We start from the raw sequence: 72,089 nt of genomic DNA, 5'->3' as shown, positions 1-72,089 counted from the left end.
GACACAAACAACTGTACGCAAACAACCCCCCTCCCCAACTCCGTGGCATGATCACGCGAGGCGTGCGAGTGATCCGTTGCACATGTTTATCGAGGATCAATCAGCGCGTCCTGTCGTCCGCCCACGAAACAGGTCGTATATCTGCAGGCAACAACGCGGTATTCGCAGAGTGCTCTTCAGAGCTATGAAGGGATCCAGAGTGCTGGTTTCACGCCGTTTCCACGTACATGCCATTTGACAAGCAGGTAAAATTATTTTGGAATGCTTTACAGTGGAGAAAATCTCAGAAATAGATTGAATTTGACCAACAGTACCTCGGGTGGATCCTCGTGGCTTACGTCGGGCCTACAGTGCATCGCAAGTCACGGCTACGGCTCATTCACTGTGAGAATGCACTCGAGCACATGTGTCTCTCCGTCCCACACATGCTGCATGGACCACATGTGAGTATCCCATTGCAGATATACCCATGTTATTTTACCCCTTTGCCATTTTCCCACCCCGGGCCAAATGCAACACAGTTTGGAAACTCAACATGGATCGGTTCCCATCATTGCCATAGTTGCCATTTTCATAGCGTTAGATTTTTCCAGAGTGGAGAACTTCTGTTTGTTTTTACTGCTACTGTCAAACATTAAGCTTCTCTGCAACCTGATTCATAAGGCCGACCCTGACAGAGCTCCTTTGTATCATAAAACTGGCGCACATACTGCGCGCGGTGTACACACACACACACACACACACACACACACACACACACACACACACACACACACACACACACACACACACACACACACAGGCCCATGGACACACACCTTCACCTGAACTAATGGAAACGTACACACTCGTGCATTAATGACAGCTAATAACGACAAATCTTCAAACACACACACACACACTCTTCCAAGTAAGAAGCTATGTTGGTTTTATTTACATCACAGTTTCCTCCAGTCCGCCTCATTGGGAAATAATAAGATGCATTTAACAAAATGAAAGAGGCACCATGTTCACTCGCACAAAGAGTGCGTTTGAGCACCCGTGTGTTGTAGACGGAGCAAGTGAGTGTGCAATAACAACGACGATGACCGATACTCCTATAACACTGGAGCCTATTCCTCCGCATGGAAAAGAGGAGAAGAGAGGGGGGGGGGGGGGGCGAGGCGCTGTATTCACCTGATGCCAGAGCATAACATTATGACCCAATCCATGCTACGTTTACTAGTGGGGAACACTCAGCGGTGCAGGAAGCAGCTTATAACATTGTTTTTCCCTCCTCTTAAAAAAAGCCTGTGTTCTAGTAAAACTTTGGGGGGGCTCGAACCCACACCTCCCCTCGATCCGCTTCCAGAGGGGAAAGCTGAGTCACCTGAGCCAGCCTCTGCCCTCCGGCTCCATCCATCTTTCTTTTGGTCTTGTTTCTTTCTCTCCATCTCTTCTCTTTGCCTTTGGAGGTAACCGCAGAATACACAAAAGCTGAATGTACAAACGATCCATAATGTGACCCACGTACTGTGCCAGCTTTAAATACATATATATACACATTGAAATACAACCAGGATCGTTTGTAATTTTGCCAAAGTGTGCTGTTATTTGTTGTGTAGTTTAAAAAAAAAACGTGGAGATTGACAGGGAAAGGGGTAAGAAATCCAAATGAGCCGTCCTTTGTGAGTCACTTAGTGGGCCGTGGGCAGCCTCCTCGAGATGTCATCAACACAGCAGACAGATTTTTCACACACACACAAACAGATATTATGTTACAGGAACAACAACCCAAGAACAGAAGGGGAAAAAAAGCCGGGCCACCATCATAACAAGGCAAAGATGGATTTGCCGTTGTCTGGCTGAGCAAACTTTTTAATTACAATGAGATTAGACCAATCTGATGTTGTTTGAGCGGCCTCCCTCAATATTTTTTTTTTGAAACTTGTGTGGATTCCTTCCCGTTTGTTTTTCTTGAGGAGACCCAAGAAAAGTCTCTCCGTGGAGAGCGCCAGCTCCACCGGGGGGGAGGGGGGGGGGAAGGGGAATCAGTGCGTGGGCCTCACGGCACATGTTTTTATTTATCCTTTCGTTAAACAAAAAAAAGCCACAATATCCCTTCTGCCAGAAAGCCCCGGTCAATATGGGCAGCAGGTAAAATGATTAATGGACAAACGCAGACGGATAAACACTCACCAAGAAAACACGAGTACTACCGGGAACAGATAATATCGACCCCCCCCCCCAAAAAAATAGGAAAGGGAAAGGCAGAGTTCCTCATGGCTGTGAGGCCATTCACTTACGCGCCGTGCAAGGCGTCGACACGAGAGTCACTTCCGAACCACAGATGAAGTGTCGGACTGGAACCGTGGCGCACACCACCCCCCCCAACACCACCTCTGACTTTCTCTGACTCGGGTCCAGCTCCCATAGCTGTGGGCTGATGTTGTTATTGTTGTTTTTCGTGCAGAGAACAGGAGTCCCGGGCCAAAACGGTCTCCTGTTGCAATAACAAGACCTGGAGGGCCCCTCGCTGCTTGCTTGCTCGCTCGCTGGGAGCCAGTCCGCTGACGGGAGGTCGGCCAGCGTCGGTCTTTTTTTTTTTTTCTCTCGGTCCGTCGCCCGAGTGCCGAGTCTCCGTCACTTGGGAGCCGTCCGTCCAACCGCTCGCTGCCTCCTGTGTGTCCCCTGGCAAAACCACAATACGCAACACAAGGAGATGTCACACGAACGCAGGAACAGCGTTGGACAGCCGCTGTTTCCTGTGGGATCAGAGTTCATGCTCCCCCAAAAGCCTGTTCGTGCAGCAGCTAAAACTAGAAGTACTATGATGAGAAAAAAGTTTTTTCACAGTGGAAGGAGAAGGTCAATGCTATTTAAATTGCCCAAAATTGACCCTCAAAGGGTTTTAGAATATGTACACCATAGAGCGCACGTTGCTTTGGCTGATGAAAAGGTTTAACATAGAAAAATAAATGAAATGTAAATATTACTCTATAAAGAAGGTGGATGAAAAACCTCTGGGGGACTGTGCTCCTGAGTTTATATTTATGCATGTATAAATATGTACATATACATGTCTCCACAGTTACACATGCTGATCATCATGGATTCTTGTTTCCGTTCGCGGTGCCTGAAGCTCAGTGAGTCGAGCCGGCTGTCCTTAAGCCACGAGGCTGGCGCTTTGATAACTGACAGCTGTCCACATGTCAATGTGTCCCTGAGCAAGTCAAGTTTCTCCCCGGGCCCTTCACTGCGGCCTCGGGCTCCCAAGTGATTAGCATGAAGGTAATGTAGAGCAGATGAACTGCATGCACATCATGGGAGTGTTTGAGTGCACTCGAACGCGTGCGCAAGATCTTTGTTGTACATCACACCGGCACTGACACATTTTAACTGTTCAAGAACAGCGTGTTCCCCGGGCCCGGGACATGATACTTTTACTACTTCTTCCAGCGTATAGCACATCTGGCATCAATTCACGTACGAAGTATTTCCTATATTTCACCAAAAAAAAAAAGGTCCCGTTGTATCTTAGTCCCGATGAAGAGGGGCTGCTGGTAAAATATTTTTATATGTACATGTTGTTTGGCCTAAATGTATAAATAGAACAAATAAAAATACACAGTACCTCACGCAGCTGGTGTGTGTTGAACAGTGAATGTCTGACTAGGCGGTACTTGTTGGTTTCATTAGACATAACTTAAGGTTATGGGAGACACACATGCAGCTGAACCTCCAACAGAAGCACAGGTATCAAAAGGCTCTTTTGTAGATATGTAACTGTCTGGGATTACTACAATTCTTTGCTACCACCGTTGACAAAGGGCTCACTGATGTCGAGGACGGGGATGGAGACGGAAGTGGAAGCCCTCAGACCCGCCCACACGTCCCCACATACTGGGGAAACCCCGCTCATTCCATCAAAACTATTTACATAACTCCGTGGAGAAAATTAGCCCACAGCAGTCAGCTTTTCCACGTGCGCCATACAGTGGAGGCGCTGTTACGATAATTGTCCTCTTGCACGCGCCGAGGGCATTCACAGTACAGTATATACAGCGAAAAAAAGGAAGGTAGGAGGGATGGTGAGAGGGAGAGAGGAAAAAGGGAGAGAGAGAGAAATAGAAAAGTGCTGATCAGGGAAAGAGAGTGGGGTTCCACAGATATCTTCCCCCCCCCCAACAAAAACACATCCAGTGTTGATTTTTGCCATTTTCTTGGCTGTGTGAAGTTCAGTAGTTGGCAGAACAGTAAGCCCACTGATGATTTGTATGACTGGCTGTCACGGTCTCAGAGGTGGCTTCCCGCCGCCTCAGCCTGTGCCCTTTTACTCCCCCCGGGGGAGACCCCTAACCTCCATTCTACCCGACTCTCTCTTCCGCACTGTTCCTCATTAACAAGTCGACCAAGTTCTTCTCTTCTTCCTCTCTCTTACACACCTTGAACACAGTTGAAAATAGAATCCACCCGGGCCCGGTTGTGTCGCTTGCCACACCTACTGCCCAGCTGGCATCCATTGTTTACAATTAGCATCCAGGGCATGTGTTTGACAGCATGGCTGTTTTAGTTGAGTACGAACGCGCTTGTAGACTTTTGTTTGCATGCACGTCTTGTGTCAAGAATGCAAATGTGTGCACATACATCAGCACAAAACCTTTATTTTCCATTTTACAATCAGCAGAATACAAGGTAGATTTGGAGTAGGTCCAATCATTAAGAACGATCCATCAATATGCAGTGCAAGTCCTGGAGCAGGCTCAGCATAAAAAACATGGCAAAAAAAAAAAAGTGGTTCTTTCAAGAAGGGAGAGAAAAATCTGTCTTTACAATCCCCCTGTTTCGCCCTGCCAACTTTCTGCTGGCTGTTGGTAGTGCGGAAATGAGAGCGTGCTAGATTCTCCCCTCCCGAGAATAACACAAACCCCTCAAAGCTCAAATCAAACACACAATCCACGTCACAGGAAACCATTTTGAAGCGTAAAACCTCCCAATGGGAGCTCCATTTGAATGCTGCGGGTATGCGCTGCCTTGCTCGCCCCCCCTGCGCCTCCCACTTTCTCCCTTCCCATCTCTCTCTCTCTCAAGGCTTCAACCACAGCCTTACCCGAAGCACACTACCTCTCAGACGACAAGACTCCCTTTCTCTCGCTGCCTGTCTGTTTCCCCCCTTTGTTCCCCCCTTTATTCCTTTGCCTCTTTTTCCCCCCTATCTGTGTCGGAGCCTGCTATCAACAATTATCATTTCAACATGCTGATAATAACATAATAAATTATTTTAGGAAGGCATAGATAGATAGATTTTATTATGTGTTTACCACGCAAATGGACCTGCAGACAAACGAGTCCCCCCCTCCCCCCCCCATCTAGAAATCTCAACCATTTCCTACATTTTGCCAGGCAATTGAAACGCAGAGGTCAGGAGGGCATAATTATGGAAGGCAATCACAGCAGTTTGTTTTGGATCTCTCACCCCCCCCCCACCACACACCAAATCCTTGGCCGTGCAGGAGCAATGCCACCACCTTGCCTGCTCGCTGCCTGGGAAACAAACACATCCTTAATCACTAAGGGCCTGTATCCGCCAAGGCCACACTAGTTGAGCCCCATCTGACAAGCTCGGGCCAGCACAGTTGGACTCAATCTGATGAACTCAGGCCATACAAGTCAAGCTCTGTCTGCTGAACCCAGGCCACATTAGTGGCAGCCAGACAGTCAAATTCAGGTCGCACTAGTTGAGTACCCTTTGTTGAAACGGAGCCAATGAGAACATACTCGTCAAGCTCAGTGTCTACTGAACCCAGACCACTCTAATCAAACCCCGATGGACAGGCCTAGGCCCGGGAAAATCTAGCCCCATCTAGTGAACCCAGGGCCACGTGAGACCGGCAGTGCTGAAGTGGAGCCAGAAGCAGGCTGATCCGTCCTTGGCTGGGGAGGAGCCGTTTGGTTCGTTGCGTCGGCTAAGTGTTGCCTAACAGCGTGATTCTCTGACGTAAACACTGCGCCGCTGACGGATGGCAGTCAAACAAGATGGAAGACAGAAGAGAACGCACTTGAGGAGCCACCTAGCGGCCAACAGCAATTTAGAACCATAGACGGGTTGGGCCAGTTGCATTACGTCATCGTCTCCTCCTGATCCCTAAAGCCAAACATATAGCCTTTAATTCTCCCTCTACCCCTCCCTCACACCTCTCTTGGACACCAGCCACTAAAGTGTTGGATGTGAGCGACCAGCTTCAACATCTGAGAATGTCTTTGTGTGTCTGTGTTTGTGTTTAAACAATAAGGGGTACTAAAACCTCGGGCAGCGTTTTTCCAGATGCTCCACCGGTATCTTTCTACACAAGGAGAACTAAGGCAGAGATGTCCAGAAAGAATCTCCCTTGTTGTAGATATCTTATTAGCATGCAGCGGGTGAGCTCTTTACATTCCCATACACACGCCATCGCTGCCACACCCGCCATGTTGCACTCTTTCTCCATCAGGATGTCAGACGATTAACCTCGAGTTTCTGCTCCCTGGGTGATACTAAGAGATTAGTGACCCCTTGTGCGTGATGAGAGGAGACTTAAAGTACACAAGATCTCCTCGCTAGGAGGAAATGAATTCCCCCCAATCTCCAAGGCCCGTTGTTCTCATGGTCTCTCCTTTCCTCTGAAGCGCTCGTCCAGGCGCAGTGACCCCCCGCGGGGCAGACGTAGAGCGGTGATAGACCCACGGATCCCCATCCAGCCCACCGTGCTGCGGCGCAAAGCAGGTTCATGAAGCACCCGAGACCATCCCGGGACTTCCAGGAAGCTGAGCGTCGGGGATCAGTGTGTGTTATTGACTTGGCAGAGCTTCCAGCCAGTACGATTCCACCAGCGTTGTGTATGTGTGGAGACCGGGGCTCGGTGCTGTGTAGTCCAGATGGGTGGCCAAGCCCCAGTTGATTTCTCTCCCTCTGTTATGACAATTGAACTCACATGAACCATATAAATTTCTTTCTCCGGATCGTAACCCTAAGAGCACCCAAACCAACGCCCCTGTCCTCCTTTGCACTTCTTACTTATGTCTCGGTGTTACTGCCGGGTTTTTTTTCAAATGCTTTTGTATGTGTTGCTGAACAGCTGCCACTGACAGGGGCCGCCCCAACCAGCAGAGGAGCATTGTGTTGATAGCAGATAAGCTGGAATGGAGTGTCAGGAGAAATTATTCCCCTCCTTCAGACAGACGTCCATGCATAAGCCTCACAAAACACTGTCACAAAAGAAGTGGCCCAATGGCTCCTCCCCCTCTCGGTCGCCACAAACACATCTTTTAAGCGCAATCGCAGATCAAAGACGCTGCCGCATCCTGTTTACTGCTGAAAGGTTTGCCATGTCGCCATCTTCTATTGTCAGTGGTTCTAATTGATCCTATTTGATTGGAAAGGAGGGTTAGGGTCACTGGACGAGCGCATAGTTGTTAAACAGCCTTCAGCTTTCATTAAGCACGAGCGCCGCTGAAGCAGCCAGAGTGAGACGAGGCAGGCTTCGCTAGTTGATCCTTTGTGTCGAAGCGCATGGAAGCAACAAGATGTCTTCCTCCACACCAAACCAACACGAGAAAAGTCCCACAAACAGTGGATGGAGAACCATTCAGATCTTTAACTCAACTAGAACGTATTTCTGCATGGCAACAAGTAGCTGTGGAGTAAATGTAAAGGCGTAAAATGTACTGATTACCTCTTAAAACTGGTGGAGTAATTCATGAAATCAGGCAATACTTGGCGAAATGGCGAAAAGTTTTTTATGTATTTTTAATTGAACCAAAATACATTGGCACATATTTAACCGTTTAATCAAAAAATATATAAAGTACACAAAATTCTAAATGTAAACTATAACATACATTTATTTCTGAGTACTATACTCAAGTACAAGTATTTCCAGAATGCAATAAGCACTGTTCCTAAGTCGTAAATGAGATAAAACAAAAGTTTCTGAAGACCTTGAAATTTAACTTCAACTCTATTGCTTTCAACACTGTTGATTACTACAGTTCATTGACAGTCAGCATGTGTCATTGCTGTGTAGAAACACCCTTTTCTTTTGTTTTTCTCAAAAAAAAGCACAGAAATCCTTGTGTCCTGAACAAATAATTGAAGATCATCCGTTATTCCTTCTTAAAATTGGAAGAGCCTTGTTTGATAGTGAACCGTTCGGACTCTCTGTTAAGTTAAGCAACAACACAGTCGGCCCACATGTTTTCTACAACGTCCTCCTTCAGTTGTTGCTGCTGGCTCCGAGCCAACGGGCCTATAGATGTAAGTACAGTATGATGGATATACACACACACACACCGAGGGGCCTCATCAGGGTACACTCAACGTGTGTGTGTGTGCGTTCACAACGAATCACAACCACCACATGTGTGTGTCTCCGTGTCTGTAGTAAATTCTTGGAAAATCAGATGATGCTCATGTAAAAGGTGCACGCGGCACATGGACTCGCGCACACACACACACACACACACACACACACACAGGGTGACAGAGTGCACTGGCTGAGCTCAGATGAACCAATGGCAACCCGGCGATGGAGGAATGTGCATGGCGCTGATCCAAGAGAGGCCGTCAGAATCCTCAGCAGGCAACCACGGTTGTCTTAGTGAACACAAGTGGGAGTGTGGGACTCCGCAGGGTTTAGGGAGGGGTGGTAGCGGATAAACTGCAACCAGAGTGTGTCTGTGTGTGATTTTACAGTCACCGATGAGTCGCGTGAATCAGTGTCAGAAAGCCTTTCATTTAATCCTTTTGAAGTTGAAGCAGAGCGCAAATCTATCTGAGCTTCAACTTTAGTTCAAGCACAACAGTCAACGACCCCGGATCAGCAGCGTTACTGTAAGATGCTCGGATTTAAGGTGTTCGCTGCCTCGGGATGCAGCGAAGCATCTGTAGGTGAAGAGCTGCCTTGCAATTGGGAAGTTACTACAGGCAGTAAATAGGACTTCTGCCCCCTAAGGAGGCAATGGAGAGGGAGGATGGACGTTCACTGTAGCCTCAGCCCCGGAAGGACGAGATATCAAATCCAATTATTAGAATAGATGGTGACGAATAAGATGAAAAAAGTTGCCAATTCCAAAGTAAAACACTGTGTTTTTTTTATATCAACGGCTTTTATTTAGAATCTAAACCGCTAAAATTACTGCAATTAAGTTGTAAAAGTCCAATGGAAGCAAGAAACCGCTAAAAGAACGTTAGATGTCCAGCTAGAAAGGAATCTAAAAGTAAAAGAAAGTTCAACACCGAGCAGAAAGCCAGCCACCAGCAGGGTAGTCAGCATCCCGCAGGTGATTCTGCAGAGTTAAAAGGATATAAAGAGGATAAAGAGGATATAAAAACGTGCAACTAAAACGCCACAATGCAAATACAAGAAACCATGCAAAAAATCAATATAAAAGCAACAATGATTCACAGCAAACCAAACGATCGACATGGCAAATATGGCTTTCTCTCCTCCCGATGACAATAGCGCCCCCCCCATCCCACTCGTCCCAAAAATACAGCATGATGTCATGCAGACTCCAAGTGTGGACTGCAGTAGCAGAAACAGGGTCATGTGAGCACTTGACTAATGCACAACTGAAAAAATGCAAAGGCAAGAAGAGAGGAGCACAGAGGGAAAAGGAAGGAGAGTGAAGGGCTGTCTAAAATATTCAACCTCCCTTCCATTAACTAGCCGCGATGGGATGGGGAACACGGCCTGCACTGTACATCTCATCAGAGTGAAAGAGTAAAAGAGAGAGAGATGGTGCACTATAGGAGTAGACCTCTTTCATCCTGCAGCCCCTAAATCCAGCTCAGCATTTTCTCAGTGATGTCATCTTTTTTTTTTCACTCTCACTTCACCCTCTTCACTTTTTTCCTCACCTCCATCTGCTCTCCCTCTCCATCCTCCCTGGGCTTTCTTCCTCTCGCACGCACATATTCAACCCCCCCCCCCCCCCCCCACCCCACCCTTCCACCTTCTCTGCACTTCTTCGTGTGCTGCATTGCAATGTTCAGAACCCCTGGATTCCTGTAAATCCGGAGCTACCTACATCATCCTAAATTCAGCTGGAATATTATGTGTGGTCCTTTTACTCTCCAACACGCAGCATGACCTGACAGGACAGGAAGGTTACAGGCAAACGCTAGCTGCATAGACCAGGTGGGTGGGGGTGTTCTGACATGTTGGGCCTGCAAGGGGTATTTGAAAAACATTGAGACAAGGAGTGTATGGCTCAGGCGATATAATTTCCTTTGAAGTGCTTATTCATTTGGTGTAAAATATTAGGATAATAATAGGATGGCCTGTGCTTACTTTCTGTTTAAGCCTCTGCAAGGAGACACCGGTGACTGGTCTCTGCCAGAGAGGACCAGGGACACATTGGGTCACTGACAGTATTCATCCACTTCTTCTTAGTTTGACATGGTTAGTGGCACTTTTCTATAACATGTTTTGGAAAACTGCTTATTTGATGAAAATTGTACTTTCTTGTTACTTGTTCTTCTGAGTTTGTATCTCTATGTGGAAATGCACTTATTCTAAGTCGCCTTGGATAAAATGTAATGGTTATGCATCCTGAAAATCACATTGCTGCACATTTAGTTTGTAAAATCACCACTCAACTCTCCAGTCAAAAAAAAAAAAAAAAATACATAAATTGAATTCTCTTCTAGAATAGAAGAATAGTTACAATGCCTCTCATCTCATCCATGTGATCTTCAAAAAAGCAATGACTTCCGTCTGGTTTGGCTTTTTTTTAGATTTCATTTTTGAAAGTCAAGTGCATTCTGTAAAGCAAATCAATCCAAATGTGGTTGAATAACTGTTTAAGTATCTTTTTCAGAGTCGGCCCAACAGTTCCCGCACACTTTTTGTAACAGATCTCAAAAGTTCTACGAGACAACCGACGGTCCTCGACTGCATTCAACCAAGGCCGATCCATGACCTCTCTCCAAAGTGACCTTTTCCCTCCAGAGCTCCTTCAAGGGGGAGATACCTATCGCATCGGACTACCTCCTCCTGCTGATGCATGCAGTGAGATGGGGGTCATTCGGCTCTCCCTTGAAGCACAGTTATGCCGTCTTCTGGATTTTCTTTAAGAACAACTTGAAACTACACACTTTGGATGATACTTCCTGCGACTTCCTCCTCGAGCCGGTTTGCCTCCCTTTCTGACCGGTACTGTACATTTTGAACATATAAACTGCATGCTTGCAAATATTAAGCACTGTGAATTGGCGTTAATTCCGCCTCAGAAGTTTGTAATGTAAATGTTGCGTTTTAAAGTAAAGCCATGTACTTTTCTAGAAATAAATCATCCGTTTTATTCAGGTCCAAACACAATTTTGGCCGGTCCTCCACAGATGTTACCACAAAAAGGACAAGTCTATCCCAATGCTATGTTGGTAATGATTAAAACAATCTGCTTGATTATCTTGTCAGGAAAATAATGATTGAGTAAAATTCAAATCCTTTATTTTATGTAGGATATAAATCATTTTGAGAAACACATCATTTCCACAAAAAACTTAACTTACCCAAGAGAACATCATGTCACATGGGAGTACAACATCTTACGTTGTTTTACTCTTACCGTCTTTACTCTTAATGAAATGACTAAGATACATTTATCTGCATGAGCAACAGATGACCTCATTATTGACAGTGTGTCTCTGTCCCAGCAGAATCAAAAACGTCCAAAACATTAAACTAGGTAGGTTTGCACACAAGTGTGCATCCAACTTTAGAAGACAGAGTGTTCCTGTGACCAGGAGCAGCAGAACAGGGACAAATTATTGCTTCGCACACAACAGAACTTGATTTCTCAACTTTAATGTGAGGCCTGTTCAGGCCGGGGGAGAGCGAGAGCAGGAATTTGGTCTCTGTTGGTTAAGCAGCTGTTTCTCTAGAGGTCCGAAGTGAGCAACAAAGAGTAAGAGAGAGAGAGCGAGCGAGAGAAGTAGAATGAGGGCGAGAAAGTGAGTGAAGCAGACAGGAACGAAATGGGGAACGAAATGGGGTGGCGGTGTAGCAGGAGGCTTGTTCAGCTCTCAATCAGATTGCTTTGGAGCGACACAGCGGGTGAGTTTTTCCAGGCAGAAGACAATGGGCCAACAGGATCAATATTGACATTCTCCTTAGCGATAGCGGAGTTGGCCGGGTGAGGTCAGGGACTGGACCTTCATATTAGCCAAGCAGCATTAGTGGTCACGGCTGGGGGACATTTACTGTAACCTTGGCCTTTCAGCATAATGGAGGGTCCAAGAGCGGTCCCTCCCCCTTATGGGCCTGATTACCGTAAGAGAGCTCCGTCCTCCAGTGGCCCTGATTCAAACACAGATCATTACTTTGTCAAAACAGCTACCAGCCCCCCCCCCCCCCCCCCCCCCCCCGCCCAGGCAAGCTTGTGTGTCAGACGACGTCTCAAAGTGCCAGTTGTCGAGCGCAGCGGTCATTGGAGATGAGGCGAGGCTAGCACAAAAAGTAAGGCCCAGCACTTTTGGACAAGTGACCATTTATTGGTTCTTATTCTAACAGCACTCACAAACAGACAGATTGGGGGGCAGGTCCCACGTGCTAGGCAAACACAAGATTTATGGCCAGTGCTGCCACCACGAAATGATAAAAACACTCCGGCGAATTCCATGTCAACTCAATTGTTGTTTACATAAATTGGTCAATGAGGCAAACTCATAAAAAGAGGAAAGGATGTGGGTTGCTCAGGTAGTCCCATCCAACTGGCTGAGAGTCAGCGTTACCTGGGATGCCACAACTTGGAGGGACGAGGAGAAGAAGCAGGGACGGCACAGGAGACAGACGGGAAGGGAAAAAAAATGTAATAAAGGAAAGAAGAGGTATGAGTAGAGCTTTACTGTTGTCAGGGGAAGAGGGGTAGAAGGAGAAGGAGGTGGAACAGGAAAGGTGGGAGGAGAGACGAGGTCGTCTGAGGTGATGGTGATCCTGTGCAGTGGGCTGGTTTAATGAAAGATGGAGCCGGGCCACTCTCCTCCTCCTGCGTTTCTCTTTTGGCACGCGTTACTGGACCAAAGCCTCACAAACGCACACACACACACACACACACACACACACACACACACACACACACACACACGTCTCACCAACACGCACATTCTTCTTTACTGCACTTCAGTTGTGAACGGTTTTTTTTTTGCACAAATAGAAGGGGAATCACAGCAGTGGCCTAAATACACTTTGCTCCCAATCAGACGCCACCAGTGTTCACGGCCAGGGGCCCATCTCACAGTCCGAACCACTCAGTGACCCCTCCCCTCCTGGGGTCGAGCTTCTGCCTCTGCTTCTCGTCCTCCGTGAACTTCTCCTGCATCTCCTCCATAGAACCCTCCTCGTGGGTCCGCTCCTTTTCTGGGAAGATGTCTGGGAAGGTGAACGTCTGGCCCTGAGCCTGGGACAAGAGGAGGCAACAAAAGAGCGCAAGATGAGCAAAGGAACCTACATTTCCCTTCCTAATAATACAATGTTTACCTTCATTCGTCCTTTGGCAAAGCATTTTTTGTGCAACAAATGAAAAATGTCAAAAAAGCATTTTTGACATTGCCTCCTTGTCGTTGGAGAAGATGGAGAATTCTCTTCCTAGTTACACAAACGCTCAATTTCTCCAACTCTCCCCCACATTTATTCTCTCACCTCTCTCCACTTTTCTGGTCTTGATTTATTCAGGGGGGGGAAGGATAGTATCCATTATTTATTCCATACCAACCCATCTGTGGCCATGGCTAATGCATCGCTAGCCCCCCCCCCCCCCGTATTCTGCGTCCAGACGCCGTAGAGTACAGTACCGCACACACACACACACACACACACATGCGTGGCTGCACGCCCACGCACAAAACACAAACAGGTCACTGGGTGCAGGCATGCACACATACCCAAAGCCCATCCCTCTCAGCCTCTCCCATGGACACCTGGCAGCAAGAATTCACTGTTATCAGTCTCAACTGGAGACAAAGCATCGCTGTCCTTAAATGACTCAACTTTCAACTGCACTTACGAGTGTCATTTTTAAATCAGTCTGTGATTGGCTTTTGAACTTTTACCCCTCACTAAAAAAGGTTCCCAAAGTTAACGATTACAAAACATTACGTTAACAAAACAGCTTCAACTTCATAATGTCAAGCGGTCAGATGTAATTTTCCAAAGGCCCTACCCCCCCCCCGTGAAATCGATCGCTTCCATGAGCACAATAGGCAAAATATTTTGTTCAGGATCATTGTGTCCTATTTTCAGTTTTCATCATCAATAGTTTATAACGTGCTTATGAGAACAAGACAAACTGACTGTTCTTTGTATGAAAGGCTGATGTTCACCATCCATCACATTTCTTGGGTACTCACTAATCCTAATAACAATGCATCCTAAAACATTATGTGTGCGAACTACAATCCGTCCCGACATGGCATGGCCCAGCATGGAACTACACACCCAACCATCCTCAGCACAGCTGTTATGAGAAAGTAGTATTTTGGTATGAAACTTTACACAAACTTGAATCGAACCGTTTGAATCCGACACCGGCTTTGAGGAGCAGCCGAAGCTCCTGTCTCACACAGTGCAGGAGGCCCGGTTGCGGACCCAGTGAGGAGGACGCCGGCAGAGAAGCACCTGAATGCCAAGGCCCCGTGAGTCTCTGAGAAGGAGGGGGGGGGGAGAAGGAGGGGTAGACGATGCAACCACGGCGCTGAGAAAGACGAGAGAAGGGATCTACCACAGCCGGCTTGGCAACGGGTGGAGGGGGGGATTGGAACAATGAACCAGTGAGCCAAAAAGGGTTCACCCAATTTGAACCAAACGTTGTTGCATGACAGTTCGCAGTTACACGGCGTTGCGCTGGACACCTCGTGTATACACATGGCGAAGATTAATATCGGCCTCTGTGAACAAAGACAAAAGAGCCCGGAGGTTGAAGTCAACAAAGCACCGAGACTCGTTAAACAAGTCTTATTATTGGCAGCGGGCCGCACCCTCTGTGTGTGTCTGTGTGTCAAGCGTCTGCTGGACACATTTCCGCAGCGAGAGAAGGTGCTGACGGAGGGCGTTCTTATTTTGGTTTGAAACATATACAATCGCACCAAAGCAGAGGCAAAGCCGATGTCCCCTCGCTCTCTGTGGGCTCCGAGCCAAAACGCTGTTTCCCGTGTGTCTGTCTGCCTCTCTCTACTCGAGTATTTACGTGTACGTGTGTGTGTGTGTGTGTGTGTGTCCGAGAGAGGAGAGAGTGCGTGTTTGTGTACGAGTGCATATTGAGTGATTTATGGAGAATACCGAGGGCCCGGCCAAAAACGACAAATGTGTAGAAAAACAGTAAGGCCATCATCTTCACCAATGCTCCCAATTGAATCAAGCTGCCATCCAGGAACATTGAGACGAGGCCCCACACTGCTAGTGATGTAAACATACTTCTCTTACGCACATGAACAACCCATTACACCCACAGTTTCCCTCTCAATGGGAAAATGAGGAGAAACACTGGGGGGGTTAAGAGGGGAAGGCAAATGTTGTCATTGACTCTCGACCAACCCGTCTCACTTTCCCCATCTGTGTGCATGTGTACGTTTCCTTATTAAGGTTTAATTTAATATCTTGCTCTGTTCCAGGAAGTGTGTATTTAGGGTGTCGGTCTGGGCTATGTCATTAGGGACCACCGTTGGACTTTTAACCAGTTGATTGGGGACATCTGTGAGACCAGAGGCAACAGTCCTTGTCCAGGTGTTGTTTTCACAGCAGCTACAGTCACAGAACCGCTGGGGTCTTAATTGGTGTGTACTGCTCGCTTGTGGAGAGCTCGGAACAAAATCCATGATCAGACCGGCTTTTGTGTATGCGTGTGTTCATGTGGATGCAACAAGAGTCATACACCAGCACTAAGTAATCCTGTTTGCAGCCCCAGAGGGACAGGGGGGGGGGGGGGTGGAGAGGAGAGTGAAAAGAGGAGAAGCGGGGCAGGAGGTGGAAAGAAACTCACAAAAGGATAACTGTATTGGATCCGATTGACCTTTGCATCTGATCTGTAACAAACGAAGCATACAGTTGCATGTCAGAAACAGCTTTGGGGAGCTTTTTCTCTTTAAAGTAGAAGAAACGGAAACCGTTGAAAGAATGGACAAATGTGTCGAGTACCCTTGGAATGCATGGGAAATCAGTACAGGGAGTGAAGGAGGTGACTCTTTTGTTATTCATAAGCTTAGATTTAAGTAAGAAATATGAAAGTTGCTCTGCCTTGATGTGTTGAAATGTCTTTGATAAAAGCAGGGACCTGGAGCTCAATAGGTCTGCATTCGGCAGCAGAAGACACAAACGTCTGATTCAACCCGATGCTCCGTGAGTTAAAATGTAATGTGACGTGACTGGACGGGACTGGACCAGGACCAGTCATCGCCAGGTGACTAATGAGATACACATTAGCATTTAAATGCCTCTGAATGGGCCGCACAGAAAGCACAGAGTAGGAACTATGCAACAAATCCGAACAATAAAAATAAAACAAAACAAAAGGAAGCTTTCAAAGATAATTTCTCGACCTCATTGTAGTAGATTCACACTGAATATTCCAATTTGCTCAATGTACAAGTCAGACACATCAGATTTTATTCCTTTGGAATGGAAAAATTATGAAGCAACATTTTATTACTTAAGAGCCATAAACATACTCTGGGTGAAAATGGTGAATTCAGTGATGTGAATTCAGATGATCAATTCAACCCAAAAATTGAATTCCAAACCACCCTTTCCTTCGTGCTCTTTGGAACTTGAGCACCTACAGTTATTGTGGAGCGTAATAAGATGGGACTTGAGGGCCAAGGACTCCATGATGACCATCCATGACCTTCAAGTGGTCCAAATCAATGTAACAGAGACATTTGCACAGGCCTTAGAGGTGCATATTGAACAACAAAGAGGTGAGAAATCTCATGAGGCTGGGGCTCATGCAGCTGGGGAACCTGAGTGACGTTATGAGTGTGTGTGTGTGTGTGTGTGTGTGTGTGTGTGTGTGTGGCGGTGGTGGTAAAAGAGAGGCCGAGAGGTGTACACATTGTGGTAGAATCTATTAAGACCGCAACACGGTAGGCAAACCTTGCGGGATACAGAGGGACAGACCCCACGATGAGGCTGCCAGGATTAGAGGTGAGGGCGACCCCCTGCTGAGTGTGTGTGTGTGTGTGTGTGTGTGTGTGTGTGTGTGTGTGTGAGTGTCTGTGTGTAAACCCTATTTAACTAGGGAAATGTTGAGTGCAGCATGCATCATGCTCTTTTTCAGCAACTCACGCAACTGTAAACACCGACACCAAAACCTCAAGTTGCTCATTAAAAGGGCCACCACTTTCCTACTGGTGGCCAGTGACCAGCTCCACTTGACCAGTCTGACGCCTTTGCTCGATCTTGATTCAGCCAGAGGGTGGAGCATTTTTTACACTCTTTAAAAAGTGTACTCACACCTTTGCAAGTCCATCTTCTTTGGTCTTAGACCATAGATGAGAATGTTGTGCATTTTTCTTTTTGGTTCATTTAAGTTCACACTGCCCAATTACAAGTGAACCGGGGCTTGTAAAACAAAAGTCAGATGGACTCACAAGTAGCTTGTTTATTGTAAAGAGCTTTGGCAACTTGTCATGTCTTGATTACAGTTCCTTTAGGTTTAACAAGGCATTCAGGAACTTCTCTGTGTCTTCTGACATAAATCAGCGTCGCTGGTGTTCATAACAAGTAAATAGCTGACTACGGTGATCAGTGCAGGCTGTAGTTTGCCCTTGGTCCACTTTGTTATGCCACCTTCTCCGAGCACAATCAACTGCTGGCTAACCAACGTCAGTCTCCTTGCACCCATAAAATCATACGAAAAAATGCCCAAACAATGGACACCAGGTTCATGAGAAGTTTTTTTTTTTGGGCTGTTTGTTAGTTAGTTAATTCACAATAAATTGCCTAATCCAACAAACTGCAACTCAGTTCAATTGGAAGGTTTGCTTTGAGTTATACTGACAACATAGATATACAGCTCAAACTCAAGGCAGTCCTATAAAGTGACCCTGCGTCACGTACACTAACAAACAGAGTAAGAACCACCTGTCTGAAAGGCTGGAAGAATTCAGGTCAGACCAAAAAAAAAGACAAAACATATCCGTTAACTCCAACAAAAATTATTGATCTCAGTTTTGATACCCGCACCTTTAGACAATCCTGTGCTCATATTGTTGATCTCTACCTCTACGGTTTCTACGCCTAATATTGCATAATCTCTGGTTGCTTTTCCATCTGCAATCACAGAGAGTAAATAGTCCAAGCAAACTGGGAGAGGCAGGAAAAAACAATGGAAGAGGGCAGAGGAGAAGAGATGATGACTCGTTTGATGACTGTAAACAGCTCCCTCTGCCAGGCCTCTGGGTGGGCCACATATCTACTCTCACTTTATCTCATTTACACACACACACACACACACACACACACACACACACACACACACACACACACACACACACACACACACACACACACACACACACACACACACACACACACACACACACACACACAAAACTGCTCTGCCCTTTTGTGCCCTCCCAACCTCCCGGCACAAATCATTTCAGTAAAAGAGAAGTAAGAGACAAAGATGGAGACAGAGTTAGTGGAAGAGAGGGTGAAGGGTTGATGTCAATATCAAAAAAGATTTTTTTTTTTTTTAAACTGGCTGACACAAGACAAAGATGTCTGATGAAAAAGTCAAATTGTTGAGATCAGTTGAGAGCTAGAAGGGCATTTGGCAAAATAACAGCTGAGAGAAGAGAACATTATCTCTCTGTAAAATCAGATAAGTAGCAGAGAGAGTGGACCACTAACCAACAGCATCCTGCTGTGGGTTTGTTCGGGGTCATGACCCCGGTCCTCCCTACAATTACGATGACATCTCCCCCACAGCGCTGCAACAGCCAAATGACTTGGTCAGCTTTTGGCTTACATGGTTTATGTTTGTTTCATCAAGTTTCCATATCTTTCACATTAGTGGCCTTTGGTCCACATGAGGCAGATAATATTTTGGGCAACGTTGTTTGTGTGCACGTATGTGCACACGGGGATATAAATTACAACCTAAAATAGTCTGAGCTGAAAGCATTCTTTAGAAATGTTGGCCCATATTGATGGGACAGCATCTTGCAGTTAATGGAGATTTGTGGGATGCACATCCAGGGCACGAAGCTCCCCTTCCACCACATCCCAAATCAGAGGATGGGTACATGGTGGCCATAAAGGGATGGACATGGTCAGAAACAATGCTCAGGTAGGCCGTGGCATTTAAACGATGCCTAATTGGCACCAAGGGGCCTAAAGTCTGCCAAGAAAACATCCCCCACACCATTACACCACCACAGCAGCCTGCACAGTGGTAACAAGGCACGATGGATCCATGTTCTCATTCTGTTTACTACACCATCTGAACGTCTCAACAGAAATAGAGACTCATCAGACCAGGCATTTTTCCAGTTTTCAACTGTCCAATTTTGGTGAGCTCTTGCAAATTGTAGCCTCTTTTTCCTATTTGTAGTGGAGATGAGTGGTACCCAGCGGGGTCTTCTGCTGTTGTAGCCCATCCGCCTCAAGGTTTTGGGTGTTGTGGCTTCACAAAATGCTTTGCTGCTTAACTCGGTTGTAACGAGTGGTCATTTCAGTCAAAGTTGCTCTTCTATCAGCTTGAATCAGTCGGCCCATTCTCCTCTGACCTCTAGCATCAACAAGGCATTTTCGCATACTGGATGTTTTTCCCTTTTCACACCATTCTTTGTAAACCTTAGAAATGGTTGTGCGTGAAAATCCCAATAACTGAGCACATTGTGAAATACTCAGACCGGCCAGTTTGGAGTTCAGGAGATTGTCTTGACCAGGACCACACCCCTAAATGCATTGAAGCAACTGCCATGTGATTGGTTGATTAGATAATTGCATTAATGAGAAATTGAACAGGTGTTCCTAATAATCCAATGAACAGGTTTGAGCCTTCAATGATTATAAAAACCTTAAAAAAAAGAAGAAATAATAAAACCATCATTGGAATTCCAAGTAACTAATCCTGACTAAAATGTAACATGTAGAAGGAGGTATACATTTGTTAGATATTAGGTTTCCATGTTTAAAGCCTACATTTACAGAGTATGTTAACACTTATTAACTATCACTTCTTTGCTACGCTAGCTATGTACTGGAGGTATACATAGGATTATCATATCAAAATCAAAGAATACGACCGGTTTAATGGGACCAATGTTGTCTTCTGCCTCGATCTTCAGCTTAAGTGGCGGTTTCACTCTGACACGGTGATCTTTATCTTTATAACCTGTTTTTAATGCTGATTCAACCAATGCATATAGTAGACTTTCCAGTGTGCCTCTTCTATCCTTTTCTCGTGTGTCCGACAGCGAGTGCATTTAGTAACTGTGTGTGCTTCGTGGTAGCTCTTACGCCTGATGGAGCAGCGACAGGGGGGCGGGGCTTAGCGAAGGGTCAATTACGCAGGATAACATGAGTGCATTATTTTCCAGCGATTCCCTTGTGCTTTTGGTTGTGGACTGCCACTATCAATAATTATTGAGAAAGTTATTTACTAAATGGAAATGGATAGTATGAGAACAGCAGTTTTATTTAATTAGTTTGAGGATTACAATTTCAAATCCTGTTTTTCAGTCTTTGTTCAAAAAACGCACCAGTGTACATTTGTAAACCGTACAATATAATTACAATAAACTGCAGTGTGTGTGTGTGCTTTGTAAATAAAGGATGTGTAGTTACAGTCAAACACATATAAGCAGTTCCATGCAGATACGAATTAATACAATTAGCTTGAAAAAAAAAAAAATGAAACACCACGTGGGATTGGCATCAAGTATTATCCAATACCTTATCTGAGTAGCAGATACTTTTATATCAGGTTTTAATTATATTTGATGAAAGATATGAACAATTGTGCTTTTGGTAATGTGGTCACAGAATGAGATAAAATATCTACTTTAGATGCATCGAGGAGCACAGATACTCATAACTACTTGTGTGGTACCTCACCAGCTCTAGATTGTGCATACTACTAAAAGCCAGAGCAGGAGTCAAGCTACTGGAAATAGTTTTGCATATTTTACAGGGACCCTCTGACATATTAGCAGGTCATGAAGCAATACATACATACATGCATACATACATACATACGTACGTACGTACTTACTTACTTCTTCCCAGATACAATGTCTGTGTGTGTGTGTGTGTGTGTGTGTGTGTGTGTGTCTGTGTCTGTGTGTGTGTGTGTGTGTCTGTGTGTGTGTGTGTGTGTGTGAAGTGGTTTTCATGTCTGGGCATGTCGGCTCCCAGTCTGTTAATGGAGACGCTGGACCTTTGCAACAGAGCTCTCAGCAAAAGATCATCAGCATCTAAATACACACCCAACCACCCACAAAGAACGTTTGCATCCATCTGGTCTTGAACTGGACAATGAGGATAACAACAACAACAACAAAAAAAAGATAATAGCAAAAGCCAAGAATAATACCACCTAATCTGTCCACACAACACAACAATAGCAAGCAGAGAATCATAACACCTTCTGTCTTTGATGCCTACACAACCTCCTTACCTTAAATCACACCTAAATCTTGCCTGTCTCAACCACCCACCCCCATTTCACACACATAAACAGCTGTTCACTACCATTATCCCCTCCATCTATGTCAACCCCCCCCCATGCACCCCATTTCTCACAAACGCATGTAAACAACCCTCACATACCACCACCACCACCCCCCCCCCCCCCCCCAATTTAAAGCATCTCCTCCACCTACCCCGCCCCCCTCTCGTCCCCCAGACCCAACTATTTAGGCTACCCCACACACAGACACACACAGACAATTAGACCCATGCACAAAAACACATACGTGCATCATGAACATTCACGCATGCACTGCCCCCCTTCCCGACTGAGGAAGGCTGGGACCGGCTGGTGGAGAAAATAAAAAAAATGAAGAAGCATACCAAAACAGGAAATGCATCAGCGGGGGGGGGGGGGCTATCAGAAGGCTTTATCAGGCCAGTGGCAGCTCCACTCAGAAGAACTTGGGTGGCGCCGCATGGTGATTGGCTGATCAAAGTGGCAGCTGTGTCAGTAAGGAGGTCAGGGGTAATCAACAAAGGTTACGAGCATGCACTCGTGCATGTTGGAATGCGTCTGTGTTGTCATGGCTATCCAAATGCAGGGGTGGGGGGGGGGTGGGGGAGCTAAAAGAAATGCGGGAGGAGACGAGGTTGATGAGAAACGATGCTGCAGAGCGATGAAGGAAGGATCGATAGAAACCAAAAGAAGGAAAAGACGGTGAGAGAGTCGTCCAGACAGGCACCGTTGTCCGGCTAGTCGCGAGTCTCCGATCAATCCCTCGGCAGCACCGTCAAAGCCACGGAGGCTCGTTTCATCTGAACCGAATGAGGCGTAAAGAGTCAAACGTGTGAAAAAAGAACCAACGGAGAGCTTTTGAAAGGCTGTGCGTGTGATATTCCAAACCGGATGGTTAAGACCCTGCTTTGCGCTCTATAATTCATGTTCTCTCTCCACTGAGCTCTTATGAAACGTGCACATACTCCCTCACACAGCCACACACGGGATTCTCCTCGGGAGTGAGTTTTCCAAATCAGGAGACACATAAGGAAATAAGCAAAGCTTGATTAACAGGAAAAGCTTCCCCTTTTATTAGGCTCACCACCAGCGTACGTGTGCGCACACACACACACACACACTAATTAGTGTGTGTGTGTGTGTGTGTATCTGCTCATTTCTTCCTTCCCAAGATTTATACGCCTAGAATGCTGACAGACACACTTAGGTGAATGTAGGGAAGCACGAGGATCAGGATTTTCTCACTTAGACCTCACGCTACAATTTTCTCTCCCAAATTCTACATGGAATAAAAATGCAACTGTGACTTTGTTGAACAAGCTCACTGGACCAAGAGGCTCTAGTCAGTGCAGTCAGAGAGGGGAGATTTTACAGCTTCCTCCCATTGTGTTCTGTGATGATGTTTCAGGTGATTGTATAAATATGTGGGGATTTACTGATGAGCAGAACATTGCGTTCCGCGTGCAGTATATGTGCCTTTGACTCATCATTCTATTTTATCAATGAAAGTCAGAAAAAACATGACCTCTCGAATACCTCTCGTTAGGTGGATTTTCAATTCCATGTTTGTTTGACACAATATTGTTATGCTTTTTGTTTCTGCACCCCGCTGTATGAGCATCACATGTCCCTCCACCCGCAGCGGCTTATACTTTGTTAAAAATAACAGGGCACAAGTTTTTTGAAAATGATAACTCGGGGTTATCCAAAGTTATATTATTATTATTATTATGTTGTTGGAGTTTCCAATTTACTACTGAAATTCAGTCCTCACAAGCAGCCCAGCACACAGAGAGAGAAACATTGTCATGTTAGAATGACTAGGGGTCAGAAATGAAATAGCCAATTGCACATGATTAACTGCCGAGCTCTATGTACAAGAGAGACAGACACAGTGGAGAACAAAAAGCACTGGGGGAATTGTGGCAGAAGTTAAAAATGTTAATTGGCGTGATAAGCAAGGGTGAGGCAGCAGAGGGAAGGAAGCAGAGCGGCAGACCAGATAGACAATGCTGTGAGGAAAGCCTGTGCAAAGGAGGAAGAACACCAATACAAGCTCCACACGGTGCAGAACATGAACGGGAGGATGAAGGGGATCCTGAGGGTTTTCACCCCTATCCCAGACCCTGTCTCCACCCTCCACCACCAACCCTCAACTGGCCAGATAGACAGTCACACACACACACAAAACCCCAGAGGGTCTATTGTTAAGCAACAAGAAGTCAATAACAGATAGAAGATGAGGGGAGGCCAGCGAGAGAAGCTGTACAGCCAAACGTTGCCATCTAGTGTCAGTCAAACAGAGGGGAGAGCCGGTCGAGCCCACAGGTTCCCTCTCGTAATCACCCTCAATTCATCGCTTTCTCCTTTCAGTCACAAATCCTCCATGTTTGCCACTCTCAGACTCTTCCTTTCCTGTGTGTGTTTGTTTGCTCTCTCTCTCTCTCTCTCCACTCTCCCGTCACTCTCTTTTTTGGCACAGAGTGATGCTTTGCCCGTGGATCCAGCGGGGGTTGAAAGAGGAACAGAAAGAAACACCGGAAATTAGCAATTTGTATGAAGCTACCACTTATTGTCCAACTGGTCCAACCCCGTTTCTTGTTTTGTTCTGCGGTCGTCAGGTCGGGAAGACGTTTTTGGGGCAAAGGGGGAATCTCACTAGAACTGGATTGTGATCATTGGTTTAAGTGTGAACAAAATGAGCTGCTCACTTCACGATGACCAAACGTCGTCTTCATGACAGAAGTAAAATCCGTGGAATGGAGCTCGAGCGGGATTTGTACAACCGCACCCCAAAGGAGGCGGACTTTCGTCGATGCTTACACACTCCCAGCGAGCTGTATACAAACTGTCAAACAGCAGTTGACTGCCGTGAATATTTGTGCTAAATGGTCGCGAGCATTCCACAGGTACCTGGACGTGCAGTGCAGTGCTCAGCGCACAAAGAACACAAACGGCCACTCCTCCCCTCTGACCTCTTCAGAAAACAACTCGGGGAAGATGTCTGAGAATCCTTCTGCCCGGCGGCACCTTCGCAGTCTTTCAGGAAAAGCTTCACCTACCGTCTAACTAACCTATGTTCGAAGTCGCTCCGTGTAAAGCGAGGGGCGGTCCTACCACAGAAAATTCAATTGAAAAAAATTAAATCCACAGGATTGGACCAAATCGGTGAGATTTAACCAGCCGTTTGGATAATGTTTGCTTTTCCAGCATCAACTTGACATTTACAGCACAGTGGCACTAATCTGGATCATTCAGAAGAGACTGGTAGGCATCCCATTCATACATTCACAGCCTCACCCTCTGGGAGCTTTCAACATGCACTCCGAGCACTCAGGGCACTGAAGCTCTGCAGCTGCCACCGGAGAAACAAGCTCGCTTGCAAACGAGCTGGCACCACAAAGACACAAAACCACCTCGCTGGCCAAAACTCACCGCAGCCTTTTCAGTTGCGTGCCAGGCAGAGATTACTCCATCATAAATTGTTGATTGATGATGACGTTGCGGAGAAATGAATGAAAAAAATGACTATCATTTCAGAATGGAAGCTTAACTGCATGGAAGTCGACATTCAAATGACAATTTGATAAGGGCTTTTCTGGAAATTAAAACGTCATGTGACTGCCTCTGTATATACTTTAAGCGTGAGGGAAAAAATGTACAAAAAAGGCAACAGTGAACCAGATGAGAAACTTAACTCCACCTACTGTACACAAATGTCTACAAAAGAGGTCGAAAAGTGCAATGAGGATTTGGGCGTTCCAGCATAAAAAAAAAATGGAACAGTATTAGTTGACTGTGAAAGTCGGGAACCAGTGTTACCCTGAGCGTAGCGGTTGGAGCTATCCCCTTTTAGACGGAGCTTGTCCGAGCGGGACATGAAAGCAGTCTGACTCTTTGCACACCAGCCCCATTGATGCAGCCAGACCTGGAAGCGGTCTGATACTTTCATTTTGTGCTGCTGTTTCTGTCACCCCCCGCTACCTGCACCTGCACCACCACCACCACCACCCCCACCACCCTTTTTGCCACACTCGCAGCCACACTAACACACACACAGAAACACAAACACCCCCCTTCTCTTACCCTTCCCCACTGATGGCTTTGTCCCTTCTCTGGACCTCCCTGTTCTGGCAAGACTCCATCATACCCTTAGTCAACCCCCCCCAACTCCTCCCGTGTGATCCTTCTCTCTCTCTCTCACACACACACACACACACACACGTACATTTCACACCAGCAGACGCTATCTCTCCCCCCGTTACCGGGGTCCCCCGTAAGCCGCAGGAAAGTGGCTGTCACGGAACCCCTCTAACGGGAGGCCTCCCTTCAACCACAAACAAAGAGCTAGGAATGAGAGAGGGAGAGTAATACTGCTGCAATATTAGCCGATGGAGGGAGCAGGGGAGAGAGGGTAGAACGGGGGGGGGGACCCCGGTGTGAGCATAGACCCACAGAACACTCCCACATGTGGAGTCAATTAGGAACAATCTTGTTTTCTACCCACCGCTGCAAAAGAAAGGAGGGTTTTTCTGGGGCTGTGTGTGTGTGAGAGAGAGAGTTTGTGTGAGTGCGTACACAAGCGAGAGAGTGAGGTAGGAAAGAGTTGAGCGAGATAAAGTTTTTTTCTAATAACCTGCGGGAGAAAAAGACCCGGGTATTGGGCATCTTATCGAGCCATTTTTTAAGCACAAAGAGATTATTTCTACCCAGCGTCCTCCTTCAAACGAGTGTGACCTCAGAAAACCGCACCGCTCGGAAAACCGCGACATGATTGCGACTACGGAGCGAATGACACTTTAGGAAAAACAGAAGTCCTCTGGTGCATGAATGATGCATACATTTCACAGAAGTGTGTGTGTGTGTGTGTGTGTGTGTGTGTATGCGGTTCTGCATCCTCACACCTATCATCGTGGTGTGCGTCTGGTGAGACCCAAGCGTCACTACCGACTCCATTAGGAATGCCAGCCGCACACAAAATAACAAGTCTCCACGTTCAAAGATTCATGGCCGCTTCAATTATGTATCCTCTTTCAAATGTTGTGTTTAGACAATTTTCATTATTCATCAGTTTCAAGATTGACGGCTGGGTGAGCGGCGCGACGTAAACCAGCGTCTGCACCGCTGTGGATTTGTCTGGGTAAGATCAAAACGGCACAAAACAAAGGTCCCTTTGCTATTTGCTCTTCACTCCCCATTAAAGGCACAATAAAACAGTGCCTTTTGGGGGGCTTTCTTCGTTTGATTTCAAACACCAACTGACTTCAAACGTTGGCAAGCCGAGCGGGGAATGGGCCATTCGTGACCCAACGCTCACCTTAAACACAGGTGTGAAGGCAGCACCTGTGATGCCATGTGGGAGTCCGGGCTGACACGCCACCAACACACACACACACACACACACACAAACGAAGCGCACATGATTGCTCACATTCCTTCTATGGCACACAAGCACAGAAAGGAGAGCTACACCAGATGATAAGCATATATCAATATTTCCTGTAATAAGTCTGGCATGTAACCAAAGACGACCTTTCACCCTCAGGCCCTGCACGAACCCAGACTGATGCTTTCTCAGGGGGCAGCCAGTGTGTGAACCACGCAGGAGAGAGATAGGAGGTAGGGGGCTGTGTGATTTGTGTGCATCTACTTGTGTTAGTGCATGAGAGGATTCCCATAAGAGCAGGACGGAGGGACAGATGAAAGGTGGAGGAACAGTATCTGTAAAAACATAAAAATGAGTTGAAAGTATGTGCGCTCACTGTTAGTCCGTCCATACCCGCTTTTGTCTGTGAGAAGGTTTGAGAGCACCTCCCCAAAAGGTTGCCGACCCCTCACAGCTCCGTGCGAGGGGGGGGCCGCACTTTCTGCCGTTTATGGAACGGGAGTTACTGAGATGATGCGACTCGAACACTACACCAAACAGAAAAGCCTAGAAGTAGGAGGATGTGCGAGTGTGTGTGTTTGTGCATGAGGGTGTGTTTGTATCTTCTCACCAGCTGAACGTAGGCTACTTTAAAGTCGGGCTGCTTAACCTTCTGGTGGAGATGATTCCTCTTCTTGTTGGAGCCTGAGAAGCACAGAACAGAAGGCATCACACTTGTTGGTAAACAGAAATGACTAAACATGAGCAAATTGTGGTTGTGAGAAAGCAGAGAGTGGGACAAAGTGATGATGGTGACATTTATGAATATGGTGAGAACATGACAATGCACTGTGAAAACAATGGAGCTTTCTAAACTGCAGCGTTACTGCTGTACTGCTTCCATTACTGATGTAGCTTTTCCATATATGGAAATTGGCATCAAGTCGCTTTTACCTGATGTGTTCTGTGGCGAACGCTGATTCGAAAGGTTCATTCATTCATATTTTTTGCACCTATGAACTGTTGTCATTTTTATCACTATCAGAGCAGCAATCAGTTGATTAGATGCTAAAATGGCAATTACTTTAAAATAATAAATAAAGTAAAATGCATCCATGGTTGTTCAGCCTTTGGAGTGTGAACATGTGGTTTTTCTTGTCTTATCATTGTGGTCTTCAAATATACTTTGGGTTATAGAGTTGGTTGAATGAAAACAAGACATTTGATGATGTCATCTAGGTCTCCAGGTAGTAGGGATTTGTCATTTTACAGCCCAATAATAACGAATTAAGGCTTGGCAAAACGACTAAAGCACTATACTGACATCTATTTATCTGCGCAATTATCGCATCATGTTTAATTTGAGTAGGAAAAACAGACACTTTACGATACACTTGTGTGGGTTTCCCTGTAGAACAGAGAATGTTTTGCGTGTACGTGCGTGCGTGAGATTAAGCAGAGCTTGATCTTGTGGAGTACAGGTTAACCTCTTCTCCAGCTGGAGATGATGATGACATCATCTTCTCTCCTGTCAGACCTCTCTAAGTCTGGATGACAGGGGACTCTAGGAGGTGCTGTGTGTGTGTGTGTAGGCGGGCTAGGAGTCAGTCTTTAAATAAATACTTCTACAGGCACCTCAATCTTTATGTTACAGCGATGGTCACTGACCACAGCATCAAACGTACCATCTCTGCGTTTGAGACCCTGGTGTTTAAGTCAACAGGCCCAATGTGTAACTGCCATTGCCATAGGAACAGTTTATGATATGAAAAACAAGGGAAACATACCTCTGTAATGAGTCATTTGTGTGTGTTGTGTGTCTGTGTGTTGTATATGCAGCTAGTAATCACTAGCCAGGCAGCCCAATGCTTAGGGAAAGCCCTGAGCAGGGTTGCAAAACAGCCCCCCTTGCTAACAGGAGGCCCATGAGTGGGTGGGAGACAATAATGTGTGTGTGTTCCCGATTTCTGAGGAAATCCACAGGCATCTGTTACAACCTTTGAAAAAGCAAGGTAAGACCCTGAACTGCCTCTACATACACACACAAGACAGTCACACACACACACACTTAGAAGTCTTCTCTAAACTCGCATGATGGGCCGTTCCTAACACAGACACACAGACAGAGCTTTCATGCTACACTTGCAAACGCAAGCACAATTTCTCCCACTTTGAGATTGCGGTTTGGCAGCTGGCTATCACATTACAAATCCCAGGCCGAAGGGGTAACCATGGAAACTCCTTCCAAAATACCCCTGCCGCCCATGGAGAGAAGAAAGGGTCGTTTGCGCCCTTTGCCCGCTGCCGTTTTTTTATGCTGCCAATGGAGTGGAACTCCTGACGCAGACAGGGATACCTTCTCTGACGCACCTCTGGAACAGCGGGGGCCCCCGTGCCTTTCCTCTCGGTCCCCCCACAGTTCACTGATTTCCTTCCACACAGCCACTGGTGGGGCTTTCCATTTTCCCTGGCTTTTAATGATACAACCGTAATAAACACCCTCTATGGGTCCTCCAAACTGTGCGCTAGGCTAAGCTAGCTGCCTCCCTCCCGCCCTTTCCTACCCCCTCTCTCCTCCAGAGGTAGAGGGGCCTCTCCAACCTTATTTCACCTATATGTCCCCTACTTCTGTTCTTCAACTCGCGAAATTTTGAACTAGGAAGGACCTCAAAATCAGTCATTGGTAACTCAAGAGGCATAGTAAGTCAATGGTAGCACACTGTTGGCTCTATGATCATCCTTGACAAGGGGCCATGGGTCTTTGGGGTGGGCGTGGAGGGGATGGGGCACATGGAGTGAATAATTTGTGTTTGTGTGGAGCGAGCTGTAGTGTCCTGGGACAGCTGGAGGCTGGAATGCTATTGATCACATTGTCAGATAAGCAGCAGTGTGCGTTAGGGGGTAAAGGAGAGCCAGGCATGCTAACAACTACCGCGACTAGCCCCTGGAAAACCCTCTCGCTGCTGCACGTCAATGGGAAGAGCGAGGCGACGACAATTGTATCCAGCAATGCTTTTGTGAGACAGTAAGTGTCACTTAGCATGTGGATGGACAGTGATCGAGGGATTATGCTGCTGGATTAGTTTCAGATATTTCAATTGATGCTTTTGTTTTCTAATGTGAAAAGTTTTCATTGTTGGCTACCCACCAAAATGAAGCAACGTTGACCATAGTATTTGAGACTTCAACATATATGACGACAACTTCACTTCACTGATTTTTTTATCACTGCCTTAACACCCCGTTTCTCCAGGGTTGACAGGTGTCTACATAGATGTTTTGTCATAATGTGGGATTTTCTTCAACCCCTAGCTTTCCTATTAACACAATCAGTGACTCACAATATTGCGAGCATTTTAATTTATTTTTGCCTGTATGAAATTGTTCAGTAGTACAGCGAGCCTATGAGGAATACGGTTATGAGGTAGTGCCAACCCCTCTACGGTCTGCAAACGTAATAGCGCTCTGTATGTGCAAAGCAGAGAACATACTCACCAAACTGGATCCTGGTGCGGATCGCTCCAACAGGGACGTTATAAATCTTCTCCAGGTAGTTCTTTACGTCATACTTGGTCATTCTGTCCAAGGAGGGAGACAGAGAAAGCGGTTGAACAAGGCACCCAGCACCGGTGTTTGATCCGGGGGGTGGTTTGAGTGCGAGTAAGGTTACACGCTGGATCATCAATGTCCATCAATTAACACCACATTCACTTAATTGACACCTACATAAGATTGATATTCTATTTCCACACTGCATTCCCATAAGCTTGGCTGTTATCTTACGTACTGTAACGGACAGGACACTCCCTTACTGTACAAACCTACATTCAGCTTTTATTCTCCGGACCATTACACGGAGAGGAGAGAAATGTGAGTGTCCGTGTTCATCCAATTAGCTGTCTGCATGTATTGATTGCGCCCGGATGAAACCCTACACAGGAAGTGGACTTGGCACCAACTGATCCAGTGGGCCAGCCCAGCTAAAGTTCGCCCACTGGGCGGCATTTGGAATGGATGCTTCGAACAGAGGAAGAAAGGCTTTTAACTGTGAATCAATCCAACCAATTGGGTTAGCCTGGTAGAGAGCACTTCCCAAATGCGTCCGATAAAGTGCTTAATAGGGACGCCGTGGTCTGACAGGAGTGCCTGGGATATGGCGTCTTCTATCACCTCATTTGTTTCTTGAGAACAAGATAATGTAATATTTTCTATTTTGGCTCAGAGGAAATGGCACAATACCGAGAGCTGCTGTAATAATATTAACTGAAGCAAACATTTGCATGAGTAAATCTGTGAACACAAAACCTCTTTGTACGGATGATGTAATATATGTTTCTATGCAGTACAAACAATTTTCCTCTATAATACGCCAAATGTTGGCAAGGTCAGACACAGTGCTGTTCCAGGGTTGCAGGGGGTTTATGGGGAGGGGGTTGCATGATTATATGGATGAAAGCAGTACACAAACGGTGCAGTTTAAGAGAAGAAAAAAAACTCTCCCCCTACCCCGTCGAGAACAGAGAAATGGGTTTAGTATGTTGCATTGCAGATGCGCCTTTCTGCTCCATTTGCACCCTTCTCACCCCATAGCACCACCCCCCCCCATCCCACGGTGTGTGTGCGCTGGAGGGCAGTGAAGCAGAGCAGCCTGACGGGGGCCACTTGAGAGATGAGAGATGAAAGAAAGAGAGAGAGAGAGAGAGAGAGAGAGAGAGTGATAGCGCTGTGGACAAGTTTTCCTAGAAAACACAGGCGGGTAACTGGAGGAAAGGGATGTGGTCGGGGGACGGCAAAGTCTCGTCTGGATCATTAGCAGAGTGAACACCGATCCTGATTAATGGAGAGAATCTAAATCCTAGGGCTTTCAACGCTGAAATTATTCAGTCACCGCAACCACAGCGACATATGAAATATGCACAAGCATGGTCATGTTACTCTGCACAAGACGCCTATGCACGCACGCTTAATGGGCTCGTGTCCAAGCAAATACACAACACAATTACACAGTACAAATACAGGGGGGGGGAGGGGGGGGGGGGGGGGGGGGGGCGGCGCGCAACTTCATCACCAACTCACACACACACTGATATAAAATTATAACAAATACAATTGCAAAAAGACAGGGCACTATACCATTTGGTTGCTGATAAGTAGTAAAAAAAGTAAAAGACAAATGGAGTCCGAGTCAGAGAATATATATTCTCTCTCTCTGACGCCATTTGTCTATATAAATATACACTCACCGGCCACTTTATTAGGTACACCTGTCCAACTGCTCGTTAACACTTAATTTCTAAGCAGCCAATCACATGGCGGCAACTCAGTGCATTTAGGCATGTAGACATTGTCAAGACAATCTCCTGCAGTTCAAACCGAGCATCAGTATGGGGAAGAAAGGTGATTTGAGTGACTTTGAACGTGGCATGATTGTTGGTGCCAGAAGGGCTGGTCTGAGTATTTCAGAAACTGCTAATCTACTGGGATTTTCACGCACAACCATCTCTAGGGTTTACAGAGAATGGTCCGAAAAAGAAAAAACATCCAGTGAGCGGCAGTTCTGTGGGCGGAAATGCCTTGTTGATGCCAGAGGTCAGAGGAGAATGGCCAGACTGGTTCGAGCTGATAGAAGGGCAACAGTGACTCAAATAACCACCCGTTACAACCAAGGTGGGCATAAGAGCATCTCTGAACGCACAGTACGTCGAACTTTGAGGCAGATGGGCTACAGCAGCAGAAGACCACACCGGGTGCCACTCCTTTCAGCTAAGAACAGGAAACTGAGGCTACAATTTGCACAAGCTCATCGAAATTGGACAATAGAAGATTGGAAAAACGTTGCCTGGTCTGATGAGTCTCGATTTCTGCTGCGACATTCGGATGGTAGGGTCAGAATTTGGCGTCTACAACATGAAAGCATGGATCCATCCTGCCTTGTGTCAACGGTTCAGGCTGGTGGTGGTGGTGTCATGGTGTGGGGAATATTTTCTTGGCACTCTTTGGGCCCCTTGGTACCAATTGAGCATCGTTGCAACGCCACAGCCTACCTGAGTATTGTTGCTGACCATGTCCATCCCTTTATGACCACAATGTACCCAACTTCTGATGGCTACTTTCAGCAGGATAATGCGCCATGTCATAAAGCTGGAATCATCTCAGACTGGTTTCTTGAACATGACAATGAGTTCGCTGTACTCAAATGGCCTCCACAATCACCAGATCTCAATCCAATAGAGCATCTTTGGGATGTGGTGGAACGGGAGATTCGCATCATGGATGTGCAGCCGACAAATCTGCGGCAACTGTGTGATGCCATCATGTCAATATGGACCAAACTCCCTGAGGAATGCTTCCAGCACCTTGTTGAATCTATGCCACGAAGAATTGAGGCAGTTCTGAAGGCAAAAGGGGGTCCAACCCGTTACTAGCATGGGGTACCTAATAAAGTGGCCGGTGAGTGTATATATATATATATATAAAGTATGGTTGCAATGTGCAAAGATGGACAGACGTGTGACTGATGTAAAGCCTAAATCAGATGTATTTGACAACAACGGCACAAAAACATTTGGAAAATAGAACGAGCATATCCGTCCCTGGAATCTACAAGCAGTGTGGTCGGCTATAAAGAGAGACCCAGTGTGTTGAGTTAGTGCTGGACGGTATACCGAATCAACCTGTATCAAGTTTCCTCACAATATTGAGTTTTCCACATATGACCATACCGATGTGGAGCCGTAACAGCTAAAGTTTCTCCTCAGCAGGCAGCAGAATTTATTTTTACACACCCGGTGGCAGCCGTCTTTTTCGGCATCAATGAATAAATGTTTACCCGAAAAAACAATATTGTGATACCGTCAGAATCTTACAAAATACTGTGAGATCATATTTTAGACCATACTGCTGGGCACTATGTTGAGTGTCTTGAAATACTGGCGGCAGAGAGTATGATGCCCACTCCGCACCACTGATGCCGAAAGAACATATCAACTTCGTTGTCAGCGAATTTTTGTTTTTGCCGTCTTGACTTGGCTGATCCATGACCGAAAGAGAGAAGGAGGTCCATTCGAGTGCATGTTTTTAAATGCTCGCAATGTGTGTTATAGGGGGCGGAGAAAAGGCGCCGATTCCCTGATGAGCTGCAGGTTTTTGTAAATACAACGTAAACTGAAGTACCACAGCGAGCGCCATCTGAACTTTGGCCGTGGCGCTGATAACGTTTGCAAATGTAGCCACAGGAGGTACTGCCATCTCCCAATATAGCCGCTTGAGTCAATACACAACTCCCAGTTCGGCTCAAACCAGAATATAGTGAGATAAAAGCATGGGGCGAAAGTTGAGGAGAAAATGTCATGTTAATTGGATACATAAACAGGGCTAAACTTAGACAAAAGGGCGTGGTGCGTCTGATGGTGATTCAGGCAGCATCTGATCGTCATCCCCCCTGTATAAACATCCATCTTTCTTCACAAGCTAACCTTTCACACCTCTGCCTCACGGGAGAAATGAAACCTGCCTCTAGCAACTGCCAGGGCTAAAAAGGCATCGTTCCTCAGCAACTGGTATATATTTATACGCAAACACACACGCTACAAAGATTCCTTGGCCAAGATGATGAAAGAGCTCCAAAAGCAAAACCTAGAAGGGCTTCTGATGACGCAGGCGGGGAATTAGGTTCCATTATGGTACGTGGTTGCTGAGCCAGTACGAAACAGGAACACTGGCATCATTGTTAAAAAAAACGACTCAAAAAGTGATATTTCGCTGCATTGTTCAGGGAAAGGTGTCAAGGAGTTATGTAAGACCTAAATCTGATATCCAGTATTCTCATGGAAGAAGGTCTTTGGAGGGATGCCGGCACAACGGGAAACATGATTCCTTCGTTTGGCCCCACTGCTGCATTGCCGTTTGTAGGTGACAATATGGCAGATTTGCCAATCTGCAGATTAACCTGCACACCTCCGCTGCTCTCAAAGGAAATCCTTCCTCTCCATGCCCCTGGATATTCCCCGTTCTCAATGTCATACTGAGGGGAATTTGGAGTATCAGTTCCAGCAGTTTCAAAGTACATTTACACCTGTGCATATCAGAGAAGTAGGTTAAAGAGCACGGTGGACAAAGTGCAAGACAGGACAGAGGCAGCTTTCACAGAGTTTGACAATAAGGTGAGTGAATCCCGTCCTCTTAGTGACTACAGCCTGCCACTTGTCTTTTAATGCGCTGGTGCTAAAAGAACATGTGCCAAGTGAATGGATGGCGTCTTTCTTGTGCATAATGGACGCCCGATGCAGCCCCCCCCCCCCCCCCACTCACATACAATACACAATATGGACTGAAACACTAAAAGATAAAGATGAGCAAATCTGGTTTGTTTTGGCAGTTTAAGATTTGTAAAGGCAGAAACTTCTTGAGAATTTGTGACGTCCCTGTGGTCCAAGACAAGGACCAGGGTCTAGTTTATCTAGATAAAAAGGAATAGAATATAGATATGTAAAGTTAATGTATTAGTAGTGTAGTAGTTTGACTCAATGAAGGTGGAATTGATAGAAAATACATAAAATCTCTGTGTTAGAAGAAATTAAGTAGTGGAAATTACTTTAGCAAGAACCAACATTGTATTTCACCAATGTTACTACTTAAAAGTTCATGAGAGTAACGTTAAAAAAAAGTTTTAAAAAATGTGAGTAAATGGTTATAACCTAAACATTTTGATAAAATCCCCAAAAGTAGAAAAGTAAGTCAATTGGGATGTTTTAAGGCAACGTATCGGCAAAATACTCAACAACCTCTGAGGCATCAGTGTGTGTGTGTGTACAGTTCAAACCGGTTTGCACTATTGCGGTACTCAATATATGACCCACAACAACATATGATTTAGTATGAAAGGACACACCGATGAAGACCCTTTTTCCAGGTTCCTGGACAACAAACAGTTGGTTTAGCGGTGGGAAAGTGGCTAACTGAGCAAAACGGTATGTGAAAATCCGCTACATAAGTTTCATCTTGGTGAGTCACGCTTCAAAAATAGTGTGCGTGCTTTGCTGTATAAACTGAATGCCGTGCCACAGTCGCTGTAAATTAGCAAACGCTATAACAACATTTGATCTAAAGAATGCTGTTGACATGTCCTCCTGGTTTCAAGTTGTACATTACTTTGTAAAGGGATGAGTCAGTGACCATCGTGCTTCTTGGGGCTACCATGAATCTCCTTGGAAAGGTTGCTTGTTTTTGCAACTTGACTTGGCAAACCACTAAAAAGCTTTTAATGTGGTCCTTGTTTGATAGAAACTGGGCTCCATCTACATTTGGGCCTTTTATGGTCGGCAGATCAACTTTGAGTATCACAAGGGAATGGAAAAGAAGAGGATGCATAGAGGTGATGCAGTGTTGCAAGTTACAGGCCCCTACTTTGGGTTTGGAGGAGCCCCATCCAACACGTCATCCACTATGTGGCCTCTTTTTTCTGTATATAATTTGCCTTACGTGACCCAAGAATTATTACTTTTGTTTTTTTAAATGGTGACTGCCAAACCGGCATCCGGCTTGATACAGACTACAGCTGCTGACAGCTAACACAGCAAATGATGTAATGGTTTAAGTGAAAAAGATGGTGACATAAATGTCATAAAGAAGAGATGCACATCGTCAACCAACGACGGTGTTAAGAGAGCACGAGCATTCCTGAGCAACTAACAGCTGAATATCCCTCTCATATGTTAACGCTGTGTGTTGTAAGAAGCCTCTCAGACTTCATTTAATGCAAAACCTTTATCAACACACACACACAACAGAAAACATCTAAGGTTTACTGACCAGTCCACACACACACACACACAACATCAAAGTGCATTGTGTTAGAGTGGCTTAGTGGCAAGAATGAAACAGGAGAGTTGTTTTCAGATGAAAGGCAAAAGAAAGCCGCTCCTTATTGTCCGCCTGCACCATTGTCATGTTTGGGTCGAGATACGCACACTCTACTTTTACCCGCCCATCTGCAGAGACAATACATGCACAGAAGTTGCTCAATAATAAGTATCAAGATCATAATAGCATACTTTGTTTAGAGGGAAAACCAATAAGGAACCTGAGACTTAGGGCGAGGGGAGACCATAGAGAAGTTGAGCGTATGAGAGCAGCGTGTGAAGGATTAGAGTGATTGTTTGGGTTCTGGTCTGACAATGGAAAAGAAATGGATTAAAAAAAAAAAAAAAAACCAGTTCACCAGAAGTCACTTTGCTTGCTTCCGAGAGGCAGGTCACTGAAGACTGACAGGTGGTTACACCCCTCCACTGGCTCGCTAACTGACTCCCTATGACATAAAACAAGTTTTATTTGCTTAAAAAAATAACCCTGTTTCCGAACTTGAGCACTGTGTCAATGAATTGGAACTGGCGAGCAGTGACACAGTGAATGCCATGGCAATCCCCGTTGGATCCAACAGGTTCTTAACACTTGTCGGAGTGGAGAGACTATGTGACGCTGTTGTGTTGCAGGGTCGTTTCTGTTGATGTTTGAGTACAGTGAGAAAGCGCAACGTGGTCTGGTTTCATAGTCATTACACAGCAAGAAACAGGACTAGTAGAGCGAACACAGTGTTCAGCGGGTTCTTTTCTTTGTGTGTGTGTGTGTGTGTGTGTGTGTGTCAGCACAAGGTGGGTGTGTGGGGTTGTGTGACTGTGTGGGTGTGTGACTGTGTGGGTGGGTGTAAACCCAGAAACTTGATGATGTTCCTTGAAGAGCGGAGAGGAAATACTAACATCGCACAAAAGGTTCAAGAACAATAAAAAAAAAGACAAACAAATATGCCCTTCCAGCAGGTAGAAAGAGAACTATGAGAGAACAGTCCAGCGCCGTGATAAAGAGGGATTGGCTTTGGATGCGTTGTGTTTAGGAAAAGCACAATAAACACAGGAGCTCATGGTGGGACGGCGAAAGACATGCACAGAAGATCAAGTGAGCCACATCGCAGACAAGCGCGTCAACGCTAAAGCAAGGGAGAGCGGGACCCACGGCCATATTTACCGGGCTCCCAGGGGCCAACCAGAGAAAAGGCCACTATGTGTTGTTCTCTTAAGAACGCCAACGTTACCACCTCTCATTAACAGCTCCTCGGCAGTACAACTTTTCCACGGCAACACCGCCTACCTTCGAGAGTCATAACTAGAACAGCTTTCACTGCCGTAGTGACTCAGACTCATCAATAAGCTGGGAGTAGGAGGGGGTATTTGGATTGTGTCGCTGTCTCTCCATCGGTGTCCATTTACTTCATTGTGTGTGTGAAAAGTAACAAAAATAACAGTGTTTCAAGCACACGTCGAGGCCCCAGCAGCATATCAATCAGCCACGAACCTCTCCCAGGCATCAAAGACGGGCGAGGAAAAAAACCCTTACACACCCTTATAAACACACGCACCCTGCACTTACCCACTTTTGTGCGTACGCATACACACAAACACACACACACACACACACACACACAATTACATAAGCACCCTAGGAGTTTGGCAGAGAAGAGGCAAGAATCAGAGTGGGAGGCCAGGCACCTGGATGAACAGATTATGGTCTAAACCCCACCAGAGACACATAGATGATCTTCAAACTTCAATTTCTCATCCCAGTGTGGGCTATGGCGTTCTCATCACCTGAGGAGGAGCAGCACTAACCTCTGTGACCTTGGTTGGTCGAGGTAGTCTGAATCAGACCATCACTGCTTAGTGCTCCCGGTCATGATCGGCTCTTTTTGTGTTGTTCAAACCAGGGTTCTTTAAGTTAACGAAAACTTTGATTAAATATGTTCGACGGCGGCTTAGTAGAGCCCCCCCGATCAATAGTAGAGATCATCATAGAGTCGATCACAACCAGGCTGCTTAGACATAACACACTTACTGTTAACAATATCGCATGTTGATAAAGTCAACCAAAAAATTTGAGTATCCAGTGCAAAATCAAGCCTCCACAATGAGCAGTTACCTACTTAAAACAACAGGGCTTGGGAGAAAGAAACATGGTGGTTTTTGGTCTGGCCTAGATTTACTGAAAAGTTCAAAATAATCAGATGACTAAAAAAAGAAGAATTAAAATGTCAACAGCTTTCCGTGACTAAAGCTATACTTAAATTGTCATGGTTTCCTCTGACTAGTATAATACTAAAATGAAAAGGTTTGTTTAAACCGGTTAGAGAAGCTTTGAGCTCTGAGACGTGATGAGTCTTCCAGCTGGAAGTGGACCAAGATGTGTAACCTTGATCATAAAAGTATGGGCTTCAACACCAATGCGGGCCATCGCATCTAGATGATGCTCAATTGATACTAAGGGGACTGAAAAAATATCCCCTTCAGCACTATACCCTGAGCAACCTGAGCTGTTCTCACAAGGAATGATGGTTGCATGCTTTCATGTTGTTTACGCCATTTTCTGATATTTTATTGCCCAATTTAGGAGAGCCAACGCAGCCTCAGTATCCTGATGTTAACGAGTGGTTATTTAAGTTACTTGCCTTTCTATATGATCTAACTGGACTGGCTATTTTACGCTGACATTTGCAGTAAACATGATGTTTTCTCCTTACCACATACTTTCTTGCCCAGTCTAATGCCTGGCTTGAACTGGAGCAGATAGTGACCACGTCTACACGCCCAAATGCATTGTTCCTGCCATGTGATTAGCAGATTAAATATCTGCATTAACACCATTAACAGGCTGTTGAACAGGTGTACCAAGTGTCTCCCCTACCATTATAACCCCCCCCCCCCCCCCCCTCTGAAAAAGTCTGGAAATTATTAATATACTTTTTTTCTTCTTTTTTTATAATTAAATTAAATACGTATGTTTTTTTTTTCTTCCGCACTGACACGTTTGCAAATAAGTCTGTGTATCCGCTTGAGCCAGCGGACTAACCCCCCCCCCCCACCACCTCGAAGTTGTAAACCTAGGGGAGACACTGTGTACCTAATAAAGTGATCATCAGAGATCAAACACACACATCATTTTTGAGCAAATGAATAGCAAGAAAACAAGTATGCGCAAAATAACGAGGCAGTAAAGTGTGATTTAGTAAATCCTATATAAACACAAGCTTTGGAAACGATCAGGAACATTTTGCTCTTCATTTTATGGTTAGAGACACCTTTTGGCCTATTTAGTTCACTAATGTTTGATGGCTTTCCATTTACAACACCCAAGTCTCCACTGTAGATGCAGATAAAAGCTTGTTGGAACTCACCTCAGCCTCGCAACTGAGCTCATTGAAGACGAGGTGGTAAGAGCTGCTGAGGACCGAGCCTCCAATCTCTGTTCTTGAGGCTGTCCCGCCACCTGGTGGCCATGATGCCTCAAACTCCAGTTACTCCAGTAGTAAAACGGCTACAGTACCATCAAAAACAAACCACTGCAGCCTAAAACATGAAAGAGCCTGAACAAACTGTAAAGCCATATAAAATCACTGATTTGCAGTCTCATAATAGTAAAAAAATGTACAGCCAACAGAGGGAAACAGCTGCATAAGAAGCAACATAGATTGTGCTGTAAGAGCTTTTAAGTCGAGGCTGCAGTCATCATCTAACCCAGGGAATCCCAAAGTGTGGTGCGCGCACCCCCAGGAAACTTCCCCCAGGGGTGCGCGAGAGGAAAAATGTAATGGCGGTCAGTTTTTTTAAGTGGGATTTTTCCATACAATAAAAAAGGATGAACAGTAAACATCTCCTTTGTTATCGCTTTTTAGATATATTGCTATTTTAAATATAAAAATTATAATTTATTATGAAGAAAACAGCTGCTGCATGCTATTCTTTTATGCATTGCAGCCGCTAGGCTATATGCGTGCCAACTCGTTTCATTGATTGTATAAATATGCTTAACTGGGGTCTACGAAAGACGCATTACGGGCTTCAGATCTGCTCAGGTACACAGTAGGGAGAAAGGGGCTGCCGCACACAATTGCCGAAGACGCGTGTTTGCCAGCGGCCAAAGAAATGGTGGAGTGTATGATTGGAGAGAAAGAGGAAAAAAAGTTGGACATGACTCCTGTGTCCAAGAACACTGTGTCGCGCCGCATTGATGCCATGTCTGAAGACATCCTGGCTGTACTACTCAGCCCCCCCCCCCCCCCTCTCTCTCTCTCTCTCTCTCTCTCGGGCTCTCAGGCTGAGAGACTTTTGCGCTAGACTTGAAAAGTTCAAGATGTATTCGCTTTTATCGTCTTTAAATTTATTTTCTTTGTTTCTTAATTATGTTGTGGATCGTGTGTAGGCTAATTTTATTGTCGCACTTGAAGTTTCTGGTTGATCCTCGTTTTTGTTTATTTTATCTATTTCGAAGCCTATTCTTTTTATTGTTGTGGATTGTTTGTAATTCATTGCAGTTTAATACAATGTACTGTCATTCTAATTTCCATAACCATTGTGTTATGATCATGATGATGATCCACGGTCATTTAACGGCCGAGTCTATTGCTGGAATTTTTCTTTTACGTGGCTGAAAATAACCGTCCTTTTTGTTACTGAGCCGGTGTTTATGTTGTTATTGTCATGCGTGTTCTGGTAATTTACGCATGTTTAAACACAAGTCTTTATATGACGATAAAACAAAGTTTTGTTACGTTTTTTGTTTTGTTTTGTTTTTGTTTGTTTTTTAAGTGTGAATTGGGGGTGCGCCAACCCGGTTGGGACATGGAAGGGGGTACGCAGGAAAAGAAGTTTGGGAACCGCTGATCTAACCTAATATGCAGTGCAGAAACCCTACCGGCTAGTAAAAACTCAAATATGTTCAAGCATGTTGTTTAGCCTTTGGATTGATGTCTGACAGTACATGGTTAACAGCCACATAATCAACAGATTATTTGATAGGCAACAATTTTTGGTAGGTAATCAGTTATAGTCATAAGAGAAAATCTATGTATTAATCTAATGTATTACTCTAATGCGTCTCCAAACGATAAGAGGAAAGATCTATAACAAAAGACTTACTCCATTGGGATGCGAAACTGGACAGTGTCCGGAGGCTGCTCTTTGCCGGGCCTCACCAGAGTCAGGAACCAGCTGGGTCTGAAGATCCTCAGCTGAGGGTTCCCCAACTGGTAGAGAGGGTATCTGAGGAAGAGCAGAATTGTTTCATCTCCAGTATCATTCCCAGTCAGACATCCTTTAGTTGATCCAACCCCACTAACTCGGAGGACATCTAAACATCCAGGTTTGTGTGGTAAAATGTTCTCTAGCTTTTTGTTATCACGCATTGATAAGAGCAGGAATTTAATTTTAAAAATGATTTGTCAAAAGAGAGCTCTGTAATGAAAATCTGCAGGATGTGATCACCGTTTGTGGTTTGCCACTAAAATCATACAAACCATATGCTCTGCCTTGAAGTGATGTATGTGATGTCATATGGAAATACGCGGACTGTAAACGCTGTTAGACGCTAGCAGGAGGTGTGCAGTGGGTTCAGCGGAACCTTTTCACCAGAGCAGCATGTTTACATTTTTGGCAATGGTACAAAAATAGATGTAATGTCTTCTCTTGATATTTTCCCACAATGAAAAATGACAAAGCAATCCTCCTGAGAGTTACTGTTAACATAATACAAAAATGACGGCCAGAGGAGAAATGCATTAGCTCCCTGCTTGCACACAGTTTTCTAGAATCAGGAGATAGAAACATTAAAAAATAAGTTGCCAAATTCATTTACCTCCTGATAAGATGTGACTGTTTGCATGTGACCTGCCTGCTTGTTTGTTTGTTTGTTTGTTACATGACTCTAGCTGCAGTGCTCCAATCGTAAGTAAATTATTAATTTGGTAAGAACAATGCTATTATACCAATAGAAATAAAAGTAATATATGCTTTAACCAAATGTTGAGCCCATTTCCCACCATCTCCCAAGGGTTAAAGCTATTGCAATTGAAGACAGAGGCATACAAGTTGACATAAACACAAAGATGCTTATGTCACCTATACATTATATTACCAAACCAGACATTTAAATACGTGTATTGTAAATCAAATCAAGCCAAATTGCAATGGCAGCACAATATAACTTTGAAGTGAAAACACTGAAAGAGCATTCAACGAACTGGATGTCATGGTAACCCGCACAGTGGCTGCAACGTTGCTACGACCTGACCGACGGCTTTACGGTAGCATGTTTGTAGCACGGCTAGCTAAGGCTGGACTCGTTAATAGTTGCGTGACGTCCTTTTAACAGAGGTAGTGAGCACACAGAGAACTGATATAAGCACGCCAACAATGTGTATAATACATGGGGAAAGCTGCCTTTCAGTCGTGCGGGGAGGGCAGCTGGAAGGCTAAGACATGCTCAACTCATGTTAGCTGGGTCTGCTAGTTCACCAGTCGGGACATGGAAGCGGACTGGCAACGGTTTAACGTTATCTTTACCTAGGACGTCCTTTGGCGTTTTCACGCCGAGAAATGAGAATTTGAAAACTGAACACTTACAGGAGTCGTGTTACTGGCATCACTGGGAAGGTGTGTTACGAGACAGCTGTCAGGTAACGTCAGTTATTTTGTAGTTGTAAGGTTGTTAACGTTCACGCGTGCAGTGACGTACTTCCGGGGACATTCGCACGGCGCATGCGCAATGGATGTGCACCGTGCCCTTGAAGTAAACTTCACAAGTCTGCAGAACGGATGCATTAATGGCCTGCGACTTCGTATTACGAACTCAAAGTGCCCTGCGGGTATTAATAGCACGCACAGTAAACAGTTACAATAATGGGAGACGATGGTTTGTTATTGAAGACAAACTTGTTGATAATGATAAGTCAATTTGCCGAATGTTTCCCAAATGTATTCATTCTTCCACATTTTGTCGCACAATTTAAAGTAAATTATTTGATATACAGGAAAAACATGTTTATGCAGATAATATGTAAAAGGTTTCATCTTATAAAAAAAATAAAGGGAATTTCCCCTATATTGACCAACTCCTTCATTCTCCTCATTGGACAACAGCGGAGTTTGTACCCTTTTTAAAAATGCCTCCTTGGGAATGTCCTTACTTTGTGTCCTTTTTTTAGGGCACATATGATGAGATAGCAGCAGAGGGAGACTCAGTCACATCTCTCAGACACAGCCACTATGACTTGCATGCAGTGGGGCAGATAAGATAGGAGAGGAGTGAGTGAAGGCCCCCTGAGTGGAACATTAATCCCTTGCTCAGCCGGTTCAGAACTGGCAGGAAATGGACCACACTGACAGCCCAGACGATGCCAGGAGGGGAAGTTTCCATCAGTTAAGATGCCATTGAGAGGGTGTGTAAGTGTGCTTGGTCGTTTGATCATAATGCAGTTTTTGTCATGTTCAACAGGTATTTATCACGCAACATCAGAGTGTCATGTCATCCCTATACAGTTCTCCAGTGGAGTTTCTTTTTTGAGACTCAGAAAATAAATGTTCACTGCCATCGGTTTCCTGATATTGAGGCAGAGGTGGGGGGATTTTTTTTTCAAAAGCTATTGTAAGGTGTAATGGGCACTGCATATTATGCATTGCTCAATTGCTCAATTAAAAACAGTTTTTTTATTGAATTTGATTAACCACCCTTAATGGTAAAGCTGTTCCAGTAACATTGCCATTTATGTATGATTTAACAGTAGTACAACTTATTATCCTTTCACTTTCTCTGAAAAATTATTGTCAGTGCAGAGTATGGAAAAATGGTAAGATAAAAAATTGCCACCCCTGTCAGCCTTTGCAAATTTAATATCACGTTATAACATTTTGGTTTGAAAATCGAGGCTGGAACTCCCATCAATGGCCACAATATCCTTCCAATTAAGTACACCACTGGTGTGCGTGGGAGAGAGGGAGAGGGATAGAGTTAGAGAGTGAACTGGAATGAAGGTTCAGGTCTGGGGAAGTGGAAAGTGGAAAGTGGCTGTTTGTGTCACGGTACAAAAAGGGAGAAAGTAAGGCAGGAGGAGGAGGGAGTGCTCTGACAGCAGAGGTTGATAGACGGAAACAGTTTTGTCTACAGTGGAATTGTCCCGCCAAGAGCGGGTGCTGGGGCCACATGGAAACTTTCTCCCTGCATCTCTCTGCAGCCGGTGGAGAAGTTGTCAAGTATTGAATATCTAAGGGAAGAAAAAAAGAAAAGAAACGGTCAATTGAAGAACCAGACGTGAAGATAGAACATTTTATCAGTTAAAGTGAATTATTTTGCATGTAAAGGGACTATTTAAGCTCATCCTATTAGGAAAGGACCGTGTTGACCATTGAATCGTTTCCCTAAATAGTTTCTTAGCCAAGATATGTAATTATGATAACTTGAGTTTTAATGTACCCAATCCAAAGCGTGCAACAGACCTTCACCTGTTGCATAGAGCTACGAGGTATAGTGGACGAGAAGAGCCGATATCATAACATATCATAACATTAGTGAGAATCCAAGTCCGATTCAACAGTCTGTTGACGTGTGATTGGGTCACAGGCGAGTTTCAGACAGGATGTTTGGGGCGACAAGATGTTAGGATTGTTATGAACCATAGTCAGGGATGAGGAATAGAACTGTGTCGGGGGAGCCAATTATCATTTTTGGCAGGATTTGTTTATGAAACCATTCATCCCTCAATGACAATCTGTAGCAGATGTTTCATGGAAACAAGATTCACATGGCTTCAGGCTGGGTATCTATCAAAGTTCACTGAACAAGTCGATCTATAATCACACGTTAGCTATCGACACTGCATGGCTCTATTGGTCCACCGCTTTGTTCTGGACCCGAATATTTCAATTACCATTGGATGGATTGGCATGAATATTAGAAACCTTATTTCTGGATAGAATGAGTCTAGTTGATCTGTTGATTTACTGACTTTCTAATGTGTCTTTTCTGCTGTCACTGCTCATGATAATGGTCGTCTCCGGACTTTTCCAATAACGGTGCTAGTTATGAAAATTCAGACTCCCCCAGTTTCCTCTGAACTGCTTCAATCAAGCTGACCGGCTCAGCCTAAAAGTGCTAATACTGCTAACTAAGCACAATGCCGGTGGTGCTGAGTTTTTACGTCGGGGGGGAAACCGGAGCGAACGCTCAGTGCAAAGCGCCGGCCATCAGCTGGAAAGGGAGACTCCCAAACACTGAAACACATGCACTGTAAGCCCACCGATGTGAACAAAGCGCAAATAAGCTCTGACAACGACACAAACTCATTCTCTGCTATTTCATATTTGGTACTCATTGCCAAATATTAGCTTGCTAACTGGCTAAACTAATTAATTCCCAGAAGATTTCAATCGTTGCAATTTAGAGCCCTTTCTTGGCTAAATAAAGCAGTCCACTTGATAAACTAAAACATAAACCATTAGCCGCTCTGACCCACACTTAATTAAAGCCATGCCCCTTTGACATCGACACTAGATGAGCGGTCAGAGGTAGTGGCCAGTTCAAGTCAGATCCCTCATTTTTTTGATGTGCCATGTTCACACTCCCAGAGCGAGCGGGCAGGCGGGTGGGTTGGTGCATGCCACGCAGAAGTCCTCTGTCTATTAATAGCCGCAAAGGGATGGAGTTGGGGCAATCTGAATGGCGGGTATATTTACACTCACTCTCCTGGATGTTTCGGGTGATGTCACAGCCCTGACCTCTGACCCAGGAGTCTTTGTGGTCACAAGCCCACCTGAACTTCAATTTCACATGTCCAAGCAAGCGTGCACACCCAAACACGTGCAAACACTCATACATTTAGTACAGAAATATTGCAGAAATACAGCATCAGAAGGCTTTTGAGGCAAAGAGCTGTAAAAAATGTGTCACACTAACGGACAGACAGAAGAATTAGTCTCATACATTCCTGAAAGTTTATTGTTAAATCATCCTCAAAGTCCTAAATCATTATACAATTCCCAGAGATTTTCAAATCAAGTGCATTCGGAATGGGGCGATTAGGTAGAGGGCGCTCACAGGTTCCCACAGCCTTATCCAGTGTCTCTGCCACTGCCAGAGTTATGTGATGCATTTGCATTGGGGGCTGACATGCATAAACGAGGATGGGGGCAACTGATCTTCATGGAATGCCAGCCGACACTCTGCACTGGGATATCTTGTGCACAGCTCCGCGGAAGAGACCTTAACCTACAAACATAACAACATTGTTGAAGCCACGATTGCACTTGTCTTATTTTTGGGGTCTGATAAACTTGTTGTTGGATACCAATAGAGTCATGAACGTGTTATAAGGACAGTGTAGAAATATATGGATGGAGAAACTGGATGCAAATGAGTCAACAGGAGGTGCATAGAGTTTAGGTTTCAAAAAGTTATTACAAAGGACTTGGACTTAGTTGAGAGTCAAGCAATGCTTTGTATTGTGCATTAGTACATTGACCCAGCACATTTGTTTTCAAACAGCAGTCTACCTATGTTATGCTGTTAATATAACTCATGTCACAATGGATGTTGACAATCACAATGCAAATGTGTTCCACCTTCGACCAATCACACATACCCCAGCAACATTCCTTCCCTCAAATGTCTATTGCACATTAGACCTTACACACTAGCCTTTCGATATACACATTGATCTAGAGTCCTTCCTTGAATCCACACGCGTTGTGTGGCTGTTACAAAAACATGTTTTTAATCCGCAGTAGTTTAGAGATTAGTGCTTCAAATTATTGCTAGACTGTGTCATTTGCAACATGTTGAGATGCAGATTTATGGTATTTAATGCTGTACATAAAATGGCCAATCACATCCACTGCATTATATATTTATTCCCTACAAATATTTTTAATGAGATATTCTTTGTTGGATTTGAACAATATACATGTTTTTAATTTAAGAGGCAACTGGAACAAAAACAGTGTTAAATACTTGGTCAAGATGAGAAGAAAGCACTGGCCTTGGAGCTCCAGCGTTATATATTGCTAGAAGACAGGTGGTTCGTCACACTTTGTAAACTGAGCAGAACTGTCAACGCAAACTGTCTCAAAGCCAATTTATCCTCGACACGCAACCAAGTTACCGTATCCAAGCTAAATGCAGCGTAAACACTGGCGACGCCTTGAGCAGCTCGACTAATGAACCCCGAGATTTAGCAAATGAATCCAAACACACGTGCCAAGAACATTTCACTGCCAAAGTGGCCAATTGAAAGCACACGATCGAGCGTGGATAGGGCATGGTAAATGACGCTCTGCCCGTCTACCAAGCCACCGGATGTCTGGTTCCCCGCAGTCTTTACGCACGGAGAGCGCACGGAGAGTTTGCAAGCACGCATGGGGATCCCTCCCTCTCAGGCTGTCCGTGGCCTCCTCGCCCCGGCCGGCAGTTACAAGACTCAGAGTAACCCTCCCGATCCCCCGTTTCCCTCTCCCTACCATTCCTCTGAAGAAAAGACCCGGCATTACGTCAGAAAGTGCTAGGCAAGCAAGACCGCGTCTTAGGAGCTATTCGTAGGCATTGCTGCCAAACCCGGCTTCGGACTGCTCACGCGCTCACTGCAGCCAATGCAATTCACTAATGCAACTCTTTTAAAAACAGCACAAGTATGTGGTAAGTCACTTATTTATTCATACTGTTTTGTTTCCTCTCTTGGATTTTTTTTTCTTCTTCTAAAAGCGTTCCTCACATGACAAGTCACTATTACAGGCACAATTGCGCAGAACAACTGGTGTCGGCAGAGTAACGATAAAGAGTCGGCTGTTTTACCCTTTTACTGAAAAGACCATGACATGATGAAGCAACGGATGTTTTTTACGCACAGAGATTTCTGCAGCATTTTTTTGTCTTTGATTCTTTGCTGATCTCAAAGACAACATGCCCCACGCTCGAAATAGGAACCCTAGCCCCATCCCAGAGGTAACATGGGACACAGGACTGAAGGAGATGAACGAGACCTGGAAAGGAGCTATTGCCTGTCTCGGGGTGGCCATCTTCTTTGTCATGACCATCGGGATCATATATTGGCAGGTGGTGGACCAGCCCAACAAGAACTGGATCCTTAGGGGGACATTTAGCGGATTGATCTGGGAGAGAAGAACCCGCTCGCTTGTCATACAGACCCTAACGGAGGACAAGACCTTTGTGGAAATAGACGTCGGAAATGTGGGGAACCCCGAAATCGAGGTTTCCTTCGTGAGGAATATGTGCTGGTTGAATAAAACGGAGTTCTGCTATACGTGGGACTCTGTGGCCGAGGTGAAGATCTCGCTGGAGGTGAATGAGGAGACGGAGACGGAGTGTTACAGTATGACTTGGACGCCGGTGCACTGCCATGTGGAGCTGAAGGTAGGGCTTCTCTCAGACGCAGAATATTGCAATATAAGTGCAAAGAAAATGCATTTTTTTGGTGCACTTTAAACTTTACTTCTCAATTTGCCGTTTACTCAGTATCCATTGTCATGTGATCGTATATGACTGTTGGGATGTTAATGCACAAAACATCTCTTATAAATCAGCTGCACATCCCACCGTCTAGACCCTACGGTGTTTATTCTAATATACAAATACAAATATTGGCTCATTTGACTAAAGTAAAAAAAAAATAGGCAATTATATGAAGTTAGTTCAATTCTGCTGGATTTGTCGAAATAACATTTGAAGAAACGAACACGTCCACCACATCCTGTTAAATGATTTGAAACAATATACAGTCATGGCGCTTGCGTGATTAATTTGAGCTGACATGTAGCCGTAGACCGAATAAAAAAATTGCGTCATTCCCACATCCTTTCCCTCTCTGCAGCCATTAGTTGTAATGCTTTTTTCATACACAGTACTGACTGTACTTTCCGTCCAGCTTAATTATCAAAGGCCGTATAAGTTAACTATCGGGTTGTTTGGGGGGGGTTAATCTGTCCCCACTGGAACATTCCTCGCCATAACTCCCTGTCATGTGGCCACAACTGCTCACAGAAAATCTTTCCGAACTAAAGACGCCTTTATTATTTTTCTTCTTACAATTTCCCCAAATCCCGCCCAGCGCCTCTCAGGTGACCGGTTGGCACCTGTTTCGAAGCTCCTTAGCAGAGCCCTAGAATCGCTGATTGTGAAATAAATGAGCTGCCCCCCCCCCAAACGCGTAGAGACGCGGTGAGGAAGGACAAGCTTTCCATTCGAAAACATTCCTGCCATCAAATCCCTTCTGCGTGCGATGCTTTTCTGAGACCGTCTTGCGTGCCAGCCGTTGCATTTCGCCCCGTTCCCTTCACTATAATGTCTGCACACAAATTGTCATATTTATTTATCCTAAATTGTCGAAGACATCGAACTCTGGGAACACAAATCCTCCTCCAGGAACAAGATCCAATCCGCATTAGGTTAATCTTTTTATCGTTTCTTCCCATTCTCCCCATGTGGATTTATTATTTATTTTAATCGGTCAGCATCCATTTGATGTGTTCAGTCGCTGTGTTCAATCTGTCTTTGTGATTTTAAATCCCTCTCGCCCTCTTCCCTTATGTGTCTTGACGCCGGTCTTTGTTCCCTTTCAGGACTGCTTCTCCATGACCAACGTGTCATGGTACGGCGGAGCCGGCGTCCGGGGCCAGACCTGGCCCATCAACGATCAGAACGCCACCACGCAGCCCTTCGTCGTGAGCGATCTCAAGGACAATCCCTCCGGCTTTGGCTCGGCCCTGGAACGCTACTTCCTGGGCTCCTCAGGTGAGAGGTCGCTGAGGGAACAGTCGCTTGCCTCGGCTAGTGGAGGCTCTCATCTCGTTAGCGGCGAGTTCCTCTTCGCACCTTTGTCGTCCCCCCCCCCCGTTACAATCAGAAAGACCTTTCCAGACGCGTCCAATGACCCATTGTCAGCTGTTGCTCGGCACTTGCCATCGGTGCAGGGTCGGCACAAGGGCTTCGGATATCCGAGCCCGCACCAGGGGCGCTGCGATGAGCGGCGCGAATCCCAGGGCATTAGGGAAGCCCTGTGGATGTTGTGGAGTTTTCTTACCATCCCCCCCCACCCCTCCACCCCCACCTCATGCACGTGTTTGTTTGTTGTTGGAGCGGAGACATAAATGGTTACACTGCCTCCAGAACCAGCATCCCGCTTATCCCGCTAACAGGATGTAACGCAACACTGTCTGTGGCATCTTCAGTTGATTCAATTAGAGATTAGAAACCACCTTCAGCATCTTAAATTAACTTTGATGCGGATGGCGAGGTAATTGCCCTTTGTTTCTATTTAAAGGGCAGGTCTGGTGATGGCTCGGCTCACTCTCGGAACTCATCAGGCTATTTTGGAGTTATTTTATCCTGGTGGCAAATGGGGCGTGGAGGGGGGGGGGGGGACACTTGCAAATGTGAATGGTGATTTCGACCGCTCTTAAGTTGTGTTTATGCAGTTTGTTTACCGAGCTTCTTCTTCTTCATCTCATATGAATGCAATACTACCAGACATTTCCGGGTCTTGCTCTACATACATTCCTTTTCGGTTCTGTGGGGAATCCTGCGCCTGTATGTGTGCAGTTCGTGGCTACAATTGCCAAACCGCTCAAGATTTGGGGCGAAAAGGTGAGACGTCAGCGAATGAGGTGACACCAATCACCCATGTGACCTCGCTGATTGATTCATTTACATACTGGGAGAAACAAATGCACATGCAAATGCACGCATGCACACTTTGGCATGTTACATAACGCAGGCTTGAACAAGAGTCACATGACTTAAATCCCCTTTTCCTGTAAGAGGACAGCAGTATTTAGCAGGACCCTGGTAGCCTTTTTTTTAAGAGAAAAAAAAGCCCAGGTGAGAAGAGATCCCAATGAGAACAACTGTTTGAACGTTGCCAAGTAACCACTCACAGACACACACTCAACCTATCGCCAAAAACGGATGCTAAGCAATGACCGCGATGCATGTTGGATCATCAAAGGTTTACTTAACATGATATCTTGCTTCAAAGTTGAAGGATGTTTTTCTTTGGCTCCTAGATTTATCATAATGTGCCACATGAGAATTGTTTTTCACAACCGAATGACGTTTTATGGCTGCTTTGCTATTGCTAGGATCAGTGGACATTTTTTTTTATTGATAAAAAAAAGTCATTTGAACTTCTTCTCTCATGCATGCAGCCCATGCAGACCGCACAATGTGGATTAGCACGCTTCACATTTGGCTAACGTGTCGAGAATACATCGTCCCCATTAAGAAAGGGTTTAACCATCAAAACCTCAGGGTGTTGTGTTGCAGGTAGAGAAGCGATATTTTGTTGAATTGCAGTAACACAAACCTGGTATCTAGGACTGATTCTCTATCGGCGGGAGGATCAGCACAATAAATGGAGGGCTGTGCAATCCAATGAAGCCCAGCTACTTTCATGTAACATTAGAAAACCTGCTGTGTTGCTTTTGCACCTTTCATAGTCAGGCAAATTGTGTTTGGATACTATTTCCATTTTGTACATAATTACAGAACACAATTTCAGTTGTCTGATAATTACTGGCATCCACAACAATTTGCATCCTCATTTCAGGTGATGGTACATGGTCTATTCTTGCAATCTCATTTTTGGGTTATGCGTATTGCAACTTCCATCAGATCTGCTGGTTCTTGAACTCCTCGTTGATGAAATCCTGTAAAAGCAGCGCCAGCTTCTGCTAAATAGCCACGTGCATCTTTGCTGCTGTGCATGTTGGATTGGTTGGAACGCCCAATGCCTTTCCTCAGTTCAGTCTGTAAACGCCATAATATATTTGACTGCACCAGCTGCAATTGCCATCCTCTTTTTTTTCTCGTGACTCGCTGGAGCTCATTTTAAACTGCAATATTGGACAAACGATGTGTTGGGAGTCATCACTGTGTTATTGTTGTGGGACAGGAAACAATTACAGCAGCGTTTTGGGAGGAAAACAAACCGCCGTTATGCGTGGATAGTAAATGGGGTCATTATGGGAAACTGTAGGTCTGTGCAACAGTGTGAAAGCTTGATTTGTTCCTGGTTTCAGCGGTGAAACATTATCAATGTTTTTGCATGAAAACAGATCAAATCTAATTTAATGCAGAACATAAATATCACAGAAAAATATAAATAACAACTAATGCAAATCTTTTTTTTTAATACCCATGTAATGTCATTGTTGTCTTTTTTTAGTAAAATTCTACAGAAAAAACAGCAACTGGGATTTCCATACTGTTGGTATGCAAAATAATGATTTTATTAAAACATTCACTGTATACATATATATATATATATATTTATAATGTATATGATTATAAATGCGTCCCGTTTCTAAATTAGTTGCATGTGTGCTTTAACTTGAATGAAAAAAATAACTATGGTATATTTGTGTGGCTCAAAACATATTTTTGAAAGGCATGGAGCACTCGAAGAGTCACCAAATAGCTTTATTTTGGTTACATTTTCATACAATTACCGGGCTGAAATCTTCGTTTCAGCAAAAAGCCTTAATGACGCCGCCCCTTTTTCACTGAAAACTGCACTGTGGGTAACAAACTGCAGTTTTAATGTAATGTGTGTGTGTGTGTGTGCGCGTGTGTGTGTGTGTGGGACCTGTCTCCACTGACGGTTAGGAATAGCAGCACATTCTGAATGTTGTAGGCAACATGGAGCTGTGACAGACGACTGACTGAGCTAAGGACACGTCCGGGGACGCAGAGCCACAGAATGAATACGTACTGAACTATAGTAGCTGACAAAAGCCTAATTTTAAAGAAGAAACAAGTTGAAGAAGAGGTGGCAAAGCGAAGCGCAGAGTCAAGGGGAGACGATACATGCAGCTGTGCAGAACAGTGACATCTGAGAGTGTTGCCAACTGGAGGAACTTGTCATAGCCCCACCTGTCTTTATCCATACAAAAACAACTGGGATACTGAGAACAGATTAGATATCAGTGAAGCCACTTCCTGCATTACAAATATAACAGGGCAATAGATTGTCCCAACAATTTGGGGGCTTAAACTTACATGTACTCAACTGGAGATGTTAAGGATGCAATGTAGTATCGGGTTCACTTGATACAGTAGTGGAGGAACAATTCCATTAGTAACCAATGGGGACTTTTTTTAAACCCTAAATATTTTTTTTTAATTTGAAGGTAAAAACACGCCAGTGTAAAAATCCATTTAGAGGTATTTCTTCATGAGCGTTATTCATAATCAGCGGGTTCTCCTTTGCATGCAGATACACATCAAAGTTTCCCCAACTATTCGTTACCAATAATGGCTTTTTGTTTTCATAATACATGTGACAGCTCTAACTTTTGATTCAATAAAAGTTATTTATCCACTGACCCGTCATAGTGAGCGTCAGGGTTTAGAATGAAATACAATTTTAGGTACCTCTCGCTCTCTTTATTTATCTTTTATCTACATCGATCATTTTAGCATCATTTTTTCGAAACTTCCCTCTCATCATCACCAAAGAGTGAAAACGACTTTCCACTATGGTCCGCACTGGTGAGCAATCATGAAAGAAACATAAAACATGCCACTGTTAAGCAGCAGAGTACAAAATGTCCTCAGAAAAGATATTATAAAAAAGCAATCATTTTGGCAGTATTTTTGATGAGTCCTAGCATTTTCTCTTTGAGGCTGTTATGTACATAACAATAAGGCGTGGTGGACTACACACCAACTCTCTCCTTAAGAAAGGTCTAGTACCAAATAATAATGAAAAGGGAAAGTTTGTCGTCTCCTTCGGTAGTTTTTTTAAAAAAATTTTTAAGGCTATGTATTTCCTTCTCACTTTCTTTGTCTTCGTGCCATCCCAAGATCACCGAGTCACTGGTACACAAGACATAAATGCTCAGAAAAACAAGCTGCCCACATGTTACACCACAGGTCACCAGAAGGTTCCCCCGGCAGCTGCCCCAAAACCTTAAATCTTTCAGGACGAGCAGGAGGTGAAACACTTTAACAATGACTCACTTAGCCGATTCAAGCTTTGTTAAAAGCAAGCTGTCATCTCCTGTAAAGAGACCTGTTGCATGTATGAAAGATTTTCCACAGTCTTGATACCTAATCATTTCCATCAAGGACAAGCAACAGACAGCAGGGGGACCTTGTTAAATGGAGCGTCTGTCCACTGATGTAATTAGTAATTATGTATCAGCTCCGTCTAAATGAACACAACACACCATCAGTCAGCTTTGTTTCCTTTGTTAAATGCAATAAGCATTTCTTTCATTCAAAGAAAGACCAATTATTGTAATGAAGTTATCTGAAAAAGCTAAAACTGCATTGCTCTAATAGTAGACAGACCTTGATATTACATCAAAGTACTTAAAAGTGCAATATATATTTACATTTCTATCTCCGATATTTGTGCAGAGCACAGGGTCTCACACTTGAAAAAATTACAACTGATTGATGATAGGAATTGAAGCAGAGAAAGTCTCTTTAGTGTTTCATTATTTTTTCAATAAGTGCAATTGGAAATTTACTACAATGGCAACATCCCAGTTTTGTGGCCATCAATTTCTTGAGGTTGGGCACAGAAACTAAGTTTCCATTGTTAAAGGAATGCACGCTCGGACAAACACACACTTGCACGCACACACACATAGTTACTATACTTATACACGACTATACTTTTTATTACCCCAGTCTGTTAATCTGCACAGGTGTCATAAATAACAGTATAAACATGACAGGTAAAAGAGTTCAGCCCATCTGGACAACAGCCGCAGGGAGTGAGGAGGCAGCGTTTTCCACCCTCATGACCAGCCACTCTCTGAGGGCCTGGGGGCCACATTAATACCTCCCCCGACCCATCAGAAGGTGCACGGGGTCACCTCCGCTGCCACCTCCAAACGTTCGGCTCAGCCCGAGCCAGAGGAAGTGCCAGACCTTTATGGTCCAATAAGTCCTGCTCTGTTTTTTCTTGGAAGTCTACAGTTTCCCATTAAAGGGTGCGTGTGTGTGTGTTCGTGTGTGCGTGTGTGAGAATGCGCATACACGTGTGAAGAGGCGTCTCAACGTTGCTTGATTTGTGTGTTTGTTCAACTAAAACTAAGGCATATGTGTATCAAATCTTTTTTTTTTACCTTTGCATATCTGCTGCTTTGAAGGTGATGTTTTGCTTTTGAGAGAGAGTGGAAAAAAAGTTTGGAGTGTTTAAGGAATTGTTCTAAAAATAGAGGTCCTTCCTCTTGCTTCCCCTTTAACTCCGGTACACCCAGCCTTGGCTGTAACTCTAGGCTTCAAACCTGCTTGGCTTTCTTTAAATAACACTTATTGATTCCCCCTTTCTGTGTGTCACATTCATCGTGTGATACCGTTGCTTTGAGTAAACACATGAGGCCGGACTTAGTGTATTTACCATTTTAATCTGCAGGTTTAGTCGAAAGAGAAAAGTAGAGCTGTTTGAACCGGATTGTCCCATTTCCGGGAGACCCTACATTGTCATTTTCCGTAAAAATTCAATATGACTGAAGGAGTCATTCAACTTAAACTTCACTTTCCACCCTGTGTGCACTTTGGTGAAACGCACTGTTTGCAGCCTGCTGCATCTGCACATCACTCTACGAGGTTGCACGGTGTCTGGTGTACTCTGATCGCCTCTATTTCCACTGCCTGCATTCCACTTCCATCCATCCATAAAGCTACAACATTTTCCCCACTGGCCCATTTTCTACTCCACTCTGTGAGTACGTTACTGACATGCGCGTATTCACGGCACCTTTGCTTTACTGCGGTTTGAATATTTATACCAGTATTTTCAGGGAAAAAAAAAAAATCGACATTTATCTGCCATTATGAATCTATAACAAGCAGTTGGGAGGTGACCTAATACCTCGAGAGGGGCAGCTGAGGACTTACCAGTATCTCTTTGACATTATCCGTTGCAAACACGTGATAATACCCTGTGGTTGAATGCTCGTCCCTCGGCTTTTTGCACCACTTTAACACTGATCTCTCAAACTATTAATCTGATTATGGACCGGTACGTGGGGGGAGCTGCCTGTTCCTGGTCCCCCTGCCTGCAGGGAAAAAAACAGTAAGCCCATTGAAAGACGGAGACGGGGGGGGGGGGGGGGGGGGAGCCAAGCCCTCGGGCCCGGTTGTCAGAAATAATTATTTTATTAAAATCTTGTGCACTAATCTGTTCATTGATCAGCTCCCCAAATCCCAGTCTTGCTGGAGCGGATTGCGCACAGCGAGGTAGACCCCGGGGGGGGCTCTGGTCGTCACTGGACCGGTACCCCCCCCCCCCCCGGGGAGTCACGGCGGGTGAGAAACGGTGAGGACAGCGTGCAGGGGTCACCCGAGAGGGACAGGGCAGCTACATCTGCAGGCACAAGTATCTGCTTGGCGTTATCCTATAATCCCGCGCGGGGAGGTGGCATATATGCTCAGTGTAGGAGAGAAAACGCCGGGTTGAATGAGCGAGGTGCTCGGCAGTAAAAACCCTGTCTTCAATGTGACTTTGGATATGCATCCCGCACTAAAAGTTGCCAACAGTCCCGGTGTAAACTCATCTAGCCGCATGCTGCCATATCTCATTCTACAGAGTGTTTTTCTCACATCGGAAAGAAGCGATATCCGCTGACACGGCCTGCACTCTAGCCTCGGGCACACTCCCTCCGTCCCACCGTCTCACCGTTACTGTACACAGGAGAGGAATCTGACAACGGCCCGTCTCGTGCTTCCCACTGCTTTCCATTGCTTCGCATCGAGGCTCCGCTTGACGACCGGTCCGGAGTGACGCGTTGAGACATCCGATTCACCGAGGCATCAATGAAGGAACTTGTGACCCAAATCCCTGTGCTCCCTCCCCTGTCTGCATCCCACCACACAGGCGTTGCCGTGTTTGTGTCTCCCGACGTTCCCCTGCAGCTGGGGATGGACAGCAGACAGCAGTTCTGCCTGCAGTCGCTCCCCAGTTTGGAGCGTCTCCCTCTGCAGTACACCGTGTGCGTGGCCCGCGACGTCAAAGCCGCTCACCAGGAGGCAGCGCAGCAACTCTCCCGCCACAGCAGGGAGCTGCCCAACATGGACGTGCTGTGGTCAGTTCGAAATTTCACAATCCACATTAGCGGGAGAGATTTCCTTGTCGGAAGGGCGATGTCTGTTTTGTCCCCGGGTAATAAGTCCACAAGTCAAACAGCGGTGCGCCTGGGCGAGACCGCTGTGTTTATTTTGGTGGTCACGGAGTTCTAATTCATCCAGGTCGCGGAGAGCAGCAGGTTTTGTATGATCCCTCTGTGTGGGCCGCAGGCTGCCGTTCTGGAAGCTGCTCGCGTACGTGGATTCGGGGCCGAAGGTGGAGAGGGAGCTGAGGACCTTCTCTAATCGTCTGAAGAGACACCAGCTTGGGGAGGGAGTCATCAGCCTCAATGAACATTCCACCACCCTCCTCTCCGACATGGTACGTGCTCATCACCGAGCTGCCTCTACTGAGGGAAGAGGACAGTCATTTAGATCAAATCAAAATGAATGTTATTGTTTTAACGCAAAATAGAACATATGTAGATAAATAGATAGATAGAACATTAGATGTAAGGTATCATTTCAGGGGGCATTTTTACACTATTTTGAGACCAAATAGTTTCATCCGAATCATCCGACGCTTTAAAGAACAGTATATCCTTGGCCTTAAATGCAGATGTGCACAGGAGTATACAGCACGTACAATAGAAAAGCTGGGGGGGGGGGGGGGGGCGACGTTCTTTTGCTCATCCTCTCGTGATGCCGTTCTTGCTCCGGGTCCTGTAATCCTTCTCCTCAACCATCCGGCCTGCGAGGCTCATGAGGCTCAAAACCTGTCAAGGGTGAGAAGATGAAAGAGTTTTTTGGAAATGGGCTTCCAGAGCTCTGGAGACCGCCAGAGAGCAAATGAGGGCGGACAGCTCCACGCAACCGTCACAAAGTAGGAATAAAGGTGTTTCTGTGATTGCAGACCCTGCTACCTGCAGGCCACTTTTGGATTATGCATTAGGCCATGTGAAGGTGATAGATGTTGTCGAATATTTCCATAAAACTAGTAAAAAGAGAACGGTTTTGTTTCTTTTTTTTTACATACATACACCACGTAATACGTTTCAGGTATTGTAAACTTCATGATCGGGACCACATCTTGGAAAAATAAAATATGTGGTGTTAGCTGTTGGTTTAAAAGTTGTTGGGAACATCTAAGACAACACCTGGTGATGTTCCATTTCAAACAAAATACATCCGAGCGAGGACCAACAGAGACTCTGCGGACCGACCTCGGGTTGCTCTGAGTTTGGGAGCCGCGGGACGGCAAAGAGTTGCGTGTGTTGAGATTAAGTCGGGACGTCAGCCAAGACTAACTTTTAGTAAGTGATCCAGATGGAAGACACGAGGAGGTTGAGGACTTTCACACAGTACATTCATTCCAAGAAGATGAGATTATTATGCTTTGGAGTATGCTCCTGTTACCAGTTAAGAAGGTCTGAACTGGGGAGGAACAACACATTCCAGTTGATGGATGACATTTTGTTTCCCTGAAGCACAATCACACGTTTTAGGGCACATCAAACACATTTTGCTAGTTTTTTTTGTCACCCAGTTCCTTTACACAAAAGTGACAAATAATCAACCAAACGAACAGTGCTGCACAGACTTGTACTGAAAAGTCTGTGGCCCTGCACGAGTGTGACCTGCAACAATGATCCTCTGTAAAAAATAAATTAGGCGTCTCTTTCACTCCAGTTTTACAAGTGTTCATAAATTCAGACTAAGTCAGACTGCACAAAAAATGTTTTCAGAGTTTCCATATTAGTTTACAATTGGACGCAGTGGACAATTGGGGTTATTAATAAGTTATTACCAAGATCATAGTTAATGCAGCTTTTTGCAAACCCAGTTTAAAAAAAAAAAAGACCATATGCTTACTTATGTCTTCATTGTGTACATTTAGTTTTAGTTTTAGAAAAGAACCAAAACAAAAATTCAACATCAGCAAGAAAAAAGTCCCAAGAAGTTACATAACATGTGCCAATCGACCCTTTCTTCCCACAGCTGGTTAACCCCCTGAGGTCAATCTTTGTGTTGTTTAAAGGTTGAGTTCCGTCGAAATGTTCTATGACAGAGGTCATATAGATTACAAAACAATGTGTCCGCATGGGGAGATCTATAGGCCAAAACTAAAGCAAGTGTTCTATATATAAAGATATTTGTCCATCCTACATTTAAACTATTCCATCAGAGGGTCAAATGATGTTGTGATTGTCACGTGATGCTGACACGAGGCTCCTTCACTAATGCAAACGCTGAGATCACAGTGTGTCTCTGTCTCTCTGCAGGACCACGACTACCTCAAAAGCAGGAAAAGGGGGATGACCAAGAGACTGACCAGGGACCTCCCACTTGTCAAGCTTCTCAACATTTCCATCACTCTGTCCCCTTTCCTGGGCGTGGACACCACACAGTTCCACGCCTCCCTCTTGGACGGCACCCAGGCCTACTGGCTCGGTCTCCCCTCGGCCCCTCAGGGACACCTGGTGAGACACCTGAGTGCTGCTTTCCAACGGAATAAAGGCCGCTTCCTCTGCATTGTGATTGGTCCATTCACTGAAAACATATTGACGTCCAGGACAGAGACCTTCGTAGTTGTGTATAATGATCTCCAATCCTGTACTCCAGATCCCCGTGATGAGTCAGTGGCGAGGAAAGTTCTGCGTCAAGCTGAACGTCACCAACCCCGGAGCGGTGAGCTGGTTCCTGGACAGGGTGGGAGCCCTGCAGGCCCATCTGGGGATGGAGTACGTCATGCTGGAGGGGGGCGAGGGGAATCTGTTTGAGGAGCAAGTCCTGCGTCCGCCGCAGACTCTCGGGGGAGACGAGTACATCGGCCTGCTGGCCGACCTGGCCACACGGATCGGAGACTCCACCATTGTGACGGCGGGGACACGGTAATGGAGCGTGTCATCATCCTGGAGCGTGTCATCATCCTGGAGCGTGTCATCATCCTGGAGCATGTCATCCCCCTGTCACACTGTTCTTTTAACCAATGCCAACCAGCCACTGTTTATGGAGGAGCATTATTATTTAATTTATATGTCGGTTATTATTAGATTTATTTCATAATGATGGTGCTGTTTGTGTTTCAGCTCAAACCACAAGCCTCTGTTCGTGAGGATGACCCCCATGCAGTCAGACTGGAGCCCAATGGGCCTGAAGGGCGTCATTCCCTCCCTGCTGCACCACACTCTGCTGGGATACAACTTCCTCATTCCTGATGCAGTAGGTAATACCACAGCCTATGGGTCACTTTTCACACCTCTAATAGTATATTGTATTTATGTCTTTTTTTAGGAAAACAAACTCGACTGTTATCTCTATGCCCATGTGACCGATCCATCTGGGTTGCTAGATGTAAGAGACCAGAATGCTACATTTAAAGACTTGTGATTAGACTGTTCTAAGGTCCGCTGGTAGTGACTGTCAGCAGATCAAATCAAATAGTGGGATGTCTTCACATGCTGGTGGTTTTCATACCAATCTTAATTGTAATTTGGGTTTTCTGCTATGAACATGTTTACATCCTTTATTTTTTCGAAAAACTCGACTGACTGAATATAGCTATTGTCACCCTGTCATAGACTCTCTGTTCAGGCGCCGGCCCTTTAAGCCTTCCTCCTAAAAGCCAAGTCGAGCTCTGATTAGCTTGCATGGAAACATGGTGCACCTTTTAGAACAGTGGTTCTCAAGCAGAATGAGACTCATTCATTCTCCGACCATCATTCAGCGCGTTACAGGCTTTTCCTCAGTGTGGGTCGTCCAGTCTTTGCCGGTTTCAATGAGTTTCAAAAGACAGTTTGAACTTTCCGTATCTCTTTAATCACCAACCTCGTATTTTCCTCTTGGGTATTTTGACAATTCAACAATTATCTCTGCCTGTGTCCATCTCCCCCCCCCCCCCCCCCCCCCCCGCAGGTGGCTCTCTGTCTGGAAACCTCGTCACGGATGAGGAGTTGTTCATTCGTTGGCTGGAGATCGCTGCTTTCCTCCCTGTTATCAGCTTCCACACGCCGCCCTGGGTCTATGACGAGGACTGGGTATGTCACCAGAACGCCTTACATCGTCCAACATTAAGATGTGACAGCAACGGCAACAACAAACAAACGAGGCGCGCACTCTTTTCCAGACTAGATAGAAAGATTTCAACTTGCAAGAGACCAAGTGAAGTCATGTGTGAACGCTGGATAATCCCTCCTTCTAGCAGACTGGGTTAAGATTGCTTATGAAATAGAGGAGACGGAGGGAGAGTTTATTGACCCAGCAGCCTCTTCGCAGTTTTGAGGGGGGGGGGGAGACGTTCCCACCGGTGTGTTTGCAGAGGAGCATGAGTTGCTGCTGAGACCCGGTCTATCGGATCTCCGACCTGGCAGCAGGAGAGGCCCGTCCCTCTCAGCTTGAAAGAGAGAAAAAAAAGAAGAAGAAATACAGCCTACTATCTCAGTGTCTAAGTGTCGTGTGACAGATACGGGGCGACTTCTCACGGCTCGGGTTCCTGGACACCAAGATGGTTGGGGCTATTTCTCCCCCTCCCCCCCGCCCCTCCCCCCCCCCCCCTTCATGGCTCGCTCTCACTCATCAGGAGGCGGAATGATGAGGAATGAATTTGAGGAAGTCTTGGTCTTGAGGCGTCGTGGAAAAATATTTTTATTTGTGACAATTAAGATTTCCATGAGCAATTGACTAGCGCGACAGAGTGGGGATGATGCACTGCTTCATTTCCACCAGCTAGGCAGCGAAATATATCGGTTGTGACTTGTGTTGCGTGACAAAGATAAAAATAGGCCTTTTGGAAATCAAGACGTGTGACAGCAGCAATGCTTCAATTTATGAACTCGGATTAAGTGAGACTGAGAAGAGTTTTTTTTAGAGGAAACCAGATCGCCGCATTGAAAATGACGAATGAGTCTTTTTCAGTTATTTTTATTGGTGTAGGTTGAATTTGACGCTCTTCTATTTTACAGAATGGGTAATACTTTGGTCACCGAACGGGTCACGGCAGCAACCAAAAAGTGGAGTCAAATGGCAACGCAACCTCAAACCCGCACACATGCAACAACAACATTTCAATTAGAGAAAGATTCCCTCAAACCTACGCTGGCACTTCAGGCTCATTCCAACAAATGTTCTCAATCCCAACTCATTAAAAGACATTTTTGTCTTCGTACAGTAGATGCGGTCAGGTTTTTGTTTTTGTGTCATGGGACACCGATGGAGGATGTGACCCTTCCAGGAATCAGCTGTTTGTAGTTTGGACAGACGGAGACAGGAGAAAAAGGCCGGGACGGTGCGGAAAGCCACCGGGTTCCGTCTGCATGGGCCACAGGTGGCACAAGTGGCTTCAGCACGCCACATGGTCCTGAATCCTCGAGGGGGGGGGGCAGGTGGCTCCGTTTGGGAGAGAGAGAGAGGTTTTTGGTTTGCTGTTTTAGTTTGGACTGAATAGTTGGACAAAAACAAATGTGGTTCTGGGTGGAAAAAAAAAGACCCCTAAAAGGGATTTATTCCTCAGCTTACGTTGGACATGGAAACACTTTAAAACACGGAATAATGAAAATGCACGATCGAACCAAAGGTACCGTAATCCCCATGATGTCATCAGCTCGCCTCTCCATTGGCGACCCGTAGGTGTTGAACCTGACGCGGGCCTACATAGCGAAGCACCAGAGCGACGTGGTCCCGCTGATAGAAAAGTACGCGCAGGAGTGGCGGACGACGAGGAGCCCCGTCTACCGGCCCGTGTGGTGGCTCAGCCCCAGCGACCCCGTGACCTTCACCATCGACGACCAGTTCCTCATCGGCGACGAGGTGACTCCGTGGCGTTCCGCATCCGCGATCTCCCCGAGGTCTGGATGTGTTTGTTAACCCAGCCCGATGTGTGCGTTTCCAGGTCCTGGTGGCCCCGGTGGTGGAGAAGGGGGCGGTGCAGAGGGATATTTACCTACCCGACGGGGGCTTCCAGTGGCAGGACAGCCAGAACGCTCGGGTGTTCGACGGGGGGACGTTCCTCCGGGACTACCCGGTGCCCTTGGAGGAGGTGGCGGTTTTCTTACGGAGGAGCTGAGGTCACGTGACCCGACGAGTCACCCCCGTTGCGGTTTTTCAATCAGATTCTTTTGTTTCGTTTTGTTGTCGTGCTGTTGTCAAATTGCACTTTTCCACTGAAGACCATTGACCTTGTCTCGAGGCTTGAGATGATATGTAGAAAGATGTTTTTTTATACTTGCACTTTACAGTTCAAAATGATTTTCTTCTTCTTCTTCTTTCTGTGAACATTTCTTTCTTTCTTTTTTTTTTTTTAAATGATCAGTTTTTACCTCTAGGCTGATTTGCTTCTGGACTTTAAAAAACATTTTTTGCTTCGTCTGTAAAAAAAAAACCTGCGTTTACACACTGCATTTCTACAGTCTTTACATTTTGGACCGCCTGCTGGCCTCTCTTGATGATGAGGAGGAACAAAGCAAGCCCCCCCTTTGCTTAAAATGAATCCCTCAAGGAGAACGAATCACAGAGAGCTCCGCAGAGAGGCTTTTACTTGAACTTATCAGGCCAACGGGCTGATGTTTAATGAATGTACCTCCTCTACGGTCATCACACACAACAAACTATCCCCCTAAAGCACTTATTCTTTAGAGTTTAGCTCCATGTATCGTGTTTGTTGGACAATTCAGACTGTCCTTTAGTACTGTAGGCCGGATGAGCCAATGTAATTGGCACTCTGGCTATATTTGAGTTTAGATAGATGCTACGATTTGTATTAAGCTGCTGTGCTGAGGGCTTTTAAATAGGGCTGCACTTCTTTTTACCAAGTCTGTCTGATGTTGAGTTATCAATGGTCTAAGTCAGGGGCAAACGGAGTTCTGAAGAAAGCCTTGTAGACAATGCCACAGGTCAAAATGAGACGTCTAATCGGACAGTTTGACACATAGAGAAACGCACCGGTTTGATTACCTGCAGATAGTCGTCAGGTGAGAAGACTGACAGCTGCACTGCTGTCACGTCTGTGAATGAGTAAATATCAAGGGAGCCGCTTGGCTTAGCAGCAGTGTTCAAAATGGAAACACGGGGGAACGGCTACTCTGGTCCAGAGCTGACAAAATCACACTCAATAATTAGAAACTTATATTTCTTGAACGCGTATAAAAAAATAAAAAAAAAAGAATGGGGACTTTAGGAGGGACGGACTTTTTCTTGGACAGAAGCGGTGACTGTTTTCTCTCGGGAAGGCTTTCTATTAATCGCACAGATACAAGAGATACAGATACACAGATACAAGAGATACAGATACACAGATACAAGAGATACAGATACACAGATACAAGAGTGGCATCAATACAAGGAAGCAAATAGATGCATTTCCCCAAATGACTAACTACACCTCAATAAAAGACAAAAATACATAAATAGGATGCATTCGTATGTATGACGTCTTACAGTGGTCATTTAATTTAACCACAATTGAATCCCAGATCATTGAATAAAAGGACACAGGGGTGTGGTGGCCACTTCACATGAACCTTGATAAGTTACGTGGTCACATTTGCATCCATCACGGATTACTTGTGGAAAATATTACTTTTTTTTTCGTGCTTTAAACTAACTGTAAATGAGATAACTGCTTTTCTAAGAGTAAATATAAACTAGGCCATGGAGAAACCCCCATGACGCCGCCTTGCTCTATGTAGAGTTAAATAGTTGCCTTCTCTTTTCACCAGATAATCTTAAGTGGCCGGCCGTGATGAGGCAGACCCTGAAACCTTTAGTGAATGCTTTTACCACTAAACGAACTGTGTGATTTTGATCCAACACGTTCACCGGATCAACTTGAACACTCAGGTACACCTATAAGCTTATCAAAAATCACCAAATGTCTTAGTGCAACACAGTATGTTGTGAACACATCTACGTCTTAATCTCTCCACAAAAAACTGAATGTACAATAGAGAAACTGTGATTTCACAACAGAGCCCTTCACGCGAGGAGCTTTTCTAAATCCTGGTCGAATGCTTTGAATTCATGCTGTTCTTATGTTCCCTTACAGGTTGCAGAAAGAAAAAAAAAAGTGTTATTGTGTTATTCCTTCCCTCCATAGACTGAGCAAATCATGCTCCTCAATATGCCACTCTTAAATCTGGACTACGTGCATGTCTGGATTATTGCAGTATCCGCAATGTACATAATACGATGACTGTGCCATTACAAGTGTTTTTCTCATCTCTAAATCAGAGAACTTAGAATGATAAAGTCGCAATAAAGTTTACATTTTCTTACTTCACTTGGGAGTAAATTAAGTTTTTGTGTGTTTAAAGACGTGCTGCAGCAATCACATCTAGTCTTTGACTAACTAACACACACACACACACACACAAGGACCCTGAAAAGAAAGAGGGAAATATGAGTAATGAATACATGAGGGTCATGGGTTTTATTTGTGATATTTGTCCCATCCATATCTGTGTCAGCTCGTGTGTGTGTGTGTGTGTGTGTGTGTGTGTGTGTGTGTGTGTGTGAAAGGCTCCTGTTATTAACACCCCACTGGCTTCCGTCTCCCCACGTCAGAAAGTCTACGTCTATGTATCCGTGAACACGCTGACGACTAATATCTCCACTAATTCCACTTAAACCTAATAAAAGCTATTTGTGGATTTGTTGGGCGAGCCGTGAGAGAGGCCCTTCGGGGGGGTGGGGGGGAGGGGGGGGGGGGCTCAACCTCCGCTGAGCTTCTCTTGCTCACCATTCGGTCCTGCTGCTTTAGGGCAAGTCGGACAGGTGCAGCGTCGGCGGAAGGCCTCCAACGCCCGTCACCGAGCTGACCCCCTCTCCGTTTACACCCCCGCCTAAACCGCTTAGAGTCACGTGACACTTGTTTGGTTTTTTTTCCAATCCGGTGATGCAGTTCTCAGCCCGATAAAATGTGAGGGTCTACGGTGGCACCGTGGTTTGTGATGAAGTTATAGTATTAAAGTCCCGGAGGACAGCGCAGAGCCTTGCGTGACCTTCACTACTCTGAACCGCCTAACGTAGCTGCGTTTTCGCGTCCCTTTAATCGGCGTGCAATGATTTAGTTTCCATGTGGTTGGTATTGGTCCTTCATCCTCAGCAGACTTTTGTGAGGTCCGCTTTAATGTGAAATCGAGGCACAATAACACAATTCTTTCCAGAAAATCTTGCGGTGGAAGACATCCACCCCTTAAACTAACATTTAGCAGCAGGACACAATTATAATTTTTTTTTTTCTTCCCCCCTCATTCAATGATTCAACATGTATCATTCAACCCAATTACTTTGGGGCATAACAAAGCTTTGTCCAGCAGTGCAGGAAAAACAAATTGTTCTGCCAGAACCCAAATCAAGAATGACACAAATTATCTAAATGCAGCAGCTGCAATGAGAACAATGTAACTCGGCTACCAGGGAAAACAACCGCACTAAATGGGACCGTCCCCCCGCTCCTGCATGAGGGATCTGTGGATGAAACGGGGAAGCATTGCCCCCCCCCCGCTTCTCTGAGAGCGTTGTGGGACAAGTGGTAGATGAATTAAACTGGTGACAAGCAGAGGCCGCGGATCTCTCCCCAAGTCTACTTTTAGAAAGTGCAAGGTTTTAGGTTTCAGTGTCTGCTCTTTAGTGAATGGGTTTTTCAGTTTGCCAATTAGGTGAACAATCCAAAAGGTTTGTTTTCCAGATGGAGACCGCTGGAGGTCCGTCGGTTATGCTGCATGGATCGGTCATAGCATTGTGCGCTAAAGAAAATGCCCTTACATTTGATATCAATGCAAACATATCGTACTGTACAGAAAACCAGGATACATGGCAAAGTTAAATTAAAACATTTTTTTAAAGTTCTGGCTTTGAAAATGAACCTTTTTTTCCTCTCAAGAAGCCAAACTGCAGGTTCTCAGGAGTTGAGTAAGCGGACCTCAGGAATGTAGTTCTGAAACGTTAGCCTGCTTCCAGGAGCCAAAAGCAGGGTGACATCAGGGCGGGGGCCCCATTGTGGAGAGGTGTGTGTGTGTGTGTGTGTGTGTGTGTGTGTGTGTGTGTGTGTGTGTGTGAGCGATGGAGGGAGGCTGCGCCCAAGTGGCAGACAGGAGCTGGAGGGAGACGTTCTCTGTGCAAGGACTTATTAATACACCCAGAGACGGCGCTGGCTCCCGGGTGCCGTCCACTTGAGGCCAACCACCTGGCCAGCTACCCTTTATTTAAGAAAAGACGGAGCGAAGACCTCCTTATTGCAGCAAAACAAGTTTTTAAGGAGGTGTTACTTTGCGCCGACAATGAGTTGGGTCGGCCCGAGTGTATAACGGATTACAATAGACCACATAGAGAAAATCAAATTACAACGTATATGTGCCCAAATACAATATTGATGATGCCATGACATTGTGTGAGTTCATCATAGTTTAAGAAATATTCACACAATGAGATTTTTGATAAAATCAGCGATGTGGATATAAAGACTCGGTTTGTGAAAGTGAATAATAGTTATCGACAGTCTGGTAAGTATAGATAATTACATCACAACAGCCTTTAAAAACCAAGAAAAGACAACACTAAGTAAATCTGAGACGCTGCAGTCCCATGTTAGTAGAATATGACTAGCCGTACTCGAGAAGCCTCATTGGTTCTCGGGGGATATGGTCCGGTTTATTAAGGCTGAAGAACATGGATGATGTGCTACCAAGCTGAAAACCAGCCAAATCATCCAGATTTGTGCAGGAATGTATTGTTAGAAATACCAGCGGCGTTACAGATAAACTGCTTTTATGCTTGGACATTCCTCCCCAACTTTGGTGATCCAGATTCACGCATCAGTTGTTATGAATGGAGGCGACGCAGTGCATTTCTTCCTAAATGATACAAGAACAGATAACAAAGAGAAGAGACTCAGCGGTGATACAGCTGTCGGACATTCACTTTATTGTTAAAACTCAGTTTTGGTATATCAGCTGCTTGTCATTTTACACCATCTTTGAATTAAAAGGCAAACATATACAGCTTCATCTTCAAAAAAACAAAAAAAACATGCCGTGTCAACATGAAATCCACTGAGAGTTAAACAACTTCAGCATAACTGCAAAGTCTGAGAATAAAACTGAAAGAAACCCTATTTAAACCCTATTATATTGTCTTTTCAGCTTAAATTGGTGCCACATTCAGTTGATAAATATGCATTTTGTTTTGTTTTAATAAAGTTAAAACAGTGAAAATAAATATGAACTGGCATCATATACATAAAAGAAAACACATTCCTACATGACGGCCTTTCTATACTTGCACTGCTTACGTGTTAAAAATCGTACTTTACTGAAGACAACACGAGCTAGTAAGCAACGCTGCCCCTCATTGACAGTTGAAACAACCAATGTCGTTACTGACCAACTATTTGCTCATAAAGTGTTATAAATAAGTTTACAATTCATGTTGATCTGACAATAGGCTACCAATGTATTGGGAATTGGTTAGTTTGAACTAAAGGACTAGTCGTGGAGTGCACAATGGAGTTTAAAGTACGCACTGTTAGACCACTCTTCTTTTTAAAACACAGGAAAACTGGAGAGAAAAAAAAAAAAAAAGACCGAGCACTTTGCCGTCAATTGCCCCAGAACCCCCGCCCCCCCCCCCATCCTCTCCGCCCCATCCTCCACCAGCACATGGGGGGTCCCGCGGCATGGTACTGCATCCTCTACTGTTAAAAATAAAACCTGAGTACGAGCATGACGAACACGATGTGCCTTTTACGCCACATCCTAAGATCACAGCCGCTTCCTGATCCTTTGATCATCTCCCTGTCGTCTTGGTTGGTATCCAGGTCACACAGTCACGTTCAAGATCAACAGCTGAATATTGGGAATTCTCATTGATGCCGATCAACTGTTTAACTCCTTCTGGCCTCCGCAGGTATAACGTTAGCAGATACAAGTGCTCCTCAACAACAACAACAACATCAACAACTCCTCCGGTGAATCGGACTCTGTTTAAAATGGAGCCATATTAAATGAATAGACGGCATGCAATTTGTTGATGATATTTAATATCACATTTGCTGCTTGGCCATTAACACAAGCTGCAATTGGAAAGAAGAAACCGAACTAAAAGAAAATTATAATATTTAATAGGATTTTCAAAACTGGGGCAGAAACTAGTAAAAAGTATTACACCACCTCGCACCTTGAGAATGCGATTTCAATGATGGATGATGCTAATGTTCCATTACCCCCTTCCCTTTCTACAATAATGGGTCACTAAGGCACCCATGAGAACCGTCCGGTGAATACAAATCTTTATCGATGCACTACCTGTGCCCAATAACACCAGCAGCTCACCTTTGCCCATACACACAGTGCTCCTAACTGCATCGCAAACAAATTGACAAAAAAACTTCACCCATTCTTAATTCTGAAACATCAATTAACCCCAAATCCAATATTTGATTCTGTACAAACCTCAGAAAGAATAGATTCCTTGCTAAAAACTACTTCTGTCATGTCATGTCCACCCATGGAGAGCGTGGTTTTCACTTGGTTTTCTTTTCAGGCTGGAAGAGAGCCTTCATGTCGAGCATGGCCTGTCGGATGTTGCCCCCGAAGCGGTGAGAGTCCTGAAACAAAGCGTCAAAGTGGAAAGACACCCGTTGTTACTTAAAAAAAAAAAAAAGACACTCCTTCGGACGCTAAATAATGTCAATTCTTTTTTTCTCAAAATTTACAGTTTCGGGGCTTGAGTGTTTGCTGGAGATGTGGAAGTTGATTAGGTTCTCCCCAAGGATGATGTAAGAGACGCCATAACCATCATCAGCCACCTTTAGGACACAGGAGCCAAGACATGAGACACTCATCTCAACAAAAGGGTTCTTAAGCTAGGAAATAAAAATACATTTAGACCCTAATTAGGAACAAATAACAGGCGTCTGACCACCTATCCCTTAGTGAAGACAAAACATATATCCATCCATAAAAAAAGGGAACACATTACTATATTTTCCAAAAAACAAAACAAAAAAAACCCTAATAAATAAAGGGTAACATCAAAAATGACGGCTAACTTACTGGACCGAATCCTCCTCCTGCGGACACATACTCGGGGTGTCGGACCAGATCGAACAGTTCCACTTGCTGCAGGGGCGTCTGACTGGTGGACAGCCGCCACGGGTCAGAAAGGACCTAAACATGTCAGGTATCAGGTAAGAGTTTGTCATACACAAAGCGCTGAGAGCGCAATTTACTCAAAACAATTCGTAGAGGTCTACTTAGCAACGATTGTGTGCATTTAGGAGAAAAACTGCATCCATGATGGGAAATGCTCCACGTTTTATCTATATTACTTATTTAAATGATGCAGTTATGGAGCAGATTCATTTCAACCACTTACCACACTGTTACGTCAATGATATTATTCCAGTAAATTCAAGTCGGCTTAATTCGGTCCAAACTAAACAGCTTGACAAGTTCTGACTTGCAATGAGGTCGGGTTTAGCACGTTCACCGGAAAGAATCCATGAACCGAGCCTCCCTTATGATATTCACCCCGTCACAGGCGGAGTTCGTCTGCCAGCTGGAGTTGACCACATGACACGTTTGCAGAATCAAAAGAGGCCATGGAAGTACATTTTTTTTGGGTGGATGGTAAGTTAATACATATTAGCGGCACAGAGTTTTTCTTCCTAATTATACAATAGGCTTTTGGTTGACATGTTGATATTCTGCCACATCTTTTATTTTCCACTGCGATTGTGCTTTTGCATCTCCTGCACTATCCATAACCCGCTCACCAACGGCGCCCTGGTGGCTTCTAGAAGGGCACTTTTCACTTTTTTGTGTAGGACGTGACTCGTTGCACTTGGACCCCAAGCCACCCATCGCTGTGGATCAAGCAGCACCACCTTTACCTTTCACCTCGTTCCAGCTCGAAGAGCACAAAACGTAACCGCTTGTGTCACCACCTCGTACCTCCTTGAGGAAGGGAGAGTCTTCGCCGAGGTATTTGGACACCACGTAGAGGCAGAAAAGGTGGCGATCGATGCCCTCTCCGGTCATTGCCAGGCGGTACAGGTTTTGGTGCTTCTCCGCGGCCAGTTTGAGCAATCTGAGACACTCGTCTCTCTGAAACGGACAGGAGAGAGACAGCGGTCAAACCCCCCCCCCGGAGAGCATAGTGG

General features: G+C 45.1%; 3 protein-coding genes across 5 annotated transcripts in view; 1 reads left to right on the top strand and 2 right to left on the bottom strand.

The window, feature by feature from the left end:
• Positions 1-12,389: 12,389 nt before the first annotated feature.
• Positions 12,390-43,604, bottom strand: mrpl23 (mitochondrial ribosomal protein L23). The gene is made up of 5 exons (XM_037451254.2): positions 43,477-43,604; positions 41,995-42,117; positions 30,530-30,612; positions 27,666-27,739; positions 12,390-13,419 (listed from the first exon to the last, which is right to left on the bottom strand). Exons 1-5 carry the CDS (start codon positions 43,494-43,496, stop codon positions 13,255-13,257), a joined length of 465 nt encoding a protein of 154 aa, XP_037307151.1. The 5' UTR covers positions 43,497-43,604; the 3' UTR covers positions 12,390-13,254.
• Positions 43,605-48,066: 4,462 nt separating this feature from the next.
• Positions 48,067-66,206, top strand: si:ch211-236l14.4 (SITS-binding protein). The gene is made up of 11 exons (XM_037450678.2): positions 48,067-48,535; positions 48,632-49,270; positions 50,476-50,647; positions 57,747-57,954; positions 58,166-58,316; positions 60,217-60,414; positions 60,557-60,825; positions 61,024-61,160; positions 61,850-61,971; positions 63,560-63,739; positions 63,822-66,206. The coding sequence occupies exons 2-11, from the start codon at positions 48,800-48,802 to the stop codon at positions 63,993-63,995; spliced, it is 2,082 nt and encodes a 693-aa protein (XP_037306575.2). The 5' UTR covers positions 48,067-48,535; positions 48,632-48,799; the 3' UTR covers positions 63,996-66,206.
• Positions 66,207-68,828: 2,622 nt separating this feature from the next.
• The window catches only part of cpt1ab (carnitine palmitoyltransferase 1Ab (liver)), a 16,448-nt gene continuing 13,187 nt past the window's right edge, over positions 68,829-72,089 (bottom strand). For all 3 annotated transcript variants that reach the window (XM_037450675.2, XM_037450677.2, XM_037450676.2), the window contains exons 16-19: positions 71,881-72,033; positions 70,981-71,094; positions 70,641-70,733; positions 68,829-70,532 (exon numbers count right to left, since the gene is read on the bottom strand). In XM_037450675.2, coding sequence (XP_037306572.2) covers positions 70,449-70,532; positions 70,641-70,733; positions 70,981-71,094; positions 71,881-72,033 — 444 coding nt within the window. In that variant the 3' untranslated portion in view covers positions 68,829-70,448. The remainder of the gene's footprint in view (positions 70,533-70,640; positions 70,734-70,980; positions 71,095-71,880; positions 72,034-72,089) is intronic.

Source organism: Pungitius pungitius, chromosome 6 (genome assembly GCF_949316345.1).
Source record: "Pungitius pungitius chromosome 6, fPunPun2.1, whole genome shotgun sequence".
Lineage (NCBI taxonomy): Eukaryota > Metazoa > Chordata > Actinopteri > Perciformes > Gasterosteidae > Pungitius > Pungitius pungitius.
This window is presented reverse-complemented; position numbering and strand designations above follow the sequence as displayed.

Coding starts and splice junctions, on each gene's coding strand:
- si:ch211-236l14.4 (XM_037450678.2), top strand. CDS start 48,800: ATGCCCCACGCTCGAAATAGGAACCCTAGCCCCATCCCAGAGGTAACA. Junction 49,271..50,475: donor ACTGCCATGTGGAGCTGAAG/GTAGGGCTTCTC, acceptor GTTCCCTTTCAG/GACTGCTTCTCCATGACCAA. Junction 57,955..58,165: donor CCCAACATGGACGTGCTGTG/GTCAGTTCGAAA, acceptor TGTGGGCCGCAG/GCTGCCGTTCTGGAAGCTGC.
- mrpl23 (XM_037451254.2), bottom strand. CDS start 43,496: ATGCCAGTAACACGACTCCT. Junction 42,118..43,476: donor ATGCCAGTAACACGACTCCT/GTAAGTGTTCAG, acceptor GCTCTTCCTCAG/ATACCCTCTCTACCAGTTGG. Junction 30,613..41,994: donor CAGTTTCGCATCCCAATGGA/GTAAGTCTTTTG, acceptor CTCCTTGGACAG/AATGACCAAGTATGACGTAA.